The sequence below is a fragment of the Halichoerus grypus genome, chromosome 2 (genome assembly GCF_964656455.1).
Source record: "Halichoerus grypus chromosome 2, mHalGry1.hap1.1, whole genome shotgun sequence".
NCBI classification, from domain to species: Eukaryota; Metazoa; Chordata; class Mammalia; order Carnivora; family Phocidae; genus Halichoerus; species Halichoerus grypus.
In genome coordinates this window covers 54,820,305-54,892,393 of record NC_135713.1, presented here as the reverse complement: position 1 = coordinate 54,892,393, position 72,089 = coordinate 54,820,305, and positions in this window count along the sequence as shown.

The following is a 72,089-nucleotide window of genomic DNA, read 5'->3' as shown; positions in this document are numbered from 1 at the left end:
TAATAAAGTAATACCTATTAGAAAAAGAAATATGATCTAAGGAATTATTTATCCAATCATGCTGTTCCCTGTGTAAACAGTCAACAAATATTTTTTGAATATGGAAGGCTTCAATGGACATATTACATTTGAGCCCTTATTTAGAAAAACAAAGAAAACCACATGACTTTAGCCAAATAAGAGATTTTTGGGGGGAAATCAGAGCAAAAATTCTTAAACTACAGAATTAAAAATAAAATAGATTTATGGGTTATAATGAGAGATCAGAATTTAAATTACATGCTCTGACAAGGCAGAATCTGTATGATGAACAAAAAAAATCAGAGTAAATAAGGGTAGGTAAGAAAACAGAAAATTTGAACAAAAAGAAAGATTAGGACAAGGGGAACTGGTGTGTTTATTGATGTAAGCAATATTAATCTGTTTTGATACAGAAATCTTATGTTTAGTTTCAGGAGAATATGAACATATGAATGTGAATTCATAAATATATATACTCATACACATACACAAATACATACACAGAAAGCTCAGAGTCTAAACCACCAATTATAAGCAAAAATATGAAATTTTCACATTGTATCGCAAAGTAAAACCCAGCTCTATACGGTGTATAATAGACATACCTAAACAAAGTTCTTCTGGGAGTTTGAAAATGGATGGATGTGCAAAATTATATCAGGAAAAGAAAATATGAAAGCACGGATCATGGTTTTAATATCAGCACAATGTATACAAATAAATTAAATATTATTATGTAAAACAAGACTGCTTTATAATGATAAAGCATGTGAGTTATACTGACCCTAAAATCACAAATTATAAATATAGAAAATATAAGGAAAAGTGGAAATATACTAATTGTAGGAAAAAATAATAATAATACAGAGTCAATTAATTCCTACAATAGTGCTCATAGAATATGCAATAAAAAATGATTGCATGTTATACAAGAAAGCTTCAATCAGCACTGAAACATAGAAAAAGTGTAGAAAAATGTGTCATATTTCAGTATAATAAACTAGATTTTAAAAACCAAAATAGAAACAAAAACAGGTAAGGTCACTCTCCTTGTAAAAACTAAACAAAACAGGGGCGCCTGGGTGGCTCATCGGTTAAGCGTCTGCCTTCGGCTCAGGTCATGATCCCAAGGTCCTGGGATCGAGCCCTGCCTCGGGCTCCTTGCTCCGCGGGAAGCCTGCTTCTCCCTCTCCCACTCCCCCTGCTTGTGTTCCCTCTCTCACTGTGTCTCTGTCAAATAAATAAATAAAATCTTAAAAAAAAAATAAACAAAACAAAAAAAACTCTCCCTTTTAAAACAGGCTTGTATAAAAAAGGAAAACAGGAATACTTTAGGATTTCTGAAAAACAATGAAAATGTAAACACTATCTAAATAAGTACTATAAGGAAAATTAATTGCTATATAATAATAGAAATTTAAGAAGGACATAAATCAATTATATATCAGACTCAAACTTTATTAAAATATAAATAACAGTATAAACTGAAAGAAAAAATAAGTCAAAAACAAAAAGTGAAAGAGGAAAAAATAAATTTAAAAGCTTTCTCAATAGTGGAAAATAGAAAATAACTAAGCTTTTAAAGAATAATATGATGTTATTAATAAAAATATATCTTAAAGAATAACAGAATATCATAAAAAAGTAGAAAAGGATAAAATTTAAAAGGAGAAACAACAAATACATTTATAGATGATGAGGGAGAAGTAGCCATATAAAGAGCATGTTAAAAGAATCTTAAGAAACTACTCTGCACAACTTTCAGGAAAAAAGTGTGTCATTTTCTATGAAATATAAGTTACCAGAATAGATCTCAGAGAGGAAAGAAAAAAATGTAAACAGAATTATTTCCATTAATGAAAAGAGGTAACTTTTCAAAGCACTAGCTCCCTAAGAAAGCGCCAGTCCCACCAGTTTCTTAAGGGAATTCTACCCAATGGTTAAACAACAGGTAATTTCAAAATTTAAAACATCTTTTAGAGAATTAAGAAAAGGGCAACTTTCATACTCATTCTGCTAAGTGAGTATAATGCTACAAAGGATTAAATATATTAATATAAGCATTCATATTAATATATCTAATTAAAATGGATTATGTCTATATATACTGAAAAGCCTTTGATAATATTCAAAAATACTTTTTTTTTAAAGATTTTATTTATTTATTTGAGAGAGAAAGAACGAGAGACAGAGAGCATGAGAGGGAAGAGGATCAGAGGGAGAAGCAGACTCCCTGCTGAGCAGGGAGCCTGATGCAGGACTCGATCCTGGGACTCCAGGATCATGACCTGAGCTGAAGGCAGTCGCTTAACCAACTGAGCCTCCCAGGCGCCCCTCAAAAATACCTCTTAAAAGTATTCAGTAAAATAAGATTGATCTATACTTCCACAATATGAAAAAGTCATCTAATTCAGACCAAAGACAGGCTATATTTAGTGAGGAACTCAAAGCAATTAAGAAAGACTTCAGGGGCGCCTGAGTGGCTCAGTCTTTAAACATCTGCCTTTGGCTCAGGCCATGATCCCTCATGATCCCAGGGTCCTGGGATTGAGCCCCGCATCAGGCTCCCTGCTCAGCAGGAGGCCTGCTTCTCCCTCTCCCACTCCCCTTGCTTGTGTTCCCTCTCTCGCTGTCTCTCTCTGTCAAATAAATAAATATCAAAAAAAGAAAGATTTCAAAACACACTATCGCCATTACTTTATAATATTTTCCTAGAGATGCTAAATAAGATAATTATACAACATTTAAAAAAAAACATAGAGAAAGAATGGAGGTAAAACTCAATATTTAAAGATAACTATCTAAAAATTCTCAAAAGCAACTGAAAAACTGCTATAAACAAAGGAATGTCATATCCATTGTTAAAAAAACACATATTTTATATAAATGAATGAGAAGATAGGAAATAAAATAATACAAAGAACCACAAGATAAAATATACAAATGAAGAAAAAATCATTTACAATAATAACCAAAGACAAGTGCATAGGCATAAATGGAAAGAAATATTCAAGGCCTATTTGAAGTCAGTTATAAACCCTACTGAAGGTTACAGAGAAGACTTGAACAAAGAAAAGGTCACACTGAGTTACACAGCAGAACACATAAACTTGCTAATTCTCCACATTTCTTTTATTAATTTAACTTGATCTCAATGAAATATTAAAAAATATTTTTTAAACTAAAGATGATTTTAAGTAGGTATGGACAAATTAATAACTATAGCCAGAACTCAGAGAAAGACAAATACCATATGATTTCACTCATATGTGGAATTTAAGAAACAAAATAGATGAACAGAGGGGATGGAAAGAAAAATAAAACAGAGAGGGAAATAAGCCATAAGAGACTCTTAACTATAGAGAACAAAATGAGGGTTGTTGGAAGGAGGGGGATGGGCTAAGTGGGTGATGGGTATTAAGGAGGACACCTGTTTTGTTGAGCACTGGGTGTTGTAAGTAAGTGATAAATCACTAAATTCTACTCCTGAAACCAAGATTACACTATATGTTAACTATAATGTAAATAAAAAATTTGACATAAGAAATAAATAAAAGGAAAAAGATCCACTAATTTGGAGATACATATGCACCCCTATGTTTACTGCAGCATTATTTACAATAGCCAAGATATGGAACCAACCCAACAATCTATGGGTAGGTGAATATATAAAGAAGATGTGGTATATACATACAATGAAATATTACTCAGCCACAAAAGAAAATGAGATCTTGCCATTTGCAACAACATGGATATACCTAGAAGGTATAATGCTCAGTGAAATAAGTCAGACAGAGAAAGACAAATACCATATGATTTCACTCATATGTTAAATTTAAGAAACAAATCAAATGAACAAACATGGACAAAAAAAGATAATAAAAGACTCTTAAATACAGAGAACAAACTGGTGGTTGACAGAGGGGAGGTGGATCTAGGGATAGCTGAAATAGATTGAGTACACTTATCTTGAGCACTGAGTAATATATAGAACTGTTGAATCCTTATACTGCATATCCGAAACTAACATAACACTGTATGTTAGTTATACCTCAGTAAAAAAAGAAATACATATATTTATCTGTAATATATATATCTGTATATATAAAATAAATAAAAAAGGTAAAGAAAAATTCATATAGTTTCCTATCTTTTGACTAGAAAATAAGGTTAAGTGAAGAATCTATATTCATATTTGTGTGTATGAGCATAAATGTGCTGTGGAAGGATATAAAATAGATAAGAGACAAGAATGAGAAGGAAACATTTCCATTTTTTCATTATATTCCATTTTATAATTGTTTTGTTAATATTATGAATATAATTTTATCCAGGCATTGAATGAAAACAAATGAAATAAGGAAAACCTCAAATGCTCATTTCCTCCACCACTCATCTGGTACTCAAATTCCCCATAGAGTCCACTCTTCCTAATCAAAGAATTTGATGATGCTTTTGACACCCTGAAATAAGCGAAGACAATGGGAAACCTAGAACCAAATACTAATTTAAAGAACCACCAGCTGATTGAGATTTGACTATTTCAGGTGTAGATAAATATGAATTAGTAATTTATACAGCATAATGCAATTTAAAGTATTCCATATTTTCTCTTCTTTGGGAGAATTAATGTTTTCACTTTCTTGACTTCAGGAAGAAAACATCTCTACCTTGAAAAAGCAAACAAATTGAAATCCCAGTCCGAATTTTATTTTGATGTTATGTTAGTTTGTTCAGCTTGACAATAAGAGAACTGTTTTCTTCTTTGTCATCATCAATCTTGTGATATATTGTATTTTAAGAACATGAAGGCAAGCTACACAGGAACAGAACTGTAATGTAAGTCAACCTGCCATTCAATGCACTAATCCTCTAAACATCTCAACTGTCAAATGACAGATACCAGGGAGCTCCTGTGCAGCAGATAAAGAAAATCACTGGGCAACAAATGAAAAATGTTCAAAGGAAAACTAGATGCACATGTCTTGATACAGTTTTCCATCCCAAATGTGAAAATGAATGATACAGTGGTATTTTGACCTTACACAGTATGAGTGTATAATACAAATATTATATCCCAGTTACTCTACTAAGTACTTTATTTACATCATTTAAATTTCACAGTAACTATATGGGGTAAGCATTATTACCCCCATTTTGAAATTGAGAAAACAAAAGCCCAGATGGTAAGGAACCTGTCCAAGGTCAAAGGGATCAGAGTTGAGATTCAAATCCAGGCTATTTGATTTCAAAATATTATTATTCTCATTAAATTACCAGCTTATTGAGATCTACATCTGTAATAGCCACATTTGATTTGGCTGGTGACTCTTTAAATCACTATTTGGTTCTCTGTTAACTATTGTTTTCCCTTTACTCAAGGTGTTAAAAGCACTCCTAATTACTTTGCTCTCCTATGCATGGCATCACATAAACATTGCTTTATACTTACCCTCTAATTCACAATAAATTGTCTTAAGCAACTGAGCAGATTGATGAATTGGAAGGGGTTCAACAGAAATAGCAACACTTTATACATGTGGATATAAAATTTCAATTAAAATCATTTGTGTCATACTTTACACTTATAGGTTATCTGAATTAATTAAAAATTTGGAAAGACAAAAAGTCAGATGACATTACATTACTGCTAGTTGTCTTTACCCTTGATACACAGATCATATTTTACCCATGGTTCAGAAAAACACAAATTATTTCAAAGGGTAAGAAATAACCCAAATTACTGCATGGGAAATTCCATTATTAGTGCCAAAATAATACAGGTCATCATTTTGGATACACTTTCATCTGATTATCTCTGGTTTTAGAAGTTTGTATTGTTTATAGATGCTCTTTCTCTACATGAAAATGATGTATATTTTGAAAATAAAAATTGCAAGTAAGATAAAATTCTTAGTCTGTACTTTGTTAGAATGCATAAGGATATTTTCCTGTACCTTACTTTCAATATTATTTAAAATTCTGAATCTGAAAGGAAGTAAACACAGTTAACTGGGTCATGGGCATGGATAGCTATCCAGTAAGAATTCTTTCAATGGATTTTAAGGGGGAAAAAATGGGTGTATATCTTTTCTCCCCTAAAACAAATTATCTCTTGATTCTGGATCAGATATGACCCTGAACTGTGGGCAATTAACTTTGAATTCTATGGTCTGTGTAAACAAACACAATGAAGGTAAATAGCTTGTAAAATTATGCATAAAGTCCAGACATATTTTAATGGCCTTCGGGGTCCTACATTATCTCACTCCCTTCTGCTTTACCTTCATCTTGAAATCTCATTTTCATCCCAGCTATACTGAACTGACCATATGGAGTCATATGGACTTCTATATGATCAATTCAATCTCATCTAAAGGCCTGAGCATATATTTACTACATGTGGGTCTTAGAACACCAATCTCCAATTATCCCTATAGTTGGTTCCTGTTCTCTTTAATCAGACCTCCACTTCTTCAGAGATAGCATCCTGACCATCCAATCAACTTAAAAAACCACCACCAATTGACTCTACTCACTCTCTACTATAGCACTTCGTTTTACTTTCTTTCTATCATGAAGTTATATTGTTTATATACTTGTTTAATATTATTTTCACTAAAAATGTACTTTTTACCCTGTGCTTCACTATAGCCTCAGCATTCTAATAGATGGTGACACATAATAGATGTAAATAGCTATGTGTTGCATCAATAATTTTTTTTTAAGTTTTGCTAGTGAGAGTATGGACTACTGAAGAGCAAACTGAGACAGAAAAGAAAACTAAAAGTATTCTAATATATTACATAGAAGTTATTAAATACATAAATAGATAAGATGAAAAGAAATACTTTTAATATGTCTATTCCCATCATTACCTTCTTCTTCCCTATTATTGGTCTCTACCAAATCATGTAGCAGAATGAGCACTATCCTATAGAACTTCCATGCCCTATTAGTTCTGTGTTTAGCTAGCTGTGTAACCGTAGGCCACAACACACTCACCAGTTTTAGTTTCTTTATTTATAAATGAGCCTGAAATTCCTCTTTAACTCTAAATGCCATTTTACAAAAATGGGATTTTATAAAGAAGGAAAAATTATCTTATAGTATTTAAATATCTGGGTGAATACATATATATATATATATACATATACACACACACACACACACACACACACACATATATATATACTGTTTTAGAGGCGAAAATAGGTTGGCATATTTGGGATAAGAAGCTAAGACTGCAACATATATTTAAGTTGAATTCCTATTTAAAAAAATCTTGCAACATCAAAGCTTGTTGTAGTCTATTTTTTGCACATGCATTCAAAACCCCTAGAGCAATAGACATGTTTTTAATGACTCAAAAGTAGAAACTGCCAATTTATTTTTCCTCAAATAATTAAATCTTTAATTAATTTCACATATAGTTAGTAATAAGCATCATTCTAGTTTTGAACTTTGAAGTATTCCTCAGTTTGCTTTTAGCATGCTTCTGTGCTTACTGGAGCTACTTAAGTCTCACGATCTGTTTGAGAATAGCTCTTAAACTTTCACTTCTTAAAAAAAATAAAACACATTCCGAATGATGTGGGGAACTGTTGAGTCAAGAGATACAAATTATATGAAACCATAAAGTGGCATAATTGAGCAAAGCAATTTTGGTGAGAAACTAAAAAGGAGGGGGAAATCATGTAAATGTGATTATTTCTAATTAGAAACAATGAGTAACCAAATCAAATTATACAATGAGGATTTGATTTAGATCCCTGGAGGAAAGCAACACATGCATTTGCATTCATCTCCAGCATTTCTTTCTCTCTTACTCCTTTTCAATGCTTTCTTAGACCCCTAATTATAAGTAAGATGGTTGTTAGTACAGATTGTTAGAATAGTTCTGTGCATGTAGGTGGTATTGCAGTTAAGATTTATGTTCTTTCATCATATTCGCCAGAAACATCCTGGGTGTGTGACATAAAGAAAGCACAAACCTTTTCCAAATTCACTGCTTGGTGTTCTTACCTAAACCACGAAAAGTGAGATTCGCCATGAGATCTAAGTACTGGTCCTAAATTTGTGATAGCTAGCTACGTAACCCTGAATAGATAATTTAATTGTTAATTACCAAATTCCTTCTTTATAAAATTAAAGTGTGTGTTGGGGCAGTGGCAAATAGATTAGATAAAATTTAAGCAAACTATGTTGGGAAGTTACTTCTGCTAGGTGTTTGGAGGACAGCCAGATTATGTACTTAAGACTTCAGCAAAGTAAAAGCACAACGCAAAATAGAATAGAGCAGACCTCAATGAACTTACATAGAATTTTACAATTTAAAAACCACTGAGAGGGATCCTTTCACAATACATGTGTATATCAAATCATCATGTTGTACACTTTAAAAATCTTATAAAGAAGGAAAAATTATCATTTGTCTATTAGATCTTATTAAAGCTGAAACAAACAAATAAAAATCTTATTTGTTGAAATAGAAAACAGATTGCTGACTTCCAAGTCCCAGGGTGAGGGGTAGGGGAGCAACTGCTTAATGGGTAAAGCGCTTCCTTGGGGTGATGAAAATGTTTTGGAACTAGATAGAGGTGGTGGTTGCACAACACTGTGAATGTACTAAATGCCACTGAAGTGTTGACTTAACAATGGCTAATTTTTTTGTTATGCAAATTTCACCTCAGCAAAAAATTTTTTTAAAAAAGAAAAAAAAATGGTTGCTTCTATTTCACCTGGTTGTTAGTCTCTACAACTGACATTGAGTTAGAGGAGAATATGTCCAACCAACTTCTCTACTGGATGACAAGTATATTAAATTAGAAAGAACAGCTACACTTACCAAAATTTATCATATATCTAAACCACAACAATTTATCATACATCTAAATTACATGTACTCTTTGGTGTTTTCAAATTTGAATTAACAAATGCCTCCTATTAATTTTTTTCTGATTTATTTTCATGTTTCTCTTTTTTTTCTTTTTTTTTCTTTTTCTTTTTTTTTTTAGAATTAACTGCTATCCTATGAGCACAGTATGACCTCTCTCTCATCTCAGGGTCTCTGTACTTAACTATTTCTTCAAATCGAAAATTGTTACTTCCAGGGAGGCCTTGCTAAATCACTGTAATCATTTTTAATCTTTTTATTTTGCTTTATTTTTCTTTATAAAGCTATTATTCCATGCCATTATATTGCATATTTATTTACCACTTTGCTTATTGTCTGATTCACCTACTGTAATATGAGCTCCATGATGGTAGACACATTGTCTGTTTTTTTCTTTGCTAAATCCCCAGTGCCCAGAACAGTGCCTTGCTCTTAAGATGAGCATAGTGAATGTTTATTTGAATGTATATGGGGGATGGAACTTTTATGTTCGCTTCTTAGGGCCTCTTAAGTAATTGAGCATTGAATACAAAAAAAGAACAGAAGCATAGCCCTTGTCTTCAGAACACAAGAGGCTATAATCATAAACTTATTTCCAATCTCACAAGACTCTGATGAATGCCATAATACCCATTACAGCTTAGCTTCAGATTGAATGGACCTGTACCAATAGACCAACATGGATTGGAGGCAACTGTGAAGACAGCTTTGAATTGGCTCATAAATAGTATGTATCAAGTAGAGGCAAAGGTTGGGAGAAAGGCATAGTGATTAAATGATCTTTAAGTGACCCTCAAGTACCAACATTGTAATTGTAAAAATTTCATTACATTAACTTGTTCATTGGCTAAATGACTGTCAGCATGATACTGAAGTTGTAATTTACTAGGTATATGGTAGCATAACATCAGCCTAGCACTTCTTAATGATGAATAATATTCTAAACCTCTTAGTTGAATAAATGTTTCTTGATCAAATAAGCTTAGATAATATTTTTTTTATTTACTAATCTTTTGGAAACTCAAAATATTCTGCAGCTTATAAAGCTTTTGATATGTCTTATAGCAAGGAAATATTATTAATGTTTTGATGATCCAGTTTATATCCTCAGCACACTTGCATTCATCTTCCCAAACAATATACTCCTGACCTCAGTTTAGAAAGGACTGCTCTAGAGAGTATTCTTCTTGAGGTCCAGGGACTATTTCTCATGTATTGCTTTATAATTCACACCTAGCCCAGTATATGGGATTAATATAAGAAGGCTGAATGGATAAATGTTGAAAGAGTTAATAAACTGCATTCTGTTTTCCTAGAAACAAGGACACATAAAAAAAACATTTTGGAGGCTAAGAGAAAATATATAAATATAAGTATATATATGAATACTATGAATCCTAATAACAATAATATTAATGTTTCACATTTATTATTATAAATATTTCCTAGCTGTAGATTTACATCAGGAGACTTTGTCAGGCCATTTTTCTAATCCCTGTGCCTAGCTTGTCTGGGCTGAAAGGAAAACATTTCCATCCCAAGTAGGAGACAAAATCTTCAGTTGGAGAAGAAAATAAATTTTTAATACAGACAATCACTTTCATAAAATTATTTAATGATAGCATAGTTTCTCTGAATTTGATAAGATGCATGCTCGAGAATGTCTACTGATTTATATAATTAGTGCTAAAAGAGGGATGTAGTGTTTATGACTCATGTATAATATTCAGGCCCCCTGTTAAACAAAATTGTTCCCAACTGGGCTAGATTTTAACCATAAGGCCAGGAAAATTATACTGTGATTACCTATTTTTTCCAGTTTTTTACTCATTTAAAAAACAAGTAAGTTGATGAATTCATGACCAGTCCCATATTAATTATATAAACTCAGCAGACTCTGTTACTTTAATATGCTTTATTTTTTTTACATTTTTTATTTTGTTATGTTAATCACCATACATTACATCATTAGTTTTTGATGTAGTGTTCCATGATTCATTGTTTGCATAGAACACCCAGTGCTCCATTCAGTACGTGCCCTCTTTAATACCCATCACCAGGCTAACCCATCCCCTCACCCCCTCCCCTCTAGAACCCTCAGTTTGTTTCTCAGAGTCCATAGTCTCTCATGGTTCATCTCCCCCTCCGATTTCCCCCCCTTCATTTTTCCCTTCCTACTATGTTCTTTTTTTTTTTTTAACATATAATGTATTATTTGTTTCAGAGGTACAGGTCTGTGAATTGTGTAAGACTTTAATATGCTTTAAAAGGGCTTAACAGATAAGCAATAGGTAGAATCTTTAATCTCAACCAAATGAAAAGGTTTATAATAGTTATAATAATAACAGTGAAAGCAGTTTCTACTTACTAAGCACCTACTATATGCTAGGAACCAATTTATTTATGTATGTTACTAATTACTTAATTTAATAAAAAAAATGCTGTATCTTTGTAGAAACAAGATACGTAACTTGCGCCACAATGAGTTATCTTATGTAAGGAGAGCACAGAATGCGACTCTTAAAAACCTATACTATGACTCTTCTTGAAACCACCTTACCGGCCAAACTGCTATCAGCTGTTTTCTCAACAATCTACTTGAAAACCTCACATTTAGACATACAAGGGAATCTAGACTTTCAAGTCAGAAAAACATGCACATCCAGTAGATCTCTGACACTCATTGGTCATTTTAGTTTTCTGATTCATAGAAATAGACATAGTAATTTTTCTGTGTGTCTGAAAAGCAATTAGCAAATGGTTCCTTTTTCTTTTCCCTATGTTTTCCTTCTTTGGAATTCAACTGTGGACAACAATTTAGTTTTTTTTCACTTACTCAAGTCAAAAACCTGAGCCATGTGTGGCTTCTCTCTCTCAGCCATCATGACATTTATCAACAAATTCTGTTGCTGCTACCTTCAGAACGTGTACACATTTTGAACACTTTACTGCAAATGCCACTGTTTCCATCCTGGCCCGATCTGCTATCATCAGTTCCCTGGTTATTATAATAGTGCTCTAAATGCTCAGCTTTTCCCAATGCTGCCTCCATGTGAATCCACTCAACACACCAGCTGGAGTATAACTTAAATATTATAGGGTCTTACAAACTATTGTAAACACATTAGTTTTTATTGTGTGTGAGATGGAACGCCCTCAGTCGGCTTTGAAGGCAGATGGGCCATCAAGAAGCCTCTTTTCTGTGTTTTGAACATCACACATAATCTCCAGTTTCAAGGCCTCATCACAGCAGCCCCCTGCTCTTGGAACGCTCTTCCTCTGAGTGGGCCCTCAGGTTGTTACTGAAATGTCCCTTTCTCAGTGTGGCCCCCTGGCCACCCTTTGTAAGATTACACTCTCCCTCTCTTTGTTTCCGTGGCACTTACTGCTGTCTATCACACTATATACTGCACTTGGTTAGTTTCTTCACTTTTTAGCTGTCTCCACTAGAAGGTAAACATTATGAAAGCAGGGATATTGGTCTGTTTTCCTCACTACTGTATCCATACGCACATCAATTAGAAGGGGACCTAAAACATAGTAAAGCCTCTTGGTAAATGTTTGCTTGAATGAAATGGAGAAACTGACCTAACACAAAATACCAGTCACTAAACTTATTTAGATCAGAATTCATCCAGAACCTAAATTTTCTTCTTCTTCTTTTTTCTTTTTTCTTTTTTTTAAGTGAATGATATATACAGCCTTAAGAGTGCTTCATATATCTTATACAGGTAGGGGATTATTATATACTTGCCAGATGCCAAATTCCAAGTGCCACACTATTAATCATACAGCAGCTTACAAACCCCATGACTCTTAATCTATGCCCCCATGTACCAGAGAACTGAAGAAGAGAAAATATTAATAAACCTCACAAAGTTGAACTGTATGGCATTAATTGAATAGCTTTAATTTAGAATAATAAATTATTAGAAATAACTGCCAGAGTTTGCAAGCTAAAAGGTGCATAGGAATGACAGGACTTTGTACTAGAAAATGTTTACATCTCCCTTAGATGACTGAATAGGGCTTAGTGGAAATTAATTTGTAAAAATACAAAGCACACAAAAAACCCCCCCTCACATATATGCAAGCAATTGTGTCCCAGATATACACATGGTCACAGGTTTCTTCTTTGCATGGCCATTGTACTGTTTTATATATATATATAAAATTATAAGTCATAAATAAAAATATGAAATATTTTTTAAAATATGAAATATTTCTAATGAAATAGATTAATTTGTAAGAATTTCATATGGCAAATTTTTAAATAAAAAGCCCCAATGCAAATGAAACACCTGTAAACAGTCCTTTTAATTTGTAGTATACATTGAAACAAGGGCCCAATTTTATGGGCGAACACAAGACCTAAACTATCCAAAAGAATTACATTTTAGAGAAATTTCTGTCTAACTGCAATGCAAAAGAACAGAGGCAGTAGGATGAGACTATAACTAGAAGGGATTTAGGCTGGACCCCAAACATAACTTGCTGAATAAGGGTCATGGGTCATGAAAGAGAGTGCTGAGCTACTACGGAAGCTTTTCTTTTGATGATTGCAATGAAATGGTAGATCTTTCAAGCTTTACATTTTTACTGTGGGTATCTTTGTTGACAATTTAAGAATAGTCCAGATCATGGAGAAGATGATGTAATTTACTTATAAACGCAAAACAGTGTGGTCTAATGGTTATAAATAGTGAGAGGTCCGTAAGACAAGAATTTTAGTCATAGTACCCTTGCCACTTTGTTTCCCAACCTTTTCAAAGTCATAGAATGATAATCACAATGCAGTTTTGAACTTCCCTTCAAAATGGTGGACTACTGTGAAATCATTCCTAATCCTCCCAACTTCTCTAAACATATAACACGTCAGATAAAATGTTTTAAAAAGTAAAATACATTGCCAAGCTTGAAAGAAATCATTGGAATTATCCAAATTCTAAGAACAAATTAGAAAGTCACAAATTATAGCCATTATAACTATTCAAAGCTCTGCAGCTCTAGTCCCAAAGAAAAAACTCCTACTAAGCTTACTCATATTGGACTTTAGAATTATATATTAATTATCTTATACTGAGTTTAAAACTACTTTGTACTAATATCTATCTCTGGGAAAGCTGCCTTTTACAGTCACACTGAAAAAAATTTTTTTTTTTTTTGAAATTCCAAAATTTTTTTTGCACCCAAAGCAGAAGTATTTCCAATATCTTTTTTTTTCCAAATTCAAAAAGTGTATTCTTTTTTTTTTTTTTTTTTGAAAGATTTTATTTATTTAACAGAGAGAGACACAGCGAGAGAGGAAACACAAGCAGGGGGTAGTGGGAGAGAGAGAAGCAGGCTTCCCGCAGAGCAGGGAGCCCGATGTGGGGCTCGATCCCAGGACCCTGGGATCATGACCTGAGCCGAAGGCAGACGCTTAATGACTGAGCCACCCAGGTGCCCCTCAAAAAGTGTATTCTTAAGTCTTGTTAAAGTTTTAGGTACTTCTAACCTGCTTTCAAAAGTCACTTCCTCTAATTTTTTGAAGCAGGGGGACAGGCCTAATAGCACAGAATTTCATATATTACCAGAATTTCTCCTTGGAGAAATGTAGTAACCATTTCCACTTTGTTCAAAATAACATACTACACTGGTAATTTGCATCCTTTTTTTTTAACAATAACAATTATGCCTTTATTGGTTTAGGACCATGCAGATACATAAATAGACAAACATGTTCATTTTAAGTAGCTGGGGCCAATATATTATTTTTTTTTTGAAAAAATTTTTATACAAAGGAATCCTTTTAAAAAATAAAGCTTGGGGACGCCTGGGTGGCTCAGTCGGTTAAGCGGCTGCCTTCGGCTCAGGTCATGATCCTGGGGTCCTGGGATCGAGCCCCACATCCGGTTCCCTGCTCAGCAAGGAGCCTGCTTCTCCCTCTCCATCTGCCTGCCACTCTGCTTACTTGTGTTCTCTCTCTCTGTCAAATAAATAAATAAAATATTAAAAAAAAAAAAATAAAGCTGGTTGTTTTGTCCAACCAAATTGCTACACTTTTTTTTTTTAATTCTCTAACAAATATGTCCCATTCTTTTCACTGTTCCTCCTGAGAGATGGTCTCTCAACTTGGTATCTGTCTTTGCTTTATGCCATTTGTCAATGTTTTTCAAGTCTGTGGCCCTGGCTGCAAGTCAGGTTTCCACATGGGCCATGAACACTTCAGAGTGAGGGAGGGACAGACTAACTCCTTTCTTACTCCAGATCTTCTTACTCCGTATCTTAATTAATATAAGGAAAAACTGTGTTTGGGTTTTAGCTATGCTGATTTGTTAACTCTTGCTAATTGAGTTTTTAATTAAAACCTGTTTTTTTTTCACATGCTATTATTTATAATGTGCTTGATAGAAAGCAATATTTCAAAGGTAAAAAAAAAACAAACCCCACGCTCACACATACATATAATGACTGGTGACAGAAAGATCTATTCTTGAATTCCTTCTCCACTCTGTGACCCTGATAAGTTATTCAACTTTTTAAAAGCCTTATCTGTTTTTTTAAAAAAAAGATGATTGGTTGCAAAACTTAAAATACTTTAGGCAAAGTACCTACCGAAATGTTAGCACACTCAAATATTTGTTTTCTTTTCAACAGAGAATTACTATTATTTTTTTTCTTGACCCAAATTAAAGACTTATTTTAATTAAAATACATTCTGTTCGAAAGTGTTTACTGTTTTAAATTGTGTGACAGCCATCCTGGTGTTTGTTATCTCCTCATAATCATCTACACACAGACACACACTGTTTTGTTTTGTTTTTTTTGTAAACAACCATGTAAACACTTACCTTAGCATTAAAAAAATTGTCAAGTGGCTCAGAGACTTGTGGCATTCCACAAAAGACCGTTCTATGCTTATGATCATTGAATTATTAGTAATCCATTTAATCCTTGTGCCAAACTACTACCCAGATTTGGTGTCTTTTGGGAATATTCAAAAGTCTCTCTCTCTCTCTCTCTCTTTTTTTCTTCCTGTTTATTGAAGAGAGAGTTTAACTTAGGGAAAACTAAAATTCAAAATTGGGTCTGAAGAAAATAATAAATTCTTATTTCTGATCTTCCATGTATAACATCAAGGAAATGCTCAAGATTTAACTTCCTATCCTGTCAAATGGGAATAATAATATCTCTACCTCATAGTTCTGGTAAGGATTAAAAGAGGAAATACATGAAAAGTGCTTAGCACAGTGTCTGGCGCATATTAAGCACCCACAATTAACTACTATAATTCTAACAGTTTTTTTTTTTAAGATTTTATTTTATTTATTTATATATTTATTTATTTGAGCGAGAGAAAACAGGGGGAGAGAAGGGGAAGGAGCAGAGGGAGAGGTACAAAAGCAGACTCTGTGATGAGCACAGCGCCTGATGAAGGCCTTGATCTCAGGACCCTAAGATCATGAACTGAGCCAAAATCAAGAGTCAGACGCTCAACTAACTAAGCTACCCACGTGCCCCTCTAACAGTTCTTTTTATTTATTTATTTTGCATTTTTTTATTATTGTGTTATGTTAATCACCATACATGACATCATTAGTTTTTGATGTCATGTTCCATGATTCATTGTTTGCATATAACACCCAGTGCTCCCTGCAGAACATGCCTTCTTTAATACCCATCACCATGCTAACCCATCCCCCCACCCCCCTCCCCTCTAGATCCCTCAGTTTGTTTCTCAGAGTCCATCGTCTCTCATGGTTCGTCTCCCCCTCCGATTCCCCCCCTTCATTCTTCCCCTCCTGCTATCTTCTTCTTCTTTTTTTTTTTTTTTTAACATATAATGTATTACTTGTTTCAGAGGTACAGGTCTGTGATTCATTAGTCTTGCACAATTCACAGCGCTCACCATAGCACATACCCTCCCCAGTGTCTATCACCCAGCCACCCCATCCCTCCCACCCCCCACCACTCCAGCAACCCTCAGTTTGTTTCCTGAGATTAAGAATTCCTCATATCAGTGAGGTCATATGATACATGTCTTTCTCTGATTGACTTATTTCGCTCAGCATAATACCCTCCAGTTCCATCCTCAATTTCTCCAGTATCATTTGCTTTAATTCATCATATAACTTTTGAAATTATCAAAATAAAAGTGTGCTGGTTCTCATACATAGGACATGAAAAACTATAATTGAGGAGCCGTTGGCAAACGATTTACCTTGATATGGCCGTATTCTACACGGAAAAGACACTCAGTTTATGCTTCATTTTTTTTTCCTGATTAAATATGCGATTTTCATGCTGTCACAGGACAAGTAGAGCCACAGTTTATATTTTTAAAATACAGATTTGTGTTCATTCCATTTCCCAACTCAAATAATATTTAGAAGGGAAGTGCCATTTCTTGTGGATTTATCCAACATTCCTCTGCTAATACACAAAGATATCTATAAAATCAGAGCACTTTACTTTTTTGAAAATCATGGTGCCTCCAAAGGAGGTTTTTCTCCTTCAATTTTAGTGAGTGTCAGAGTCATGAGGGCTCTACAACAAATTCCACGTTGAAGAGAGAAGATGCAAACCGTTTCTTCTACCGGACAAATTGTTTTAGAGTCAGTAGTCATAAAAGGAGCTGGTTCTTCCTTGGCTCCTTAGAGGAAGTGTTTGTATGAAGGTGATGTGTGGCATAAAACTCAGGGTTAACTTTAACTGGGAAAGAACCCATAGAGTTGCATTTAGAATCTTAGCAATCTCATAAACTTGAACTGTGGATTTTAGAGAATTCTTTATAACTCATGCTGAATACAACTAATAAAATAATCCCCAAATAAGAAAAGATATCACCTACTTATAAAGAGAAATGAAAACTGTTTTCAGCTGTCATAAAATTCTTGTCAGATACGCAGGCTATAATTAACCTGATATATGTATATAAGAATTGTTATAAGAGGTGTGATTGCACTGTGGATGAGTTGTGTTATTTAGCTAGTCATGAAAACACTGAAATTACATTTATAATATCACATATATTATTTGGAGCTCCATGATTTATTACCTAGTATTTATAAAATTTATGCCTAAGAGTCAACCAAAAAATGATATTTTCCTTTTTCATAAAAATCCATCTCTTTAACATATAAAAACTCTTTGGCACCTGAAGAGAGAAAGGGAATGAAAACAAGAGAACAAACATGGGCTTTCTTTCAGGATGGAGTGGTTCCATAAACTACATTTTATAGCAAGAAAAACAAAAGAGGCTCCTGATAAGGTTCTTCATCATTAATCTCTGTCTCCTCGCTGGTGCATAATCTATTTGAACAGGGATGGGTCTGGGGGATTTGTGGCAAGTGTTAGGTTCAATTTCTCAAGGAAATAACTTTTCAGTTTATGTGTATGTCTTAATCTCTGCAATAGAATAATTCTCTTTTTATTAATTCTTATAACTGTTTTATGACCTTCAGTGGCAAAATATTAAAATTTTTTTCCATATCTATAAATGAGATGGCAAGGAAATTCATAATAAAAGAGAAGGAATTTCATCTAGGTTTACCTGACATAGACAAGTTCTCCAATCTATTCTCGCTCAGAAAGTAACGTGGTTCTTTATAACATAAATGAGATGATGTCCTGCGTTTTCAACCTTCTACTGACTGCCAAGTGAATAATACTCAAACATACACAGAGCTTATAAGGCCCTGCCTGATCTTTCTCCTGAATTCTGCCCTAATCACATCTTACTCCACTTTCCCTACAACTCATTGGTCTTTGATTCTTGGAACACATTGAGGCTTTACTTTTTTTTTTTTTTTTCATCTTCTCAAATCCTGTTTCCTTTCAGATTCTGTTTCCTCATTACCTTCCTTCCTTATTCTCCATCTTCAGGTTTCAGATTAGACATAACTTTCTCAGAATGATGGAGCAAATATTATTTGTGCTCAACAATTTTGGGACTTCCGTTCCTTCTTACACATCTGGGAGATACTTCCCATTTCTCTGAAGTTAGGCACAGCCATGTGACTAGTTCCAGCCAATGACATATGAACAGAAATGACAAATGTCACCTCTAGGCTGGGTCAGTGAAAACCTCCTCTATGATTCTTTCAGACTCTCTTCCTTTTTAACAGTGAACTTGTTGAGATGGTGGAGCCAACGACCCTGATGGATCACTGAGGCATCTCAAAGAAGACAGATGCCTTAGGGAGCTGGCTGGACAGCGGCTGGCTTTGTGTGAACAAAAGCCAAATTTGTATTGTATTAGGTCACTGAGATTTGGGGTTATTAGCTATGTTATTGTAATGGAAGCCTGGCCACACCACTCAAATTAGGTCTGCCATATTATTTTCTTTAATAGCACCTATCACAATTTTGTTAAAATTAAATATGTATCCATTTCTTTATTCAATGTCTACTTTTTCCTGTAGACCATGAGTTGGCAAATACTTTTGGCAAAGGGACAGATAGAAAATATTTTAGGTTTTGCCACCCTCAGGTCTCTGCGGCAACTACTGAACTCTCCCTTTCTAGTGCAAAAGCTGTCAACGACAATATTTTAAATTATTGTATCTGTGGCCCAAAAGTAGATAATAGCCTATACAGATTTGGCCTGTGGGCTGCAGTTTTCCAACAACTGCTCTAGACTATCAAATCCATAGAGGTAAGGAGCATTTTTCATTTATGATGATATACCTTTCACTAATAGAGTTCTGGATACATGGTAATGAATTTTTTCTTTAAAAAAAATGAATGCAGTATGCTAAGGGCAGACAGTGCTAAATTGGGTGTTTGACATTTGACAGAGAGACACAGCGAGAGAGGGAACACAAGCAGGGGGAGTGGATGTAAACTATTTAGAATATATCCTAATCCCAGTCTGTAGGCCTCCAGACTATGGATGGGTCTTAGCTACTATGTCTAGATGCATCTTTAAATAACCCTATAATCCTTTCAGCATAAAAGAGAAATGAATAAATGCATGAACTATATAGGATAAAAAGAATAGGATATAATACCCTAAGTCCTAGAATACATTCAGTTCCAGACTAATTTTTTTAAAATATAGGTTGAAGTACATGCAATGAGAAGGTGTAAGACTAGTATGTTCTTAAATAGTTTATTACCCCTCCCACCCAACTATTTCTCTCTTCTTGAAAGTATTGACATTTTCCTCAACCATGCCATTAACTATGCCTAATTTGTCATACATTAATTAAACATATACATTTATCAAATGTGTATTAGGTGCAAGGCATTCTGATGAACTCATTTGTAGGATTTCATTTAATCCTTACAGAAACACTATTGGGATGACACTTTTACTGTTTATATTCTAGAATAAGGAAATAGAGACTTGAAGGGATTACCATAATGTCCAATGGAGAGTGACACCAGGATTTGAAATCTCATTCTGAGCGACTCCGAAATGATTATTGTGCCCCAGTGTTTCCTTTAAATTGTTGGTTAAATAAATAATGGTAATGATTATATTGATAAACTGAGAAATGCTTTTTTTAAGCAAGAAAATGTCCTAATTATCTTGAGGCTAAGCTGGAGACTTGAAAGACTCTTTCTAGGTGGATTGATCAACTACTAAATGCTCTCTTGTTTGATACACTAATGTCAGCTCCAATGATCAAATTGGCTGTTCACATCTGATTTGGCACCAATAAAATGTAAATATAAGTAACTGGGAAATTTCTAAAAATTTAACTATTGCTCTCTATTATGCAAGAATGAGTGAATAAAATAAACAGAAATATGGAAGGACAAATTTCATTATTAGAATTTTTGAATGGAAATGGATATTATAATCATTCTGACTTGATATCAATTAATTTAGGGTGGCTGCACTGAAAAAAGGAAATAAATTTATTTGAAGATGAACATTTTTCTTAACAGTTTTTATTCTTACTAATATTTGTGAGAATAGATTTGCAGACTCAGTTGATTCCTAATGAAAAATTGGCTAGCCATCTAGCTTCTCCACCATCTTGGGGAATAAAAGGTCATGAACATTTTCTAGATATTATTCATTCTGAATAAATCTATTATAATTAGTAATAATAGACAATAGTTTCTTTCAAAATTATATGTCATTCTTAATCTTTTCCCATTTTAAAAGGTTTGAAAGTTCATAGTATTGGGATCATGCAGAACAAAGACATTAAGAATATTCAAATCTCTTAAGTTTTAGTTTATAGACACTGTGCTTAACATGGTGTCCCACTTGCTTAAAATAAAATTTTCTTCAAAGTAGGGAGGATTCAAACCCTTGTTAAGTAAATCTTTCAGTGAAGTGGTTCTGCAGTGTTTTATTTCTAGATTTAGTGCAAATAAAAGGCTGTAGGCTATGTATTTTTAAAATTTTTATTTTGCCTACAAAAAAATCTTAACTGAATACTCAGCATTATTTGTGTTATATATATACATTTTATATATGTATCCATCAAATAGGAGAAATCTAATCTGTCACAGATATTTAAAAAATATTATATGGCACAGTGGAAACAAGTAAGAATTCATAAAACCATTGTAATTCTCGAGCTATAAGGACCTCATGATCACCTGTCTAGATTCCTTCACTTGATAGGTGAAACTCAGATTAAGAGGAGAGGATTAGCAGCATCACAATTAGAAATGAGACAAAGCAATCAAACAGATGGGTTGAAGTCTGGGCTCTATTGCTACCTGGCAAATTGCTTAAAATTCCCCACGTTTTTCTCTATTAAAAGGGCTAGTGAGTCTTACATACAAGCTATGTTTAGGATTGAATATTAGGGTTATATATTCATGGTATCATATTGAAATAAGCCTCAGAAAGAACACCCAGCATCCTGCCCAGATTCTAGCAGGTACTCAGAAAATAACCGTAATTGTTTTTACTACATTACCACCATCATCTTCCTCATCCTCATCAATATCTTGCTGTAGATACACAGCTAATTAATGAAATAGAGATGAACAGAAGGATGTTTCCTGATTTCTAATTTAGTGCTCTTTCTAATCTACCTTATAGAAGACTGAGCTTTTGTTGAATGATATGGCAGAAGCACAGTTTATGGGAGGAGATGAAGTCAGTCAGCCCATAACGGATAGGTGGGACTGAGAAAGAAGACTGAAGGCATTCCAGCAAGTGAAAAGGAACAGGGTGGGGAGCAGTAACAGAATTAAATGCTCAGAAAAGACAGACATTGGGGAGGGTATGTGCTATGGTGAGCGCTGTGAATTGTGTAAGACTGTTGAATCACAGACCTGTACCTCTGAAACAAATAATACATTATATGAAAAGAAAGAAAGAAAGAAAGAAGTATGCTATGTATAGATGGTAAGTTTTCCCGCCTGATTAGAAAGTTGTTAACTGCAGAAGAAAAAAAAAGTCTGTAGGTTGGAACTTGCAATTCAGGAATATATGGATCTAATGTAGAACAGACAACAAAGAAGCATCATTACAGGCTTTTAATTAAAGGAATAATATGATGAAATCACTCTATAATTTGTCTGTCTATGAGCAATAATATAGTTAGAACATAGTATGAGGAGACAGTGAAAACTACTATCAGACCCTTGTAATAAAGGGGTTGTAAAGACATGCAAAGACAATATTGCTTTACTTTTGGATATTTGTACTGAGTTGTTGTTGTTGTTGCTGTTTCCAGAAGGGAAACTAGTTACAGCCCAAAGGCAGAAGCCCACATTTCATACCTTTTTCTCAGTTGCATGAATGAAACCTCAAGTCTAGGATGGATGTAAAAGCAGCTCCAAATCAAGTTCAAAGATAAACTAGGCTTCATGCCCTTTTGAGAGCAATCTGCCCATGGATGATTATTGGAAATTTTGGTGGGGCCTGAATTTGAACCAGGTTCCAAGGATGAAAGCCCACAGGCTAATCTGCCTAGCTACCAAGCCCACTGTCGTGCAGGTTTATAGAAATCCCATTAACTGAGAGATTGAAGGGAAGGAAGATAAGATAGCAAGGTGTTGAGAATCAAGCAGTAGTTTTAACAGAAAAGGTACTTTTGAACCATACTATAGTATACAGATAGGAACTAAACAAGACAGACACACACACACACACAATGTATGTGTGCATGTGTGTAACTATATACATGAAATTGTACATTTGCACAGATTCTATTTTGCATGTATTATATGGTCCATAAAAATGTTCAATATATTTAACATGGAAATATATATTTTAAGACTGGTGTTCATGTTGAAATCCATCATCTTATTCTAGCTTTTCCAAGACAACACTGGTGAATATTACCAATTGCTCTTCTATCTTGTGCTACTAGTCATATTAACAGTTTCAGGATCTATTATAATAGTGAATTTTATCTATCACTCAATAACATTTATTGCTCTTCTGAATCTGAGAATACCTACTAAAACAGTATTTGCTGGTGATCATTCCAGTATAACTGAAAAGTAGTAAGAGAGCTGCTTTAACCATTATAAAATCAGAGTTTAGATTTGCAAATAAGTCGACTAAGATGATCACAAAGAGATTTTGCCAAATTAGGATATGGCTGGGCTATGCTGGGAAAATTATATAACCACACTGGGTTTTGTTCTCTTATCCAGAAATTGAAGAGGTTAGATTGGATTTGGTGGCTAGCATCATTCTTTACTGTTCTAAATAATTTAAGACTCTATGATATTAAAATGGTTGGTCAATGTGAAAAAAAAAAGAAATAAAATTGCAAAAATTAAGGAGGTAAATCCTCCTAAGAGAACAGAAAAAGCTCATTAGCAAAGTGTCACAGGTCTGGAACTAGAACGTTAATGCTGCCTCCAAGGAGTTAAGATAATGGGGATGGGGGTGGGGTAACACTGAGGAGATGACTGGACATGTCTGAGCTTTTATCATCACATTGCATCTGATCAAACCAGATGGTATTTGGACCTCCTTCTAGCATTAGAACATAATGATTTAATTATTTCTCTAAATTGTTAGGCTCTACATACAGTTTATAGTTTCTTCATGAAATCAGGTTGGAATCCTGGTTACTAGATGACATAGGACATCTTTTCTGAACTCTGATTTCTTTTTCTGTAAGAGGAGCATACTAGCGCCTACTATGCACATGGGTATGTTGTATGTGCTTTTTCTTCTATAAGGCACTATAAATGATAAATGAAGGTAGACAATCATTACAATTATGGTGATTATTAGCAAATGGTCATAGAAATAGTAAGTTGATAGCAGATTTTCAAAACTTTATCTAATTTAAAAGGTAATATTTAGGATAAATATATTTAGTTCTCCTAACTTGGAGGTAGTTTTACCTTCATTGTGACATTAATTAAACATTTGTGGCAGGAAGATTTTCCTTTGCCATAAAGTAATATTGTTAGAAACAGTATGCTTTTGGAGTTATATGGTTGGAAGCAAGCCAATTCTATAAATTTTGTAGGCAAAATAATACTAATAATAATATAAAGTAGACCAAAAGAGGAATAGCAGAAATTTTCTAAATTTTATTTTTAAACTACAGCCATAGTGATATGCAGAAACATGAAAATTTATTCTAAGTTGTTATTGTTATCTTAAATGAAAAATAGAAGTGATGCTTTGTGTACTGCTGTTGAGAATATTTTATTTTTTCCCTGAATTTTTAATAGTCATATAATAACAAAACAGATGAGCATAGGGGAAGGGAAGGAAAAAATAAGATAAAAACAGAATGGGAGGCAAACCATAACAGATTCTTAATTATAGGGAACAAACTGAGGGTTGCTGGAGGGAAGGGGGGGTGGGGTAACTGGGTGATGGGCATTAAGGAGGGCACGTGAACGTGATGAGCACTGGGTGATATATGCAACTGATGAATCACTAAATTCTACCCCTGAAACTAATAGTATGCTATATGTTAACTAACTTGAATATAAATAAAATCTAAAAATAGTGATAAAAAAGAACTATAGGCAAACAACAATGGGATACACATTTATCCTGGATTATTGCAATGACCAAGATATAAAAAAACAGACATTTTATATCTCAACATTTTAAGTATGTACTGTATGTATATTCTTTCCTTCTTCTGAGTATCTGTAGGCTCTGAATACCAGGAGGGAAATGTAGAAAAATGAAACTGAACCAGGCATAGTATAGATACTCTGTCTTAAATTCTTAATTTATAACTATTTCTAAGGGCCTGCAGAATGAAGGGCCATTGCAGATATTTACTTCATTGTTTTTCAAGTGGAGAGTTCATCATTTGTTTTAGTGAATGTATCCAGCCAGACTGACACACAGTTTGCCCTTAAATTCAAACCCAGAATTGTGGCTGTGAACTCATCCAGTCAGAACAAAATTTCTGCAAGTCCACCCTCACAGCATTTCATACTTGTGTAGCTTTCGACCTCCGTGGCACTGAGCTATCCCTCAAGCTTGCTCCTGAGTTAGCCTCTGGAGCCTTTCTTGTTATTTAACAGGGGTTCTCCTTCACAGAGCCCTCTCTCCCTTTAATATCTTACTTTTGAGAGCAGGATTTCAATTTTGAAGACAAATGTATTTCACAAACTCTCAAATATTTTCATTGGGGGAAGGGCTCCCTATCTTCCATCACTAAGGTCCCTCTGTTACTATCTTTGAAGATTTCTGGGAATTTAGATCCCAGGATGAAAACCTCTGGGTTAATAGATGATTTGATTAAAATTATGGCAATGATCACACATTTTAGAATGATGTGGCTATAGCTTGACCTTCCCAGTTTAGGAATCTGCATGATAGAGGTAAACTTTCTGATAGGCCATTTTTCATTTTTCTATCATATAACAACATTTCCCAAACTGTGTACTATAGAACACTATCCATATGATGAGATACTCTAAATTATTTTTTTATGTTTTTCAGCCAAATACAAGTGTAAGAGAAAATATATTCCCTCTTCCCAATATTCCTAATGCACATATGAAAGGTACTGTGAAGTTATTTATGAAAGAAACCTACTAGGTTTAACCCTGTACTGCCTAAAACATTTAAACATGTAAAATTTTCTCTTATAAAGTCTCTAATACCTCCCATAATACACTGTGCAATTTGAGTTTGAAGGAAGACCTGGGAAAATACTCATCAGAAAGAGACAAAAGAGTTGCCATTTGGGCGTTATGATTCTGGTAATATTTTCTTATTCAGTGGGAAATGTTGCCCCAGTGCTGTGCAAGTTATCCTCACATTACCCCTTTCCAAATTTCTTCCCCATCTAAAAATTAGAGCATTTCTGGCCTCCTCTTGCTCACGGCATAGTAGTTAAACTCCTAACATATTATGAAAAGTTTTATATCTGATGCAAATTTACCTTTCGAGCTGATTCCCCATGCCTCTCTTATCATGGAATTTAATGTCTAGAAAAATGATCTACTTGCCACCTGCTAAACACAGAATGCTCACTGTGCATGCCGTGTTTTTTTCTGCATGGAAGTCCCTCTTTCTCTGCTTTTTCATCAACTTGTATCATTCTTCTCAATATAACTAAAATGTTACCACCTCTATAAAGATGCATTTTCTTACGCTTGTTGGTCCTCTTTTGCTTCATTATCATTTAACATCTTCTTGGACCCATTTGTGTCTAGTGATTTTAAATAGTATCAAAATGATCTCTTTAAATGTCTCTTTACAGGTAAATCTAATCCAGGGCACTAGAAGACAGAATAATTGTTCTCTCTAGATGGGGACTTACTGACTAGGAAGGGACATAAAGGAGTCTCCTGGAATACTTTTATTTATTTTTTTCTTTTATAGATAGTGATTACATGGATGTATGCATAAGCAAAAATTCACATTGTAAATTTAAGATTTGTTCAGCAGATCTATTATTATTTATTGCATGCCACAATAGCAAACTTCTAAAAATATGTGTTGCCCTACTAGTTTTTTAATCACCAGAGAGGAGAGATTTTATTCATCTTTTTATTTCCAAAGTATATAGTGGTGCCAGCACAATGGGGAGATGCATTCCCCATGGCAGATATGCATGGGGATGAAGGAGTAAATGACTGAAGAAACAAACATACAGCCCCCTTTCCTGGGTGCAGCCTTAGCTTGTCAAGAGAGGAATACATTTCAGGTAGATGAAGGCTATTTAATTGGCTATAATTAGAGCAATCAGAAGATATAGATGACGGTATGTAGCTAATAAGTTTGCAGATGAGAAGAGTGTATGCAGACAGCTCAGCAAATACCTGTGCCCCATATATCTTCTATTTTCCCTCACACTTAAGACATTTCCCTAAAGGCTAATAAACAATGGTTACATCCCTGAAGAACAATATATAAATATATATATATAAAATTGACTCAAATATTATTACTTATCATTAACTGCCAGTTGTATGTAACTCACAACTAGCATTAACTCTTTGCCCTTGAGTATCCCATGTTTAAAAAAAAAAATGTTACAATGTTAAGCAAAAGGCAAGAGGAAAAATCAGTCTTTATCTTAGTTAATGTCTCCTGTTCCTGCATTGAAACATATAAAATGCCTATTATGAGTCAGGAAATATGCTAGGATCTAGGCGAAAAATGGTGAGGAAAACAAGACTCCTGACTTCATGATGTTATAGTCCAGCAAAAGAATAAAAATTAGAAATAGGTTCCATTTATGGTTTTCTCTGTGCTAACCATTTTCCATGCATTTATCTAAGGTTCATATCAGTCAAATGAAAAGAAATATCACTACCATCCTCACATCAAAATGAAGAAGAGGCTCAAAGTTCACTTAGATAATGAAAGTTCACATATATCATTTTCCAATCTATATTTGCCGAGTTCTGGAGAGGAGGAAAGAGGTCTTGTACTCCTCTGTTTCTTCCTTAGCATCTAGTGCGGGGCTGGGAACACAGTAGGGTGTCAGCTATCAATTGATTTACTGAGATGGGATTTGACCTACAGTTTTCTCCTATTCTTGGACAGCAGGAAAAGGAAGAATATTTCTTTCCTGTGTAAGAGAGATATGACCATATTAAATTCTATGGTTAACCCATCATTGTTTTCTTTGCCGTTGCACATTATTAAAGTAGTTGGCATATGGCATGGCTTAGGCCAAATCAACCAAATTTGTTAACTATCTATGTAACATGACTGCCCATGCTTCACTCACATTACTGCAGATCCAGTTTACTATTTTGTAGTGTCTGTGTGCTCTGCTTCCAACAAGTTGTACCAGCAGCACCGAAAGCCAGCAGTTTCTAGGAGTTAGAGGGCCCTACTAATCCCTATCCAATGACTAAATGCTGCAAATATGAAAGTTGAGCTCCTTTCCTCAAGGTAGAACCAACTTTCAGGTGTAATTCACTCCCCATAAAACCAGGATAAGGCTAGAACTTTGCTTGAACTTCCATTCTTGATGGAACACATCCCTTCACTATCCTCTCTCCTCCACACCTCCACACCTTTACTGGTTTCTTACTGGAAGGAACTCTGCTAAATCATTTACACATGAAGATTCAGTTCAGTGTTTGCTTCTAAGAAAACCAACTGCAGGTTATTTAATCTATTTTTTAGCAGTTTAGTAGTATACCAGACAGGGTTCTCCAGAGACACAGAACCGATGAGATACTTATATAGAGAATAAAATTTAATTTAATGAATTGGCTCACATGACTGTAGGGCCTGGAAAGTCCAAAATCTATAGGGCAGCCTCACAGGCTGGAAATTCAAATAAGAGTTCATTTTGCAGCCCTGAGTCTGAAATCCACAGGACAGGCCAGCAGGATGGAAACTGAGGCAGGATTTCTATGTTACAGTCCTGAGGGAGAATTCCTTCTTTCCCATGAAACCCGAGTTTGAGCTCTTAAGACCTTCAACTGACTGATGAGGCCTACCCACATTATGTAGTCCAATGATTGTAAATGTTCAATCACATCTAGAAGTTAACATCACAGCAACATCTATATTGCTGTTTGACCAAACAACTGGGCATGATAGCCCAGTCAAGTTGACACATGAATCAACCATCAGAAAGAGGGGATTTGGGAATGGTCAACCAGCCCTGCCCCAAGCTGGAGATCATTCACCAGAACTCTGGAAAAACCTATGGTTTTGTTATGTAAACCTAGAGTTTTCTTTCCTAGGTAGGATGGTCCTAAGAGAATCTGCAGACAGATGAAGTGAAAAGCAGTATTGTACTTGTGCTTCATCACTTCTGAGATACTAGGCTGGCACACAGAGAGATTCAGAAGTCCAGACGGAAGTTGAAAGGTCCAAATGATGAGGGTTATTAGGGGAGCCAGAGAACAAGCCAATTCACATCCCCTTATCACACACTTCCACAATAACATGCCCCTCTCCTTGACAGCACAATTATTAATTATACATTAATTTGCGTAATTATTTGATTAACAGCCTTCTCGTAACCCAATTAGAATGTAAGTTTCATAAAGTGAAAGCTGCTTCTATTGTTATTGCATCCCAAACCTAGCGGAGTACCTGGTACAACGGATATTTACTGAGTAAATACCAATGGCATTAAGTTATTAGGGTAAACATCACCTCATTTATACCATTTATATAGGTAATATATCCATTATATATAGTAAATATATAAAAATTATATATAAATATGTACTTATATATGTGTATACATGTGTGTGTATACACACACTCCCTTATATACTTCATTAGTTTGTGGATGTCCTGAAAAAATGTCCTTAAACTTTATGCTTTTTCTGTTTTTATGTATACGATACTCCTTTCGTAGGGAAACTCTCAGTTTGTCACACATTGAGATCCTCCTTGTGGCCTTTTGGTGAAAGATGAGGTATCATTCAACCTTTGAAATCATCTTTCCTGTAAATATCTCAACATCAGTTTACTGTTAATAACTCCAAATAGGAAAAAAATAAGATAGACGACCAGACAAGGGGACCTGAGCAGCAGAAAATAATCGGACTCTCCCAGTGGTACCATTCCCAAGAAGAACTACTGGAGCTCACTGTTTCTTCCCCGGACTACGCCGTGCATCCCTTGGAATCGCTCCAGAAGCATTTTATTGCTCATTAAATATTTTTTAATGTGCATCCACTCTTGGCATTTCTACTTTATAGTTTTTCTCACAATCCTTCCCGTGTTGAATACCTCCTTCCCCACTATGTGTAGTTTAAAAGAAATTATGTAAGCTTATTTCTCTGATTAAGAAAGCCTAATGCACAAACACACAAAGGATATGACCAGTGTAGCTCAAGTAGCTAATGAATCTGGCAGTTTTAAGCTCATTCCCAATAAAAATGGGCCCCACAAATCACTATAAAAAATGTGTTTTCTACCTCAAGAGCCATAATTGTCACACATTTACAATTCATAAGCAGTGACTGCAGGGTGCTTACTCTAGTTAATCCTCCATAGAATAGTGGATATTGATGCTGTGGAGAAGGGGCACAACAAAATCATCTGTCACTTGAAATACTGATTTGGGAAGCCTCACACACTAATGAAATCCTGAAATGTAGCAATGGGAAACCTGAATGCATTCTTCCCCCTAAACTGTAAATGGTGACAAAGGTGTAAGTCTGAGATGCCCAGGCATAGCCTGGCATAGCTTGCTTGTGGTTTACTGACTCTAAAATAGTAAAGATAAAACATGCATTTGGATTGTCAAAAAGCTTATGTCCCAAGCCTTCACTGTATCTATCTGGACCTAAAGATATAGGACCTAGAGAAAGAAATTTGAAGAAGCTTCCTTGTCTTGACTGATTTGGTCAAATTGCAACAGGTATATGATAAATAGCTAGACTTTATAATGATTTGATGAACATATTTAATATATTTACCATTCTTTTAGCAAGGCAGAATACTTTATATGACTGTTACATTGAAATGAATTCCAAATCTTAAAAGTAGTATTTCAGTTTGACCAAAACATGTAGATCATCCCTAAAGCCTGTAGCAAATGGCTATAACCTACATAACTGAATCTTTGGAATGTGAGGTCTCCCCTCTGGTAGGTCATGAGTGCTTGAAATGGGTTCTTGGTCTGTTTCCAATTCAGTTTTTGTTTTGTTTTTAAAGAACTGTGATAAAATCAGAGAAAACGTATTGTTTATCCAATCTAACCGTTCTGCAAGGGAATTACTCCGAATAATGTGAAGGCTAATGAAATGGATTAGGTGAATCTTAGATGACCTTCGACATCTATTTTTCTGCCCCTGAAGACTGGATTTTTAATAATCACTCAGTCATTTAAATATGACACCTGAATGTATGAATGTATGTATGTATATATGTATGCATGTGTGAATAAATAAATAAAATAAAATAAAATAAAATCAGCAATTCTTGCTTTGGCTCCTCCTTAACATACTACTTTAATATCTTTATTTTGTTCTCTCCGGCCCCCCTCCATGATTCATTGCTTACTTCTTATATATTTCCTTGTATAAAATCATCTCAGTTTGTGATTCAAAATAATGATCCCTCACTTCCTGGGTTTGCAATTTTAACCATACAAGCTTTTTAAGTTCAAGAAGCAGAATCAAAATGCATTTATATTCTATATTACAATAAATGTGAGTATCAAAAGCTTCTCTCTGAGTTGTGTGACTGCTGACATTTGAAAAACCAGAGAATTTTGGAATTGGAAGAAGCAGAAATATATTTAGTATTTCAAATGACTCTTGATGGAGAGGGAGAGAGAGGAAAAATTATAAGTTCTATTGCAAAGTTTTATATGTCTCTTAAAAACTATTTATTTTCCTAGGACCTAGATTAATTATAATGCTTGTTTCAAGACATGAAAGATTCTCTCCTATTTAGTTATTTGTTTGCTTATTTTTAATAACATAGTCAACCTACATCTATTATGAAAAGTAGAGCCTTGACGGTAACTAACATGAGCCCACATGGTCTTCTAAACTTTTTGTCTTCCTCCCGCAACCCAAAATAACAATCATCCTGGATGATCAATCTCTTGGGGCTGTATGTGTGCAGAATTCCTTAATACAGTGTGTATCCAAAAAAACACATCGTTTTAGTTATTTTTAACTTTATAAAACGGCACACACCCTATGTAATCTTTTTAAAGTTACTCTTAGAGTGCTTGGGTGGCTCAGTTGGTTAAGTGTCTTGACTCTTGGTTTTGGCTCAGATCATGATTTCATGGGTCATGGAATTGAGCCCTACATCAGGCTCTACACTCAGTGAGGAGTCTGCTTAAAGATTCTCCCCTTTGCCCCTTCCCTCCACTTGCGTGCTTAAGCTCTCTCTCTCTCAAACACACACACACATAAATAAATAAATCTTTAAAAAAATAGGAAGAGATTGCTATTTTAAAAAAATAAGTTACTGTTATTACTCAGTATAATAATGCTAAGATTTATATACATTACTGAAAGTAATATTAGTTTATTTTTACTGATCTATAGTATTCTGTTGTTGTATATACCATGTTTATACTTTTGTAAACAAAATTTTAATTCATGAATTCAATTATTTATTTATTATTTTTTTAATTTTGTTTTTTTAGAGGCAGAGAGAGAGTGCTTGCACAATCATGGGGGAGGGGGCAGAGAGAGAGGGAGAGAGAGAATTCTAAGCAGACTCCACGCCCAATGTGGAGCCCAAGTCAGGGCTCCATCTCAGCCAAAATCAAGAGTCAGAGGCTTAACAGACGGATCCACCCAGTCGCCCTGGTTCAGTCAATTATTTATATTACACCAAGAAAATAACAATAAAATGTAGTGTAGTAAATTTTTTAAAGTTTTTGTCCTTTTTAGAAAACTCTGTAAAATTAATGAAGTTGTAAGTATGTGGTTTCAACCTTCTTTTGTGCTTTGAGGAAGTCCAGTTTTAAGAGTGGTGAACCTTCCAGGGCTTTTCTCTAATGAAGATATTGATACTCCTCCAACATCAGCACTCTTAGGAACAGTTCTATTGCATCCTTTTACCTAAGCCTTGCCCTGGAGAAAGACGGAGTATCCCTCATGTATAAACATGCCTGATGTAAGTAAATGTGTGTAGGGGGTAGTCTTTCCAAACTTGGAAAACAGTTCTGTTAGAGGTAGCATTATGGCTTCCCTCTTTATAGTGTTTACCTGGTTGGGTAGCTATTTTTTGGCAGTGGGCTTATGAAGAAAAAAAAAAAATCAGTAATAACTCCCCTCCCCTCGATCTCTGAAGTATAAACATTATAGTGAAAACTAAAATGGTAGGTAGAACAAAAGGTATCCAGAGGTAAGAATATCTTTGCAGGAATACTCTCTTCCACCCTCATTCTGATGTCCTACCTTCCCTGATCTTAAAGAATGATTTGCGGATGCTGTTCTTACTCCAGATACTATGATACTTGAGAACACTGAAGGTTTATTTGTTGTCTAGTATCACATAATAGCTTATTTTGTTTCTTTTAAGAAAATAACAATTGACATTATAGAGCACTTACTATGTGCCAGGCATTGTGGTATTTTCTGTGCATTTTTTCATATATTACAATAATTTTACAAGATGGATATTACTATTGTTATTAGTAGAACCACTGTTTTACAGATAAGGAAACTTTTCTAAGTTCACAGGTGAGCCCTCAACATCACAGTCTTATGTTATAGGTTATTATATTCATTGTGATTCAGTCACCTTTATGTAATAGCCCTTTTACTCTCCTTTACCTTATGTCATCATTTTTTGTCTTTTGACTTAGCTAACAATTTTCAAATTCATTATCTCTATATAAAATGGAGACAGTAAAATGCACAAATGTTTATGTATGGACATGAAAAGTTTCCAATATAATACTTTTGAAATAGTGATATGTGCAATAATATTTTACTTATGTGAAAATAAAATACAAAATATTTATTTGCATACCTGCATACACATGTATATGAGAAACTGCCAAGGGAGGTTACCCCTCAGAAGATAAGAAGAGAGTAGGTTTAGGGTGTAATTAAAAGAGAAATTCTTTTTATGATAAACACTTTGGAAGAGCATTTTCTTACATAAGCATATTTTTTTTCTTGCTATTAAAAAAATAAAGTATCGTGGTGCCTGGGTGGCTCAGTCATTAAGCGTCTGCTTTTGGCTCAGGTAATGATCCTAGGGTCCTGGGATCGAGCCCCAACGTCGGGCTCCCTGCTCAGCGGGGAGTCTGCTTCTCCCACTCCCCCTGTTTGTGTTCCCTCTCTCACTGTATCACTCTCTGTCAAATAAATAAATAGAATCTTTAAAAAAAAATAAAGTATAAAAAATGGAGACCTCTGACACATTTTCAAGTAAGTTAGTAAGATAAAAATAAGTTAAAATGGTGACTGAAGGAAAACTGACATTTATCAATACTCTTCTAAATTACCCCTGTCTCAAATCTCATAAAAATGTAGAGGAGAATTTATCAGTGAAAAATATCAGAATTGGAAAATAAGTTATGGGATTATAAATGAGAAATATTGGGGACCTTCTGAAAAACAGAGGGCAGAATTGGTCATATCTACAAGAAAATGACCAGAGACAATCATGACCAAAAATATACAAAAGAAAAGATTCTTGGAGAGGCAGAGTAAATGTAGAGGAGCACCAGGCTCCATGAGTTCAGACCCAGGCAAAGGCAACAATTAAGCAAATATCGGAGTGACCAATCAGACAGCTACCATCAGAGCTTTTTGAAGGTAGCCACTCTTTCCCAAGCAAAAGTGCAGGAAGGGTGTCCCAAACGAGCACTAGTGAGAATCAGCATTGGGATAGGAGAAGCAAATCAGTGTTCCTTATAATAACAAACCCAGGAGGGACAGGGGTCCCACATCCAGAGGCAAACAGTTACAGATCTCTTCTAGCAGCTCTCCTCTGAGCATGGCTCTGATAAAATCAGGAGTTCTCAGACAGACATGAATAGAAAACCAATGAGCCCCAAATATTACTACCAAAAACTATGTTAATTGTAATGAGTACAACTGATATAATCAGAGGGAATTAAGAAGTTTTAATTTAAAAAAAAAAGAAAAATAGTACTCATTGCCAAACATTTATCTTCAAGGTGGGACTAACAGGTAAGAAAGATGCAAAATTTTAAGCTCTTTGACCTTTCCTATCCTATATATGAAAGGAATGCAAGGAAGAGAAGAAACATGACTGGAAGGACTCATGCCCATTTCTGGCAGAAAATAGGCAATGCTTTTCCAACCTTAACAAGATCCTTACATTGCTCCTTGTGAAATACACAGAGACATAAAGCAAGTAATAGTCTTCTCTTCTATTTTTTTTTTTTTTTAAGATTTATTTATTTGAGACAGAGAGAGAGAGTTAGCAGGGGGAGGGGCACGAGGGAAAGAAATCTCAAACAGACTCCCTGCCCAGCCTGGAGCCTAGTATGGGGCTTGATCTCACGGCCCAGAGATCATGACCTGAGCTGAAATCAAGAGTCAGATGCCTAACCGACTGAGCTACCCAGGCACCCCTAGTCTTCTCTTTTAGTACCTCTCTCCATTTGTATACTAGATCTGAACCTGTTTGGTTTGCTCAAAGCAATTCTATCCTTCAAATCTTCCATTTCTGGATACTGCCTCATTCCAAGTTTATAGAAACTCCCTGAAAACAATGGTACACCTTTGTCTCTCTTGAAGCCACTCCATCAGGCTTTCATCCCTACCAAGAGACATCATCAGCCTTTGTCAGTGTCACTAATGATCTCCACATTGCTAAATCCAATGTGATCTTTACAGTCTTCATCCTCCTTGACCTAGCATATTTGATAGAACTGATTGCTCCCTGCCTAGTGAAACTTTTAGCTCCTGTGAAATCACAATACCTTGATTCTTCTACTTCTTTATCAAACACCCCTTCTCAGGCTCTTTGAAAGATTCCTCTTCGTTTCCTCCTCTGCAATTAAACAGAGATGCCCAAAGGGTTTCACTTCTCAGTCTCATCTTTTTAATACCCAGTCTTTAGGTAATCGCATATAGGCTCATGGCTTTTTAATCCCTCCAAAAATCTCAAATGTCTATATAGAGTCCAGATATCTTCCCTGATCTAAAGATTTTTTTCATCCAACTGCTATTCAGCCTCCTCTCTGTGTCATTAGCAACTCAAATGTAAAATGTCTAAAAGTAAATATACAAACCTACTCCATCCACCGATTTTCCTGTCTCTAAGTGGGAAGCTCCATCCTCTCATTGGTCATGCCAAAAACTTTAACATTATCCTTGGGTCCTCTCTTTCTTTCATGCTACTTCCCTAGTCTGTTGTTAAATTTTATTTTTTTAAAGATTTTATTTATTTATTTGAGAGAGAGTGCACACAAGCAGGGGCTGTGGAGGGGGGCAGAGGGAGAGGGAGAAGCAGACTCCCCACTGAGCAGGGAGCCTAACGTGGGGTTCAGTCCCAGGACTCTGAGATCATGACCTGAGCCGAAGGCAGTCGTTTAACCAACTGAGCCACCCAGGCGCCCCAATCTGTTTTTAAATTCTCACTCTACCTCCAAAACACACCCTAAATTCAACTACTTTTCACTCCCTTAAATGTTACACCTGCTCAATGCCACCTTTAAATCTTCCCTAAATCCTAATTGGCCTCACAGTTGCCCTTGCTCAGTTCTTCCCTACATCCAAGCTTATTCTCTTTTTCTTTTTTTTAAATATTTTATTTATTCATTTGAGACACAGAATTACAGAGAGAGAGAGAAAGAGCATGAGCAGGGGGAGAGGCAGAGAGAGAGGGAGAAGTAGGTTCCCCGCTGAGCAGGGAGCCCGATGTGGGGCTCGATCCCAGGACCCCAGGATCATGACCTGAGCTGAAGGTAGCCACTTAACAACTGAGCCACCCAGGCACCCCATCCAAGCTGATTCTCAACCCAGCAACACAGAGGGATTCTTTTAACCAAAATTCCTGTCAGATCACAGTGATTCTATGTTCAAAGCCCACCAAAGATTTTCCATCTCATTCAGAGTAAGAGCTGATGTTGCTTGCGTGGCTCTCAAGCCAGTGTGTGATCTGCCCACCACCCCATCGGACCAATATTTTCCCTTACTTGCTTCTCCAGCCACTTCGACCTCCTTGTTATTCCTAGATTGCACCAGGAATGTTCTTGCCTTTGGGGACTTGCATAAGCACTTCCTGATGTGGGAACACTGGCTTCCCAGATATTCACAAAGGCTGTCCCTCACTTCTTTGAGGTCCTGCCTCAAATGTCATCTCATCAGGGAAGCCTGTCCTGATAATTATAGAATAATGTCTTCCCTTCCTGGTACTCTCCATCCACTTAGTACTACTTTTGTATCTTCACTCAATTTATCATGTATTGATATAATGGGTTTACTTGCTTGCTTACTGTTTTCTCATTATACTCATTGAGAACAGAAACTTTATTTTGTTCATTGCAATATCTTTACTGCCTTATACAGTGCTGGCACATTATAAATATAATTATTTGTTCATTCTTAAATAGCTGATTGGCTTACTGTTATTAGCCAGATTTGTCTAAAGTAGGTCTCTGTGTTAGGGCACCTGGGTGGCTCAGTCAGTTAAGTGTCTGCCTTCTGCTCAGGTCATGATTCTGGGGTCCTGGGATCCAGTCCCACATCAGGCTCCTTGCTCAGCGAGGAACCTGCTTCTCCCTCTGCCTCTCCCCCTGCTCATGCTCTCTCTCTCTCTCAAAAATAAATAAAATCTTAAAAAAAATAAAATAAAGTAGGTCTCTGTGTTTAAAATTGTCAAACTACTTTGCTTTAAGCATGTATGGAACATCCACACAAATGGACTATTAATTAAACCACTGAGGAAAATTTCAAGAAGTCCCAAAAAGCAGAGGTCATAAAGGCTACATTATCTGAAGACAATGCAATAATAATAGAAATTAACAATACATGACCTTGAATATAACAGTGAAAAATAAATGTATTCACTTGGAAACATCCATTTAAGTAACTCTTGATTACAATGGAAAAAAAAATCATTGAAATTTCAGAAAAGTTACAAAACAAAAGTTACTTTGAGATGCAGCCAGAGAGCATACAGAAATAAAGCCTCAACATATATACACCGGACAAAAACTTAAAAATTGAAAACTAAAGCTCATGACTCAAGAGGCTGAAAAGAACAAAAAGAAAACAACAAAAATAGGAGGAAAATGAGTCAATAAAGATGAAAGCACAATTTGCTGAAATACAAATTCAAGGAAACAGAATTGATCAACAAAATTTTCTTGAAAGACTATCAACATTATAATGATGCCTGAGCAGGAAAGAGAGAGAACTAGAAAGAACAAATGAGAAATATGAAAAAAACTATAAATAGGAACATATTTCAGTGTTTTCAATGTGATAATTTCAATAGCTATATTTATGATAGACAAAAATAGAAAGCAAAGGCAGAGCAAGCAAGTAGGAAGTTTTTTCCAAGTCTAGGAGAGAAGTGATTTTTGACACCTATACAAGAGTAGTATCTAAGGATGGGTTTAGGGGTGAGCTAGAAGATCTAAGTAAAGGTAGGTGATTGATTGGGTGAAGAGGTTAAAGGGAGATACATCTCTTTACTTCTCACCCTTCACTCCACAGCCTTGTACTAATTGTGACTGAGAGAGGTGAAGGTAAGGACTGGTAATTTATTTTCACTTTTTTAAATTTGCTCAACACCCACCATTAACATGAATATTTCAATTACCCTAATTCATTAGGCATTAGAATAGGAGACTGATGAGATTTAGCCTTATTAAAACTTTTAAAGTTGTATTTTTCTTTTCCATGTGTGATTTAGATTTTGCCTGAATTTCTGTGTCTGGAATAATTTCCCAGTGAAGTTTAAGAAGTCAGTCATAACTCTGTTAGGTACATGGGAAGTTCATTGATTTAATTAATGAAATTACTACTAAAATCTAAACTTGAAAGAGAAGTTACCAAATACCTTTTTTTTTTTTGGAAAGAAACAGTTTATTCTATACAAATCATAATATTTTTCCCAGAATACGCTTGCTTCCTTGGTTTTTCAGATACCCCCCCACCCCCCAAAACAGTGGTGGGGACTCTTCTTCAAAAAAAGAAAACCCCAGCAACATCAGCCGCCGCACACAGGTGTTTTGTGCGGTCCCTCAAAGAGATAACTGAAGTCCTGGGATAAGGACACCCAGGAAGGTTCTAACTTGAACCTCTCCCCTGAACTTCAGAATCACATACTTAATGGCCCACTTGACATATCTCGCATGAAATTTAATTGGCATTTCAAATGTAGCGTATCTAAAACTTACGTTCTGGTCTTTCTCCCTAAACCTGTTCCTCCCACAGTGTTTCTCATCTCCTTCAGTGACAATTCCAACTTTCTAGCTTTCAGGCCAAGGTCTTGGACTCATTCATGATTCCTAACTTTTTCACACTTCACATTTAATCCTTAGTAAAGCTCATTGTTTTTTACCTTCAAAATATTTGCCTTCTCAGCCTGCCTACTCTAACTACTCTGTTCTAAGATACCATCCTCCCTTATTATATTATTCAATAATCTTTCCACTGGTCTTATGCCTCTGTATTCACCCTACTATGTCTATTCTCCTATGGTTTCAGGACAGGAGCCTTGAAAGATGGAAGACATTTCATTCAATTCTTTTATTCAAAACCCTCAGATATCTTCTCAATTCACTTTGAAGAAAACTGAAATCCTCATAATCATCCACAAACACTATATAATCCAGTCCTACCATATGTCTCTGATTTTATTTGCTACAAATTCTCCCCTGGTCTTCTTGCAACTCCTCAATTCAGAACATTCCCAGTCCATATCCCCTTTCCTAAAACTCTTCCCCCAGATTTCCTGCGTGGTTCACTTACTCTATTCTTTTGGTTCATTGCTCAAATGTGATTTCTAAGCATCACTCTCATTTTCTGTACTTTGAAAAACTGTACCTCTTACACACTGGAATTCTCTTTCTCCCTTCCCTACTTTATTATTCTCCTTAATAATTATCACCACCTGATATTGTTATTTTGTATAAATTAATAAATGTAATGAACTGGGCTCATTCATTCTTAGATTCGGAGATAAAAGCTATATGGCTCCAGGAGCCCCCTTTCAGCTTAGTGTGACTTGGTCTATTTATATGTAACTGAGTTCATAAATATAAAATAATCAGTATACTGTTTGAGTATTGCCATATCAACCACATCAAAATTTCCTTCTTCTCCTTGTCATAAGAGTAAAATGTGTAGAACATTTTCAATGTATAATATTTAGTTTTCTTGATGACAGTAATGATATTTCACTATAAGAACTACCAAATTCCCAACTGAGAAAAGTTGCCCCATGAATCATTCCTAAATGAACAGTCCAGTTGTTAGTCCCTTGGTGATAGCAATTTTCTGATGACTTTAATCTACATGCTAGTTTAATCAGTATTTATAAAATGAAATATAACATATGAAGAAAAAGTACGGACATGAGACTCACAGGTAACAGTTACTTCCTTCTCTGGGTCTACTTTATTCATGTTAGGATCCCAAACAAAAGGGTCCTTTAACCATGGAGAGACACACCAGAAGAGGCATCCTATGTCCTGTTTAAGTATGCTCAGTGGACCTGGCTGGGGGATAAGGTCAGTGAGTACCTAATGCTGATGTTTCTGAAGCATCTACAACTCAACCAAAAGAACTTGCAGAAACAGTTGCAGTCTCACCTTCTTACCTGCCTCAAAGTAGGATAAGCAGCAAAGATGGAATTAATCCAATATATATTGCTCATTTCCAGATGAGAAAATGTCATTTACAGATTGTGCTCATCTCAGGAATGTTCGAATGGGTTTTATTTTAGAAATCAGAGGAGTTGAAATAACAAGTTTGTGTTTGTGCAGGACTCACTAAACACTTTCAAAATCTGAAGTCAAAGTAATGTACCAGTTCTATTTAATCGCTTTAAGATTCAGTTTGCTCATCATAGAAATGAGAGGGGTAGACTTGATAGCCATTTGATTCTAGGATGAGGAATATGCTGGTCTTAAAGCTCCCTAATGCTAAATTTTTACAAATTCCCTTTATCCTCCCATGCAATGTTTACACCCTTCAGACATTACACATAGATACCCCAAACATTTGCAAATTCAGCAATGTTATCTTATTGTATCCTTCCTACTCTCTACTTAATAAAACTTTATGGGCCTGAAGGTTGCTATGAAGTTACTCCCAAGACTTTGCTCTTCTTCTGGTAATTTAATCTTCTTTGCTCTTCTTCATAATTCAATTTTGTCAACCTTTTCTTCAGGGGAATTTAAAATTTACTACCATAACTACTTAATAGGCTGCTTCTTGTGATAAGGGGATAAGAAATTTACTTTTGGGGACATGTGCTGACTTCCTCATGGGTACCATTTAGTCTGCTTATTGCTGACCTCAGGATTCTGTAACTTCAAAATGTTAATGGTGTCTAAAATGTGAAGAATTCTTAACTCCTCACCAAAGATTCACTTGCGAAGTGTATCACAACAGCAACCTGTATAATAGATGTTACTTAGGGTTTTTTTTTTTTTTTTCTTCTAACAAATGTAACCTTCAATTTCCGAAAGAGATCAACTTTTCTAATTATTTTGATTTATATATATATAAATATACTAAGATAAAAATCTTTTGCAGCTAGATATATAATTATGGATATTTAGTGTACAATTAGAGAATACAAAAATATTAATAGATTTATGAATGGATATAAGAAATAGGACAGATGGGGCATATCTATTTTGTTCTATATACATCTATGTGTTTAAAGTATTATACCAATCCATAAGGGAGATACAGAAATGTATTGGGTACTATAGAAAACTAAATGTATTATGACATAAAGAGTGATATAAGACATACAGTAAGTTCTGTGGTGATAATAAATTCCTACCACAGGTATGAGGAAGAAAGGAGAATTTGAATGAGCCCTTAAATAAACAAAAGGGATTGGTACACAGAGATGGGTGTTAGAGGAAGGAGGGCATTTTAGAATTCGGGATAGCATGGACAAAGTATGAAAATAATTTACTGTAGCTAAAGTTTTGACTATCTGCATTATTAATGGTAAGTACTGCTAGCTGCAGTAGTCAGCAACACAAACTCTGAATGGCTTGCCAAGATAACATTTATTTCTTTTTCATGTTACAGTCTAAGTGGCTCATCATGGGATTTCTGTTCCACACAGTCCTTTAGAGACCTAGGCCCATTACATGTAGTGATTCCTGTTACCACTCAGGAGCCTTGGAATCTTTCCTTGGATTTTCTACATCCAACTAGATGAGTTTATAAGCAAAGATATAATACTACAAGGATGATTGTGTGGAGAACTTACAGAGACCAAATCTGGTAGTTTATACCACTTTTACCACCTTTCTTTGGCTTGAACCAAGAAGTGTTTCTTCACTCAACAGGAAAGAGGCTCGCTGATGTTGGGTGCCAGTGTGTTGAGGATAAGAGGAGAAACCCCAGTATTAAGAAGTACAGCATTCTCTATTTTGGTGCACTCATGCGGATGACAGATGTTTAGTAGAAAAGACCAAAAAAGCAGGTTCTAGTCAGATCGTGGAAGGGATTTAGAATTTATTCTGCAGGATATAGAAAAAGTGACCATTGCATAAGAGTGTAAATAAACGATCAGATCTCCTGCTCTCAAGTATACCCAATTACATTTCTTTGTTTTGTTTTAGGCAATAAGGATAAATTATTTTTTTGAAAATTGAGTAAAAAAAAGAGGAGAAGAGAATCAAGCTATTTTCAGACCATCGTCAAATGTATATAAATTGCTATAAATTTGCATGTCTAAGGCCTTCATGTCATTAGACAAAAGACATTGAAATATAAGGTGCATTGGTGTGAGACCTTGGTATTTGGAATCTAAGGTGATTTATTTTCATAGAGTTTGTATGACATTGTAAAGGAGTGTGAGTTGGTTATGAAATGTGCAGCACAGTGGATTGCAACTCTACTCAAAGTGGATTCAACAATCGTGCCATTTAAAAATGGTCTATTTAGCTACAAGATTCAGTTAAAAAGGGGGAAGCTTTACTTACTTGTGAGGTGTTACACATCTGTCAACAATTTCACACAAGTTTAGATGTTGCTATTTGACATCAAAGGATTTCTGGATAATGATATGATAGATTCTGTAAGAGCAAGAGACCAATTCAACCTTTTTACATGATAGAACCAACTGCAAGACTTCCTGAGAGGAGAAGGATTAACAGAAAGAGAAGTGAGCTATACTAGGAGAGAAGGGCGAGAGATAAAATTCACTGTATTTTCTTCTGTTTCTCTGAATCTTTCTCCAGTCTTCAGTGTAAGAGGAAACATTGCCTAGTCTGTAACCAGTTTATTGAATGGGCTAGACTTCTTAGGGCATAAGCTGAAGACAGCTTTATTTTCTCTCCCTCCACTGCTTCAAACATGCCCCTGTACTAGTCAGAGTTCTCCAGAAAAAGAGAACCAATAAGATGTGTAAATATATAGAGAGAAGTTTATTTTAAGGAATTGGCTCATCTAACGATAAGAGCCTGTCAAGTCCAAATCTGTAGTGTGAGCGAGTAGGCTGGAGACCCAGAGACAAGCCCATATTGCAGTTCAATTCCAAAGTCTGTCTGCTGCAGAATTTACTCTTGCTTGGGGGAGGGGAGGTCAAGTCTTTTTATTCTAAGTCTGGCCTTCAACTAATTGGATGAGGCCCACCACCTTAGGGAGGACATCTGCTTTACTCAAAGCCCACTGATTAAAATGCTAATGTCATCCAAAAACACTCTCACAGAAACATCCAGAATAATGTTTGACTACATATTGAGGCACTGTGGCTCAGCCAAGTTGACACATAAAATTAACCATCACATTTCCCTTCCCCATTCCCTACAACAACTGATAGTTTACAGTCATGTTCAGTTCTAAGACATTCTAAGTTTCAGGTAGTAAAAATCTAGTCGAATTTCACATTCTCCTTCATCTAACTTGAGTCTGAGTAGTGTCCTAAGAAACCACTCTAAGGAAGTGAGACAAGTAGAACATGAGCTGTCTTTTTTTTTTCCTACTTTACCAATCTTTAGGAATCACCCTTCCATCCCTTTCCCACATTTGCTACATCCCCATCCATCTCTTAGGAAGTCCTGCTAAGTTACCTAGCACCTACATTTAGAGCTAGGCTGTAGGCATCTTGCTACTTATTTTCCAAAGCTTTTCAATCTGAGCCTACAATTTGCAGTAACATTCTAGTTGTCATTTTAAATAGTGTTACATATATCGCCACATAGTTATACATGTTGCTGAACACTCTTGCATAGGCACACATACATCTCAGTCTCTAGATGGAATATGTGAGAGATCCAACCTTAAGTCTTTTTTGGAACAGTAAGTGATGCATAAATAACTTGCAGAAGAAAGCAACTGATTCTTTGGAAGTGAATCCACACCATTGATACTATCCCTGCTTGGATAAATCCCAATTACAGCATTATTTCACACCAGCCAGAAACTATTAAATAAACACTATGTTTGAATGAATGAATAAAATTCATTTTAGTGCAAAGACCCAGTTGTTCCATCAGATCATATTTCTGTCACACATCTCCCATAATTCTATAATGTTATTACATTACCACTTCTCCTATATGAAAGGGTTAATGAATTAAAAGTAGTAACAATATTATGAATCAACTGTGTGAATAGTAATCCTGTTCAATAATCAAATGCTCTAATGTAGATTGACTTAGAATATTTTACATATCATGCTGCTTTGTCATGTGTTGCTAATAACTTTCATCATTTCAAAGGTAGATTAAAATATATTCAAGTCAGAAGGTCATGGTGATAGCCACTCTCAGAAAAACTGCATCTTATACTTCCAACTACCTTTTGGTGCAATGTTCTTCTCTATCAATTTTACTACCAGTAGTCTCTGTGCATGGAGGAAGATGCATTTTCTCTAAGATATTGCCCCTTACGTGGGCATCTGCATTATTTTTTTACTGTTAAATTTTTAAATATAATATTAGATTTTGTATCAACTTAAAAATCCTAAAAACAGAACTGAAAGATCCATATCTATTACTTGGACGAAACCTGGAAACTTAAAGTTAGATAAATATTATTACTGTCACAGGTAAATATTAGAACAAAAAGTTACAAAAACAAAATAAAATGATTCTTACCCCATTTTTTAGGACTTCCCCCTCAAAGATGTGCACTTCTAAAAGGAAATACATGCATTAGTTCAGAATACTGATTCTGAAACTCATCTCAGATTTTATTTCCTATATATGTTCTAGAGCACTTTACTTATTCTCTCAATGCCCCAGGTTTTTCATCTATAAAATAGGGATAATAATACAACCCACTACACAGAATTATGGTGAGGATTAAGTGAGCTATATGAAAAGCATTTAGAACGATGTCAAAAATATGCTCAATGCTTAAGAAATATGTCATTATTATATATTCTTCTAGTAAAATATTTTTGTATGTCCTTCTAAAAAATTATTATTAATCTTGTAGTGTAATTATCCTTTTAAAATTTACAAAAAATTTATACAGATGTCAACCTACTATACACATAGTTCTGCACTTTATATTTTTTCATTTAATAATATAGCTTGGAAAGCTTTCCATATCAGTGCATGAAAGTCTATCTTAATCCTTTTTACAGATGCAAGCATTCTATTATATGGAGTTATGGACCATATTATATTTAGACAGCCCTCACTGATATGCATTTAAATTGCTTCCAATTTTTTAATATTATGAACAATGCTTCAGTCAACATACTTGTACAAATAACTTCATGTACTTTGGGAAATATTTCTACAAGGTAAATTCCTAGCTGTGTAATTGCAAGGTCAAAAGATATTCTCATAAATTTTTATAGATTAAAAAAAAATAAGTCCCACGGAATTATCACATGTAATTACATTTCCAAGAAAACTATATGAAAATATATTGCTCGCAGGAAAGAAATGTTAAAATTCCACTAAGGACATGAGAGAAGACAGATAAACAGAAAAAAAAACATACCTTATTTCTTGATAGAAGGATTTAATATTGCACAGGTGTTAGTATTTCCTTATAAAAGTGTTTACATTAAATTAACATAATTAAAATATCAACTGGAAGTTATGGTAACATGACAAAATCATATTAGAATGCATTTTAATTTAAAAGTTAAGATGATCCAGAAATACTGTTTTTTAAATAAAATTAAAAATTGAAAGAAACTTAAGTGGCAGGTAGGGAAGGTAGCCCTCACAGGAATTAAATGCATGAACAGACTATAATAGTTTAAGACAGTAAGTTGGTACTGGGGCAGTGAGGGAGGAGATCAATTTCACAATATAGGAGTAAATATATTGTAATTAAATATATGAGTACTTAGCCAACAAAGAGTATAGCATTTCAAATTGATGGAAATGTTAGATTTAAAAAAAAATAAGTTCTATTGCTTGAAATGCTAAATATTTCAAATATAATGAATCTGGATCCCTATTTATTTATTGCATGAAAATAATAATCAGGTATACCAATGTAAATATGAAAGAAAATCATAGAACACCGGAAGAAAATATGTCTAGATTTATTGATTAAAAAAAAAAACAGGGAAGACTATAAAAAATAAGGTGAACGTTTTATTGTACGAAGATGAGAAACTGTACAGAGTGAAAAAAAAATTGCTAAGGACCCTGAAAGACCAGTTAGATGTAAATACAAAGGGAAGCAATAAACAAGTATTTTTTTTCAGACTAGGGGAAGACATTGCTTACTCCGAAACAATACAATTCTTACTCTGAAATTACAATGGGATAGAAGAAACATATTTGTGCGTGGTGAAGACAACCTAGGGCCACCAAAAAAGTTTGGGTTTCTTGGTCATGTCCTATTATATACCAAACTTCTGTAACTGGTATATTTTGTGCATGACTGGATTCTGATGTCCCCCCTTCCAGGAACAGGGAAAGATCCAGGATTCTTGCTCAATCCATTCACATTTAGGGATTATGAAAGCTAGCTACCTAATTTAAGGCATTCTAAGTTGGATTATGACTATTTCCAAAGTTTCCACTTAATTTATTTCATAGATATGTAACATAAACAAATACCATTTTCATTTTTTTTTAATGAAAAAACTTCATTGTCGCAGAACACTATTATTGTTAAGGCGACCTGAGTCAGAATCCATTTGAGAGTAATTGATGGCTGTGAGTCCAAGCAAAATAAAATACCTTGACCCTTTGTGTGAGATTTCAGTTTGAAATGTTTTATTTGCTGAAGCAGCTGTATAATTATAAATACCAAACTAAGCACAAGCCATTTCTTCGTTGGATCCTACCAGAAGAAAATTTACTGAAGTAAACCAAAAATATTTTGGAAAAAAAAAATCAGCATGTTTCTTCTAAAATGAGAGTGGCGAGATAAAAAATAAATGTTCTTTAGATTAAATCTTTAAGCTTTAGCCTTATTTTTTTATTATTATTTTATATCCACTTTATGAAGACCCTGTAGGAGTCTAAAGCCTGAATCAGCTTTTATGAAACGGAATGTATCAAACTGAGATGCTCTCAGTGGGCAGATCATTTGAAGCCGGTGCTGCCAGAGGAGACACTGGTCTTTTTAGAAATGTTTGCATTTTAGAAAACTCTGTTTTCCCACCTGACCACCAATAAATTGTAAAGTCTTCAAAACTTAACATCTGACAGAGGAAAAAAAAAGGCCGTTGTGTATTTTTGAGGTTTCTCTTTTGTATGTGGGGAGGGGAGAATGAGGAGTGAGTGCGGATGGGGAAAGAAAGAAAAAAACTGTAAAGAAAGATTCCTGTTCTCAACCTAAAATATATAACAAACTCTAAAGAAGAATGATGTCTTATTGTGGAAAAATGAAGAAATTTGCCATTCTGGGTTAATTTTGCAAAGTATATTGGTCTAAATGGTTTATGCTCTGCCCGGTGCCAATAGTCTCAGTAATTATTTTAATGAGAAAGAAAAGAAAATCAGCAAGCAAGGACTACAGAAAGTCTCTGGTCTGTATTGTGTCACTTCAGGTGCTCACAAGACAGTGGGCTGAAGCCATCAGTAGTAATCATACTTCCATTTATTGAATGCTCATTGAGTGCTAGTGCTGTTCTAAAGTGCCTTAAATGTGTTGAATGCTCATCACAACCTGTGAGGCTGGTGTTTCTAATATTCGCCCTTTACTCCTCAGAGAAAAGAGGCACAGAGAAGCTGAGGGACTAGCCCAAGGTTGCAATTAGTGGCAGAGCCTGAATTCAAAACCAGCTGTCTTCTTCCGATCTGAGCCCTCCGAAAAACCCTCTGTATTGTTTTTGCAACATCTACTATGTGTTTATTCTTACCACTGGTGCTTGTTCCTTTAAAATCAATTAATATCCGAAAATTATCCAGTACACTTTTAAACCTCAAATTGAAATTACTTTCAGAATTTCTTCCAGTTATATGGTTTGGTACATCCATAGTTGTATAACTACAAGGGCTCAATTTCTACTTCCAAAATTTGCATTTTACTTCTCAGCTATAGCCTGGGAATATTTAACCTGTGCCTTTCTTTTAGGACTTTTGATATGAGCATTTAGATGTTGTTTAGTATCTACAATATCATTCATTATGTTACATGTAATCCATTTAGCACCATCACGTTATGTTTGCACTGAGCTCTTACTTGGTAGCACAATCAAAACATTATCAAGACAGGAAAAAAAAGAAAGAAGAAAGAAAAGAAAAGAAAAGAAAAGAAAAGAAAAGAAAAGAAAAGAAAAGAAAAGAAAAAAAGAAAGAAAGACAGAAAGAGAAAGAAAGAAAGAAAAGAAAGAAAGAAAGAAAGAAAGAAAGAAAGAAAGAAAGAAAGAAAGAAAGAAAGAAAGAAAGAAGCAAAAGAATGCCAAGCTCCTTAAACCCCATCTGCTGGTTGGCAGAAATGTGCTTTATTCACTCCTATGTCGATAAGAGTGCCTAAAACTATAATGGTTTTCTGTCTAACTTTTAAAAATAATTAGTCCAGGGAGGATACTCAGCTGGGTGGTCGAATGTTGGCTGTGTTTTACAGCAGAGCATTTTATAGTGAAAGTATTATGATTGCATTAATGGGAGTTGGTGTCAAGTGACCTTGCTATTTTACACCTTGAGCAATACTAGTCATTTGTGCTTCTTAGAGATGAGCTAAATGCTATGCCCCAGAGTGTGGGAAATTGTTTGTTGTTTAAGAACACTTCTATTTGGAATGTATGTCCTCTCCCCATTTCCTTCTCCTTTTTTCCCTACCCCTGCAACTTAATCTTTATCATCCTATTCCCAGCCCCAACTCAACTTATCAAAAAGGCTTTCAAGAGCAAATCTAACCATCAGAGGTCTGTATCTACCACTTAGTAACGATATGATCTTCGGCAAGTTCCTTAACCTCTTGAAGCCTCAGTTTTCTTTTCTATACAGAATGGATAATTTTGTATTTCCTCAATCCTAAATTGTATGTTTTGTTTTCCCTCATATTTTAACATTATTGAAAGTGTGATTCATCTTAAACTCTTGGACATTCATTGTAAACATACTTTTTGTTTGCCTCATGTATCTGTCTATTTTAACATCATAACAAATTAAATTGGTAAGTGTCATGAAAAAGAAGAGCCCTGAAGAAAAGAGAAAAGAAAGGAGATCTGGGGAAAGATCTCTGTCTAGACTAGGATTTTTCAACCTCAGGACTACTGACATTGGGGATGGGTAATTCCTTGTTGTAAGAGACCATTCCCGGCCTTGTAAGATGTTTAGCAGCAATCCTGGCATCTACCCACTAATGGCCAATAGCATCTCCCTTGTGACAACCAAAAATGTCTGCTGATATTGCCAAAGGGACAAAAGTCATGCCCTCTTGAAATACACAGGTCTAGATAGAGGAAATAGTAAACAAAAGCCCTTGAGGCAATAATGAGCTTGGTATGTTCAAGAAAAGAGGTCAGGGTGGCTAGAGTAGAAGTAGCAAGTGGAAGGAGAATAGGAGATGTGGGTAGAGCCATATCTGCGCATGCAGTTTTGTGGGCTACAATAAAGAGGTTGGATTTTATTCTGATTTGGGGGAGAGTGTTAGTTTTGAGCAGAGAGAGACAATGATTTCATTTAATTTCCCCTCCATCTGTTCCTTCATCCTTTTTCTCCCTTCCTCCGTCCCTTCCCAGTCTTTTCTATCAATCTATCTGGACATCATTATCGAGCTAATCACTCAATCATACCCCAAATTAAGCATTTAATATGCCAAAATCCCAAAGGGATCAATTTGCACCATTAAAAAAAAAAAAACAGGGAGGACAAGAAAATAACAAGATTTCTGGATCTGTGTGATAGTGGTTACTTCAGTGAAGACAATGTGGTGTGCAAGATGGCTTGGAGAAAGGTTTGGATGAGAATATATGGGTGGAGACATGGTGGTGAGGCTACTCCAGGAAAGGGAAAGTTTTTAGCAATTTTTTTTTTTTTTTAATGAGTTGGAAGATTTAGGGAAACAGTGAGTATTGTTTCTTTGTGATATGCAATATGAGCTTTTGAGCTTTTGAGGTGCCCTTTTTAAGAAAACATACAGTAAGGATTTATATCCTTCCTGGGTTTTTGTATTTAGATTCCTTTCCTTTTTGGCCTATAGAGAAGCAGGCAGATCCTAGGGTAATTTACCCATCCTGGGGACACTTAATCTGTCTCATCCATTATTTTTCTTGATATCAACAGCAGTACAAAGAGAACCTTGTGGCTTTTAGCAAGTGAAATATGATCCTACGCTATAATTATAATAAAAATGCATTTTACTCTGTACTTTAATGATTCCAATCTAAATTTTTTATGTTAGCATATACCATTTAACTGCCAATTAAAATGTTTTTATCTTTATATTAAGCTTTTCAATTGGAAACTACTGATTCTCAAATTTGACTACACAATGGTATTGCCTGAAAACTTGAATAAATCATCAGTGGCTGGAGTTCTGACCCCAGAGAATTTAATGTAATTGGTGTGTGCTGTGGCCTGAGCATCATTTTATTTTATTTTTTTAAATAAAATTTCTTCAGGTGATTGTAATGTACAGCCTTGACTAAGAACCCCTGGATTAATCCTCGCAGCGCAGGGTCTAGAACATTATAATTGCTCAATAAAAGACTGGCAAATAAATCAAGATGATAATTCTTAAAATTTTCAGGAAGAATGCTGACATCTTGCTTGTGTTTTTCCAAATATTCTTCACTAAATGAGAAAATCATACAAAAACACATTATAAATCATAAAGACAGACATAAGTGTTAATTTTTCTTCCTTATCTAGTACTTTCAATAATGCAATGAGCACACAAAATGCTTTTAGTTTTAGCAATATTTTTAAATGAGTCTATCTTTAATGACTATGCCATATCACCGAGCTAGTTTGTATCTCAATGTGGGAAAAATTGATTTCACATGGAAAATTTCATTCAGAGGAACAAGGTAATGTTGACATATTGTAAATCTTTAAATTATTTCCATACTAGAAAACTCCAGAATAAGGTGTTGGCTCGTGTTGGCTGTTACAGTAATTGCACTGGATCATTTTAATAGACTGATTATTATAATATGCCTGTTGATATTTCTTAAAAACTGAAGTTTACAACAATATGACTAATAACATTAAAATGACTTAGAATTGCTGATTATTTGGAACCATATCCAGAATGTACTACAAATGCAGCCAGCTAGCACTGAGATTCACAACAGCAAGTGAATGTGAACTAGCCATTTGTTTTCTAGCCAATCTGATTTAGGTGTAATTCATACTAGAGTAATGAGACTCTTCACTTTATGTGCTTTTCCAAGTGTCTGTTCTTGCTGAAGGACAAAATATTTCTAGAAAGCTATCCAATCTATATTAGCAAATTTGAAAAAAAAGAGCAAGTGGTTGAATACACATGATATCCCACTTTTGTTTAATGAATATGTAGAGAGAGATGTTGCTATATAAAATAATAATTAACAGTAACTACCTCTGAATTGTGGGATTATGGTGAAATCAAGGTTATTATTTTTACCTGAGTGTGTTATTTTTATAATAAAGATATAATGCAAATATAAAAATAAAAATAAAATCCAAATACCACATGCTCACAAATAATATGTTTTTTCCAAGCACAATGGTGCATAAGAAGTTCCAATACACTTTTTTTTTAAATGTACCATTCTATTTGAGCAAAATGTAAAATGTAACATACAAAACAAAACAAAAAACAAAAAAACTAATTCACACGTTAGTAATTCAATGTGTTCTTTAAGGAAGTGTTCAGCCACTGCTGCTTTAGTTACAAGGGTTCGGTGAGATATTTTTAAATTAAAAAAAAAAAAATCTGAGGATAAGGGGAACGAGTCTTGTAGAAGTTTCTACTTTTAAAAATAGATTCCTAATATATCACTGTTAAAGGAATTGCATTGCTGGCAATTATATATATTTACCTTTCACCCCAAGGAAATAACTACATTGTTAGCCTGGAATAGGATTTAACACATCATGTTTCTTTTCATTTGGTTTTTAAAAATATATTTTAATGTAACTGCATGTCATCATTTAGCCTTCACTATTTTCCTTTAATGTATCCTCAGAAAATGAAAGATTATGGCCATGAAAGCATTTACAAAATGCCCTGTGCTTTCAAGCTCTCCATTTTGGTCATAATTTTGGCAATAAAAAGAGATAAAAAGTGCCCATCTATAATAACATTATTATTAATGTCATAGAATTTCTATGCCAGTTCTTTTGTTGGTCATGAATCCAGCTAATTACTTATTCATATTTCTATCAGTATATTCTCTTATCACTTCTATTAATTTTGATTTTTTTTTTCAAATCTCTGCTTCATTTATTCATTCACTTATTCATCTTTTATTGAGTATGTGTTCACATTAACGTCCTGCATTTTGGTTCTGTATAGCACTTTTTTTTAATCATATGAGTGATGATATTTATCATGTGCTGGCATAATTCTCAAAATGTACCACTTATAAAAGAATCACCTTGATTTTGATGCCAGTGGTCAGAAGAGCACACTTTCAGAGACATTTACATATTTCCTTATAATGTTAATTATAATTTTATGAGAATTTTTCTTGGCTCAACCAAACTGTCATTTCCATTACAACAAGAATTGTATCTTAGATATCTTAGCTTCCTTTTAGTGCCTTGGCAACACCATTTGCCCACTGTAGGTGTTCAATAAATATTTGATTCACTGGTAGATTATCCACTTTGTAAACACATATCAAGAGAATAAAGCTTCTTCTTACCCATCAAGAGACTGTGAGTGGGAGAGACCTCCTCTGGAGAAAAGCATTATGAATCTTGTGAAAAAATAGGCAGAACACAGGCCCTGAGAGTCAGACCCCAATCCAGTTACAAGGTAGCAAAAAGCACCCAAACTTGTAGTGCCTCAGTGTGTAAAACAGATACTACCATCTGACCTGACTCAGTTCAGGAGTCTGGGTTTGAGGATATTCTGAAGTTCCTTCCTATATCTGGATATCAGACTCTACAGATTCCTTTTGGTAATAGGAACGCATCAGACTCCTTATGTGCAATTGGCAATTGTGCTTAATCTTTATCCTGCCCGTATGTAGTAGTGGAATATTTTCTCCCTGAAACAGGCAGTGTACCAAAAAAGCAGTCTAATAAATCTGTAGGAAAGATGCCATTGAACTAAAGATAAAGAATTCTTTAATGATCTTAATCAAGAGAGCTTATCTGTGATGCTCACTGAACTTTACTGTAAAACCCATAATTGAAAGCTGAGGATATGATGAGTGGGGAATGTTCCCATCCTGATTAAGCCTGAAGCCCATATGGCCAGTATGGATGGCAGTTTGCTAGATTCCATTTTGAACTTGTACCTCAATAGATAATTTGATCTGATTCAGGAGACGGCAGAAAGGGAATGGCATGGACGTATACTGCATAAATTTTTGACACTTTATAGGAAGTGTTCATTATTTTATTATAAATGATATGAATTAATATTAGGTGCACTGTATGTACCTGCACTGGGAACAATGTTTATGTATGACCTCTTGCTTTCAAAAACAAAGCCTTCTTGCATATCAAATGTGTTTTATACTTAACAAAACTGAGGCCCAATGAGATTAAGTATGTTGTGCAAATTCCTGTAGCTTTTCCTGTGGCAGGACTGAAACCAAACCCTCGTCCCAATGATTATTTATTTCCCCATGAATGCTTGGCTCCATGGCTCCATGACTGTTACCTCCGAATTTGGTGAGACATTATAGTAAAATAAATAATTCCTATAACTTAATGTTCTATAAACTGAAATGAATAAACTATTTTATTTGAAATATAATGTCAATTCCTTACAGGTTTGTAGCACTTTGTTTACAATCAACTTTGCATATTCTATCTTGATTATCATAACAATATGGAATATATGGAGTAGAGATTTTATCTGCAACTATGAGAAAATTAAGGCTTTGAGAAGCCATGGCCATGGCTTAAAGTCCTAGATTAGTAAGTAGTAAAGCATTATTGCCTTATCGTGTAACAAATTCTATTGTGTAACAAATTACCATAAGTGTAGTGGCTTAAAACAACATCTATTCATTAGATTACAGTTTCGGAGCTCAGAAGTCTGGGCACAGAACTGGGTTTAGAGTCATATGGAAGGCTGAAATCAAGGTGTTAGTGGGACTGTGTCCCTTTCTTCAGGTTCTGGGGAAGAATCTGCTTTGAAGTGCCCTTGACCAAATTCAGTTACTTCTGGTTGTAGAACTGAGGTCCCATTCCCTTGCTGGTTGTTATCCTTTAGCCTCTTTCAGCTCTTAGGGACCACCTACATTTCTTGCCATGTAGCCCTCTCTATCTTCAAGCCAGCAACTGAGAACCTTTCTCATTAAATCCTCCTTCTGCTTCTAATCTGTCCCTCTATCAATGATCTCTAGACTCAGGTTTATGTGATTAGGTCAGGTCGTCTCAGATAATTTTCTTGTCTTAAGATCAACTGTGTTATATAATATAACCTACTTATGGGAGTAAAATAGATCATATTCACAGTCCCTGGGATTATTCATGGGGGTAGGGATGAGGCGGGGGAGCCATTTCAGAATTCTGCATGTAGTAAGTACTAATACCCAGGGGTCTTGTTAGTAAAATGAGCATTATGGTTCTGTCCTTTACTAACCTCATGAGAGGTTTATACTTCTGTAGGCTATTACCATTAGGGTTGGCCATGCCACTTACTTTGACCAAGGAACCATAACCTGAAGTAACATATTACTACTTGATATAAGAAGCTTTGAAAGCCCTATGTGTTTTTCCAGAGTCCTTTTCCTCCTACCTACGACCAGTATAACCCAGCTGCGAGCTGCTTTTTCAGCACAGATCTTGGAATAAACAAGACTCATGGAGAAGAACCACAGCAGATGTGGAGCATATATCATGGGCAAGAAATCGACCATCTTGGTTGTAGGCTACTGATAACTAGGAGGTATTTGCTACCTCAGCATAACCTTGCTTAAAAATAATCGATATAAAAATTGGAACCTAAAAGTAAGATTGCTATGAATAATAAAGGAATGTATATAAATAAAATAAAATTTGGATTGGCTTTGCAGTCAGCTGGTAGGTGGCAATGAAACTCACTCAATACATATTGGAGGGTGGAAAGATGGTGACCAATGTTATCTAATTGTAAAACCAAAAGAAAACTGAGTCATATGGATAAATCATGTATATATTTTTGAGCCTCAGTGTTTTCATCTATAGCATGGGATACTACTTCTATTTTAATTTCAGAGTTATGACATTTTTTAAATGTGCAAAACAGAGCTCTACTTTTTCAGTTCCTGAAGTAGTTCTTTCTGATTACAAGCAGGGAAAAACACTTAATTTTCCTAAACCATAATCAGTTTACGAATAGTAATATTAAATAATGATAATGCCTTATGATTATTAGGCTCTTATTATATAATAGACACTTTCTTAAACAATTGAGCATGCCTCTTCATAGTTGATTTTCACAACTATCTTGCAAGGAAATAAATGAAGGAAATAAAATATGAATAGTTTCCTTATGCCCACAGATCTAGAGTGGAATTAGCGCATATGCTTTTACCCCAAAGCCCAACTCTTAATTCAGATTTTTAATTCTTATTTTTCTACATTCTTATCTCTAATATGGTAGAGTTGGAAATAAGATTTCTCAAAGACAGCTTCAAAACTGGAGATAAAATAATTGTAATTTTTCAAATAAGACTCTTGATTTAGAGCCATAAATGTGATTTTTCAGGTAAGATAACCCGTAGGATCATAGGCTTTTTGAAAACAAACCCCATTTTTCCTCCCTGGAACATAACATTATGCTAACTCTCACATCTTTCCTCATCCTGCATATCTTATACTTAAGTTCTTGCTATTTTCCTCTGTCACAAATAGTCTCCATTCTTTGTATCACTTTTTGTTAAAATCTGAGGCATCCCTTGACATTCATTTCTACAGCTGTCTCCTGCTAAATCTCTAAATATATCTCACTTTCCTTTGAGTTCCCACAGCACTTGGATCTCTACTGGCACTTAAAGTACCTTGGGTCAGTGGGACAGAGCGAGGACTTTGGAGTCAGACTATGGCCAATCCCTCAAGATTTTGAACTGTTCAGAGCCTCAGTTCTTTGTTCTGTGAAGTGGGGATAATATTATGTATCTCACAGAGTCATTCTGATAGTGAGATAATATATCTAAAGCTTCTGGTGCAATTTCTGAAATCTCCTATTTAGCAGCATTAGTAAAAGTTTGTCAACAGCAGTATTATTACGATAATGATAAAAATCAGAGGGGCTTTGGGAAAATATAAACACTGAAATGTAATCACTAGTGAAGAAACCAACTTCCCACTCTGTTAGAGACAGTCACTGTGACTTTTTTTTTCTTTTGTTGCTATGACATTGCTCAGTTAGGTCACCCTCAGTGAACACTGATGTCATTCTGCCCTCAAGTAGCAAAAGAGAGTTTGGGAAGTTAGAGAATAGAGAATGAAAGGAAGTTTATAATCCATAATTCAGAATTTTGTTTTTCCTCAGAATAACTTTAATTATAATCTCTTCTGGCTTTCACTCGACAGAGAAATTGGAGAGAAAAGGAGGAATGGGCATATTATTTAGTGAATCCCATTTGCCACTGCATTCATAGATCACCATATGTTCATCATATATGTAAAGCCTATTTTAAGCTCATTTTTGCACATGTGCCCCCAAATTATTTCCACCTTATATATCTTCATGGCGACCCCAGAAATTCAGTTTTTAACAAACAAAGGGTAGAGCTTTAAACCTTTTACTACTCTAAGTCTAGTTTATTTTGTTTTTATATTTCACAATTTTCTTATTGATGGCTTTTGGAATATTATTTTCAAGCAGCCTGGGCTGATTACGATTACTATTTTTATAGCCCAGGGTGAACAAATATATAAGATTCTGCAAATAATTAACAGTTTGGAAAAATTCAGGTAACATTCAAGAGGAATGTGAAACATTAACTGGCACTGTGACCGAATGGTTGGCTATTTCTCAACACTATGAAATGTGGGAAAGAAAAAGCCTTTAAGTGAATTCTCATCTGTTACCAACCCAAATTTAAATTTGAATGTTCCTTCATTTTCATTCATTTCTAGAACATACATATATCTCTCTAACTAATTTATCTCATGTCTTCTCAAATATAGAGAAAAGAAGAAAAAAAAAACCCCTGTGTACTGTAGTTAGAACGCATTGTTTACAGTGGAGGCAACTGTCACATAGACTTATCTATATCCTAAGCCCAAAACAATAGTTACATTGTTTCAAAGCCCACTTTATCTTTAAAATATGGATTTGTCCTTTTCAGGGATTCTAGAATCATTAAGGCATCATTTAACAGAGCAGTATTTAAATTATCTCCACTACAATTCACTCAAATTTGATATCAGAGGAAAGAGAAAATCAACAATTTTTTAATTATTGCAAAAATTGTTGCATTTTCCCCTAATAATATATGCAGGTTTAATTTAAATCTCATAAACATGAAGGTCACTAAGTCAGGGACCCCAAATGCAAGCCCAGATCATGTTCATTTCAGTAGGTCACAAAATCTCATTTTGGTAGACACGCATCGTCTGCGATAATGCCTTGATTAAAGTGACCCTAAAGGGGCAAATGTGCATTTGGGCTTTGGAAATGAGTTTATCATTACTTCTGAAGAAGTGAAGCAATCAAGAGTTTTATCACTTCTTTTCCCTCCCACAGATTTTTTGAGGGAAACTTGTAGTTAGTGGATATTTATATTAAAACAGAAATGGTAGAAAATAAAGACCACCAAAAGAAAGCAAATATATTCTAGCCAACTTTTCCCACATCTAAATAGCAAGCCTAAAATTATGAAGCTTAATACTGTTCAAACAGTATTAGTACTTCAGTATTTCAAAACACATATGTGTATTACTTCATTTAAATTTTTGAGACAGAAGAAAACACATAGAAGTATGGAAAACCCAAGACACAAATAAACAAGATATACCCGTGTCCAATTACACAAGTTTCTCAATTTCTGATTATGACATGAGACCCTATTTCAAACAATCTGTGCAGGATGTTAGGATCCTGGGTTCCCTGCACCTGCTAACATTGCACAGTAGCCTAATAGGTACCAGTGGACTAGGAGGCACTCACACACCCTTTTGCCAGTGATTGTTGGAACTGCTAAGAGACCCAAGAGCAGGAATGCCCAGGTTTGCAAATTCTGCTTCACCAAAATGTGCATTTAATGAGGGCAATGACTGCACATTTCAGCAACGCCTGGCACAGACTGCACACTAGATAAACATTTGCTAATGCTTCAAGAAAGTCTCTTCTTTTCCACATTATATGCACAGCCTCAGATCTCATAACCTCTGTCACCACACACTCCCATTTCTACCTTAGTTTCTTCATCCAGCAGTTCTGTGACTTTCCAAGACCACAGGCAGAATATTACACATGAAGTCATAAAATGGAAATAAGATTAATTATGAATGAGAGCTGGTGAAGGACACCACCACAAGAAGCTACAAACTGAGTGACATTTTAAACAGACTCCCTGATTACAATGCTTTATGTAGAAGAGGTGGAAAGATATACCACTTCTAAGCCCTTAACACAGCAATTCTTAAATAATCAGCTTTGAAAGACTAACAATAGATTTTAGCTCTAACCCAGCAACAGCATAACAATGTCACCCACACACACAAAGCTGAAGACCACGTTGAAATATTTGCATCTTAGATATCTTCTAAAAAGCAATATGAGCACAAAAGATGCCACTGCTGTTCCAACACATGAGCCTTTGATGTTCCCTCATCTTTACATCATAGAAGGAGCTCAAAGGGTTAATTAAAATTTAATGATATCGGCAGTACTTTGAAAAAGTTATGAACTTGGGCGAGATCAATCACTTTCTTGGACTGCCTGACTTCAAAGCCGACATTATGCAAAAGGAGAGAGAGGAAAACTGCTCCCATTCTGAACTGAATTCATAAGCAAGGATTTTCTCATTAGTGGTCTGTACATGGAGGAGATTCCAAGTTCAAACTAAAAAGAGGTAAGATGCCAAAAAGTGGTTAATCTGAATGTTAAGCCTTTGATGCTGATCGCATTTATGTTTGAATGAACACGTTACCAGAAGCATTGAAACTGAAAGACCCCAAATCAGGAAATTTAGGATTATGGGGAGTTAAACAGCTTTTTCTTTTCTTTATTTCTGCTTTTGGAATCACAGTTTGTTTGGCTGGGTTTAGCAAAAAAAGAAACAAAGAAAACCAAACTAATTAACTTGTTTACTCATTCTCAGTGACATTCTATAGAATGACATTTACAATGACTAATTTAACTTCTGTCAAAACATAAACTTTTGGCTGTCTTTTAGGTCTTTTCTTTACTTGTGTCATCCTTGCCAAAGCCCCCCAACCATACTTTCACTCTCTCTGAAGTCCATTTATAAGTATAAACGGTTATGTTTTCTTTCAACCAAGGGAAGGTAATTTTTTTTTTTCTGCATACATGGTTACGCTTCATTTGGGGCTATTCAGTAAAGTGAATATGGTCATTCCAGAACAAGTTATAAAAATACTAGAAATGCCTGTTTTGAAATAATTATGAATTGTCACTGAAAGCCAGGAAAAGTTCCCAGCCTGGCCCTGAAAAGATCAAATGCAATCAAATGCTGCTATCTGGTAACATCTTGCCTTAAACATGTGGGCACCAAACGTTTGTGGTGAAATCGGAAGGGAAAATCAGCAAGCATCATATATATTTGTTTGTTTGTTTGTTTGTTTTTAGCAACATACATATTTGGAAGTGAGATTTAGATTGGATGCCTGTTCATGAAAGATTGTGAGAAAATCAAAAATTGTATATATTCTCATCTGCCACAATGTTAATAGAGAAATCAAATCATAGTGCCTAATTTGGGAAAAGTTGAAAATATGCTAGATTTCTTCCAATACATCTTTCCTCCTAGATATCTCTTTCAAGATAGAAGAATAGGATTTCCATGAGATCCTAAACCTAAATGGTCTGTTGGAATTTGTTGGCAACTTACAACATGATTATGAATTAGTTTGAGTGAAGGTTTGGGGGCACTTATGTTTGTATATTCTCATATAATCATCTTACTCTTATGAATGTATTTGATTCATTTGTAAACTGCAGAATCACCTGTGGACTCTTACAGATTCAACAATTAAAAACAGCCTATTGGCACAATTTTTTATCTGATTAAATAAAACATATAAATTAAAGCCATCGTTTGGAATTTTGACTCCCTTTTTATTCAAAATTTTGATCTGAAGCAATGAAGGAATATTCTATGGTGACTCCAAAGGTAGAGGTGGGGTGACCTATTCAAATGCACAGAGGGGTCCCCGAAGGTGATGGGCATGAACAGGAGGTCAGGCATAGGACAATTGCAAGTATGTAAAGATCTGCTAGCTCAGCTAAAGTCTCCCACATTTTATGAATTTTAAACCACCATCATAACCTAATAAAGCACATCTGGTGGTGAGATGTAGCCAGCAGTCACCTGCTGGAAACTTCTGAACTACATTTAATTTTTGTGAATTAAATGTAATGATTGTGAGAGATACAAACATTGATGTTCTCCATATTTTCAGAAGCTTAACAAAACACTTCCTCCTCTCATATACTGTTTATTCATGCCTATTCTCTGGTTCATTAGGAAGTAGTAGTAAGTTTTCTTTTGAATATCCCTTCTTCATAATCTCAAAAAAAAAAAATCCCCCTAGCACCATACTTTTTATTTTCCCTTTTTTGTCATTCCTTTCTTCTGTTGTTTTTTTTTAATTACAAAACAAAATAACTCACTGCATCTACTCCTCCTGTCCCTCTTTATTCACACACTGAAGAAAGGATTTTTGAAAGATTAGTATTCTTATAACCATTTTTATTTTCTTTCATTTATTTCTGAACATTTTTAACCTCTTACATAATACATAGGTAAATGATATAGTAGGCAGAATATACTATGAAAAATAGCATAGGGTAAATAGAAGTTTGACATATTCAGAGGTGGGGAGAAGATGTGGGTATACAGGTTACAGTTTTAAATTGGATGAACATGGTTGAACAGACTGAGAAGGGGATATTTAAGTGAAGACCTGAAGACAGTGAAGAAGTGAATGAACACTCAAGGAGAAAAGTATCCAAGATGAAAAGAGCCCAGTGAAACCCAAGGGAGAGAATGGCTGTCATATGCAAAATGAAGAAGCTGGCGTGGTACAGGAGGCAAGGGGAGATTCTATACATCAGGACTCTGTGTCAAGTCCTGTTTCAATGCACCTTTAGCAGAGCTATTTGATAGAGTTCTATTAGCTTCCTTTATTCTTTCCCCATCTTCCCACCCATCTAGTGTTCTCCTACTTCCCTACCATAACCCTGTTCCCTCTTTCTTATATTTTCCTCTAACACGACTCTGAACTACAGTATCAGGATTATTTTTTCTAAATATTTTTATTATTTTTACTTCTATAAAGAAAAATATCAACATAGAACAATGTCTAAAAACAAACAAATAAATTTAACAGGATATTTTGCTAATGATATAGAAGATAACAACCAGCCTTTTCATCTTACACACATTTTTACAAATCCTTGAGGGGCTCATAAATATTTATTACACCTGCATTGCCAAGCCATACTTGAACTCTCAGTTCAGGGTTCATTTCATATTCCTTCCTGTTGGTACTGCGTTTGTACTCAAAATTATGAAGTTGTCAAATGAGGTGGCACTAAATTTAACTGGGGTACAGGGAAGAGGAGAGGCTTTTTATTTAATTATTCCTAAAGCTTTTGGCTCATTTGTATATTATAATTTCTTTCTTGGAATCACCTGCCTCCATCTTGACTGGGAAAGAAATAGACTCTGTAATACTTTGACAAGTAGAGTACTTGAATAACAATTTCACTTCTCACTCAGAATAAATTATCTGGGTGCTTTTGAAGCTACTTTGTTAATACCACTTCGTACGACACATTTCATGAAACAAAAGGCAATATATGTCAGTACTGACCATTTATGATACTCTTTCAAGTCCATAGTCCATTACTTTCCCAGTTTGCATATAAATCTCTTTCTATAATTAAGAAAATAATATTTTGATTCTACTTTAAGTTTTTGACATGAAAAAGAAAACTCTACTAAGCTCATTTTGCTTGGAATAATCAAAACAGGTCGTTGAAAATTGGTATTTTCCATTTTACTTAACTTATACTTAAAATCTATTTTTGGAACTTGGGGCTCAGTTTTCGTTTCAGACTTACACTGTCAAGGATATCCAAGAAGGTGACTCGATTTAATAATACTGATGCAGATAAAGGAAAGAACAAATCCTGAGCTTATAACTACTGGTGGCCACAGGGAGATTCCTGTAGGTGATCATCAGTGGGGAAGTCTATGATTGAAGCTTCTAGTTTAGAAAACCTTACTGAGATGATGGGTGTGTAATCAGAGAAAGGGAGAGATCAATCATGGGAGACAGATGAAATTTGGTGCAAAAGAGTCCTACAAAGCAGGAGAAATGAAGGCATTAAATTTACCAGTCTCAATAAGAAAAGAAAAATTTGAGAGGAGGGGATGAAAAAAGAAAGGGAGAAAGAAAAGAAGGGAGAAGAACGAGTTTTAAAGTTACAGAAGGAAAAGGCAGTGGAAAGCCAGACTAAATCAGCTTACCTGGTTGCCATGATATATAAGAGGATAAGTTTATTCAAGAACATTTATATTAAAACAAGTGGGTAGTGAAGTCTTAAAAGCATACTCTGAATTCAGATGACCTAGATTGAAGCCCTGTTCACATTTAGCACGAGCTAAATTTCCTGGATTCATCCCTAACTTTGAAGTCCTCAGTTTTCTTACCTGTAAAATGTGATAAGAGGTGTATAACCCACTGAGTTATTATCAGAATTAATGAAATGATGCCTGTAAAACTTTATGGTACCCAGAACACAGCCAATAACATAAAATGTCACTTACTATTCTTATGTCAAGCTTACAAAGTGTTTAAGGAAATTTTCACTACCACTTTACCCAATTCACTCTTTTCTATAAACCACTGTATTTTGTATTTAACTGCACGTGCTATCATTTAAATATCTACTACATAAGTAGCAAGCTTGTTTTTCCATAAGCATAATTAATTGTAGGTAAACTCTAAAGAAAATCTGTTTTTTTATTCCATAAGATCAATGTCCCATCTCCCAATTTTGGTACCACTTTCACCTCAATAAAAACAAAGTTCTTAAGCTAAGGATATAATTTGGCAAAATCAATTCACACAATGCCATATCCATATGGGGTATTCACTCAGAGAAGACTCTACCAAATGAATGTTGGAATTACAGTTAGCAGAATTTGTGCGCTATGGGATGTGGAATCGTGAGAGGTTCCTTTAATCACTGGGATCCTTTATATATCACTAAGCTGGAGCTATAAGACACTAATCTACTCAGCAACTTCTCTCTGCTCTATTTCCTTGACCTTAGGCACCATTTAATTCGTTCTTGATCAGGGGGAAACAGGACTCCTACATGCTTAAAGAATTATCCAGTAATGAACTATACATTTGTAAGTAGGGCAAGTTCTCTCTTGCCCTACTTACAAAGGTTGTGAGTGTTGATACTGTTGAAATCCAAACACAATATGAGATAGACGTATCATTATCCTTGGGTTCTTTCTTGACGGAGGTATTTATCTCCAGATAAAACTAGTGCTACTTGGCAGATTAGTTTCAATAAATATATCTTCGTCTCTCTGCTCAAGAAAATGTAGTAATAAGATATTTTATTCCTAAAAATTGAACACGTTAAGGTAGTTGGAAATCACAGCAGGGGAAGAGAGAGAAGGGAAATAAATGTTTTTGTTTGCTTGGTTGTTATTTGTTGTTTTTCCTCAGGTATATATGTATCCATGGACCTTCTCAATGGAACCTGAAATAGCCCAGATAATTAGAGTTCTCTGGCTGTCTGAAAAGTGGGAACTGTAGTATGTTGTCCCTTGGCCCCACAAGCCGGTCCTCTGCACCAGCAGCTACATGTACCTCCCATACATGTGGCAGAACCTGGGGCACTACCTCCGGTTCTATCTATGTGAGGGAAAACACAGCTTCCTGTATACATAATTGAGGCAAAATCTGCACATTTTTAGATATCAAAATGACTTTAAATGCTGATCCTTTGATGTCCTTAAGGGATACTACCAAGAAATGCTGAATATTAAGAACAGGGCATGAATATGTATGTCCAGATTATGTATAAATGATATATAATCACTTGTTAACCTTTATATTCCTTTTAGAGTAAGTGTTAAATGAATAAGGCTAGGGGGAATAAGTTGTCTTTTGCCCTTTCCCTTCCCCAGCAGTTTTATAGTTCAACATACCCCACCCCATTTAAAAAATATGGTTTTAATATTCTTTTTAAGAATGGGTTTTACACTTTAGTATAGTTCACATACTATCCAAACACATTCTAAGCGCATGTTTCCACTGTGAATGTTCAATTGTTGTTGTTAGAACAGAAGTCATAGAAAGGAATAAAATCCTACGCCATATTTATCCCATTTGACACTTGAGGTCATAAGGATGGACACAAGACCATTTTCACCCATTCTCAGAGCCTAGAAAATGGTATCCACCGATACTTCTATAGGGTCAGAGTATTTGAGAGACAAATCAGAAAAGGATGGAATTAATCCCGTTTAAGGGAAGGGGACAGAGCCTTGCCCACTCAGACACTTGGTTTCTGTAGGGCCATTGAAAAAATTCTTGGGAGTGGAGCTTGAAATTTAAGAATCCTTTCCAGCCTCCCTGGGTTAAACTGTAAAAACAAAAGGTCCAATGCTGCTCTGTGACTTGCCAAAGGGGATGAGGCCCAATTAGTAGTCAAAGATTGGAACCAGAGAAGGTGGTTTGTTCTTTTACTATCTCATCAGGCTCCAGGGCACTGGGCTTTTACTCATCAAATAGGTTAACTGATTTTCTTAAATACTCTGATACATTTGAGTTTGTGACACCCACCTTGATTCAAGCATTTTGATGCTGCTTCTAAGAGGACATAAAATGTCAAAAAATGAAAACATAGATTAAAATGCCATTGGGATGTTAAATTAATTGAATAACTATTCACTTTTATTATATGTTCCATGTTGTGTTAGAAACACAGGACTAAATCATGATCCAAAAAGCCACTATCTCTACCTTTACAGAACTTAGAGTCTAGGGAAGGACACTGGTCTTTTTTTTTTTTTTTTAAGATTTTATTTATTTATTTGACAGAGAGAGACACAGCGAGAGAGGGAACACAAGCAGGGGGGTGGGGGAGGGAGAAGAAGACTCCCCGCGGAGCAGGGAGCCTGATGCAGGGCTCGATCCCAGGACCCTGGGATCATGACCTGAGCCAAAGGCAGATGCTTAACAACTGAGCCACCCAGGTGCCCCAAGGACACTGGTCTTAAGTAAACATCAAAATAAATGAAAAATGGCAACTGTGATTAGGACGATAATGGAGTGGCACATGGCAATATAAAGAACTACATTGGGACCCTTTCTGGAGCATCAGGGAGAGTGTAGGGATATTTTGGACTGAAGTAGTTTAAGAAAACAAATTTTGTTGACATGATATGAAACAACTGAAAAACAGTTAATTGTCTTGTTTCATTTAAAAATGATTTCATAGTTTTACCTAAGTCCAAATTGACTTTTGCTTCAGTTTTATGGCAAGATACACCATAAGCATAATAGCTCAATATTCATAATGGTATATTCTTACAAAATAAAGAACCATCTATTTCCATGATCTCACTAAAGATAGCTATACAAATACTGCATTTCCATGAGCAGTCTATATTCTAATGGATGATGTAAGACCTATCCCAGGCATGCAGATGCTTTCTTTTTGTTAGCAGTAAATTTTTTATTATACTAAAGGAGAATATCTTCAATAAAAAACAAACAAACAAAAAAATAAATAAAACTAATTTCTATTGAATAAATGGCATTGGGATAAAATTCTTTCTGTAACAGGTAATACATGTGCCCGATGTTATCATTTCAATTGCTGATAATTACACTTCACTAACAAATCACAAAAATAAACAATATGTGGATTTCTTCCTGACAAAGAGAGAGAGACAGAGTATGCTAAAAAGACTGAATGGGGGTATGAGGAAGCATGGATATATTGTCAGGAAAGATAATCCATCATGGAAATGATTCTATTGTTTGAAATAATAAAGTGGATATTTTAATAAATAAAGTAGAATATGCTTTTTTAAAAAACCAAAATAACATGAACTATATGACACAAAATATTTTAGTTTTTTAAAGTTTTGAAGAGTGAAATTTGACAATGTTTTTATGTATTAATCATTATTAAGCAATACAATATTTGGAACTTGCTGTACTTGGCAAACCTCTCGAGAGTAAAGAAAGAAAGTCATCACAGCAAATGATGGCTAATTAGTATGAAACATGTCAAGATATCTATAAATCCCTTATTTTTAATTTAAAAGTGTACTTAAATTTCAAATTTGTACAAAATACAAAAATCTTTAATTTCTTAAATATACTGTTAACAGACTCTCTCTTCTTCATAACTTTACCAGAGAAGATTTAGAACTTCTATACAGCTATCAGGACGAGGAAACTGGTTGCCAGTTACCTTCAAATTCCAGCTTATATAGAGTGCCTCTATGAGAAATAGAATATATGCCTTACTAGAAATTCTTAAAACTCAGGGTGGAGGAGAAAGGCAAATGTTAGAAAACCTTGTTTTAAAGTAAATTAGAAGTAAGCCTTAAATTGAAACTCTTCGTAATCTCCCCTTTTACTGGAAAGTCTTTGGTGCAGGCATTAGTCAGGCTTTGACCGAATATGTCTTTATATTTGTCTGCTCTGTTCCCACTGCACACATTGTCTGTTCTCCAAAGTGATCACTTTTCACTGTTGTCTCATATACCCGTTTTCTTTTAATTAAGAAAGAAAAAGACTAATTTCAAGTCAGCATATTAAAATGATGAGCCCCGCTGCATTCAGAGTCTGACTGCCCTGTTTGTATGTGTGAACACATATTCAGGGTTCTAGTTGCTCTGTGTTGACGTCATTTCCGGGGAGTAAGTTATTTCTACAGCACTCTCCATAGTCTGCTAATAAACTATCAATGTTAAGGCATCTTTCTGTGTATCTCACATATTACTAGGGAAAGACATTTGCATTACAGAGAGCCTCACTGTGGAATAATATAAAACACTGCACGCATATCAAAATACAAAGACACAGTGGCCAAGAGACTCACAGTTGGTAATCTGAATTCTATTTTCATTTTTTATTCTGGCTATAAAAAAGTTAACTTAAGCAGAGCACTGCCTGCTCCATTTATATGCCTTACCTGTTTATAAGCTAAGCCACCTAGAAGTTTTCTTAACTGTTTTTGCTGCCCTATCTCTATCTCTTATTTCTATCAGTCATAAGTCAAGGAAGTTAGTTCTCATCCAGAGAGTTTCTCTTTCTAGTTTGCAAAACCTGGGGAGGTAGTATGGCATGTGTTTGTGATTTTACTTTTTTTCGCATTAAATAAAACTGAGTTCTCCTCCTGTTTCAACTACTTCATGGTTTTGGGTATTAGAGGGAATAAATGGTAGGCTGCTGTAATGAGATTAAAAAATTCAGTGTTTCAAATGAGATAATAATGGTTTATTTATATCTCATGTAGGAGACGATGCTCCGCAAAGTCATCCAGGGCTATAGTCACGTGGAACAGCTTTGACACCATCCTCAACACACAGCTTTCCTAGTGGCTTCAGACATCACCCTTTCTAGTAACAACAATGAAGGTAGAAAGTGAGGACATGGACCTTTAAATATAAATATATTTAATATATAATTATTTTATAAATATTTATATTTATATTTAATTATTAATATTCAAATTAAATTATTTCATTTTTCATAGTCATACCCAATTATTGAGTGATTTAAAAAATATATCCTGGATTCATAGCTTGTGTCAGCAGGGATTAGGCCCTGGTGATAAGAAAGGTTTTGTCTTCCTTAATACAAACAAGATTAACTTGCTTCCTGAGGGATAAAGCAATATTATTGATGAGGAGGAGGATGATGATGGTGATGATAATTTAGCTCACTGGCCTGTATGATGGGTGTTCCTAACTCCTCTGGTTTTCTACGATCACCTATAATATGATCCCTCTCTTATGTCAGGTTTCCAGAGAAAGTCTCTGAGGTGAAGACTTAGAAGCCGGAGGATCACTGGGAACGGCCCACAGGATATACCCCTACTGGACAGTGAAGGAACTAAGATTAGATGGAAAGCTGAACTGTGACGCAGGAGCTTCAGCACATTCCACAGGAAGCATTTGACCTGAGATGGTCTTTAAAAGTTAATTCAAAATGAGGAGAAAAAACAAAACAAACAAAAAACAACAACAACAACAAAAAAAACAAAATGAGGCAAAAGGAATAGACTTTTGCATCTCATCCACACCGACCAGTGACAGGATACAGAATTCTTCATGGAAGGAAGTATGTCTGGGTGAGTCTGCTCCTTTTTGCCCAGGGCAAATTTGGGAGAGGGAATCATTGTACTGAGGACTCTTCATTCACTAATTCCCACTATCCTCACAAAAACACCTTATAAGAGATTAATATCACGTCTGAAATCTTCTCTGTATGGTCTTGGCTAGGGTTGGTGCCACACAAACACACACACACACAGACACACACATTATGTGAAATTTAAATGGTGAAAATGGATCTACAGCCATTTTTACACTCCAGAGTTTTGTGTGGGGCTAGGGGCTTTTGCAGCCCATGTACTTTGTCACTGATCAGCTGGCAAATCCAGTTGATGCGGGTCAGTATCCATGGTGCGTAGCTTGTCCAGGTCCTGCCAGTCTCTTTCAGCTTTTCTGAATCCTCAGTCAGGTGTGCACCGTGATATACTGACAGGCACCAATTTATCCAGCAAGTCAACCACATCATCAAGGCTGGAGCTGGTGTGAGATCAACATGGGTATCAACTGACCGTGTGCATTCCAGTTTGTTCACATGGGTCCCAATTTGTCCTCATTCGCCCCTATTTCATGTCAATTTTTCTTCCTGATTGACTGTCCATCTGACTTCAGATCCCAAACTGGAGGCAATATTCTTACATAGACTACTCTCATAACTATAAGGTCTAATTCCTATTAATTCCTTATTCTCTCTCTCTCAGAATAGTCTGCTTCTCTAATCAAACCCTCATTTGAAATTACCCGAATTTAGCAGAAGAAACTGTGGCCCTAAGAAGTTAAGTAACGTGTCCATAGTCACTCAATAAATTTGTATTTGGACCTAGGATCCGAGTCCTGGTTGAACGACTCCTAAATCACCCCTAGGATGCTGCTTGCAACTCTTACAGAATTTCATAAGGATAGAATGATATTTGTATTTAATATTTGTAAAGCGCTAAACCAGTGTTTGTCTCTGTATAAGAATTTGCTATTTGCATTATGTATTATTATAACTGGAATCCAAAGATTACGCTGTTAACCACTATACACACTGCCTTCCATTGAGTAACTACGCGAAGGATACAAAATAGCTATCTCACTCTTTTCTACTCAAGCATTCTCCAAGGAGTCGAAATCCAACTTCTAGAATTATCTAATTAGAGATAATAGTCACCCAATATATAGTAAGAAGTCAGGGATATGAACACTTTAGAGACTTGGTTAAGTATTGGAAAGGGACAGAGATTAATCTCAAAATGGACAAATGGTAGTGAAAACATGCTTTGCTAAGTTGTTCAACTAATATCAGTTGATCACTTTAAGTGAAAATAGGACCTTTTAGAGGGTAAGAGAAGCTTAGGCCACAGACACAAGTCTATGGCTTTTGATGAATATTTTCTTTCATTCACAAGTATTAGGATATTTCTGATTGTATTCATAGCTTCATTTGGAGACAGTAATATATTTTATTTTTTTACATTTTGATTGAGACGCAACATACGTGAGTATAAAACACACATTAATCTTAAATGTATATAGTTCAGCAGATATGTACATATTTAGACCCTCACTCTGATTAACATATTGGTCACATTAAGCACATATTTAGTATTTTAGTATATGTAGCTTTGCTTTCTAATCTCTTTTTTATTTTTTACAATAGAGAAAATTTTATTGGTAGTAGAAAAGAGCTCCTTTGTTGGGTGTCATCTTTGTGTTCTTCATTATCATCGTCATCTTCATAGTAACTACCCTTTATGGACTAGTTATCACATAGCAGGCTGTGCTCTATTTATCCTTGTTGCTTCATTTAATAGTAACCATAGTCCTATGCCAAAAGTCCCATTACCTTGTTACCTCTTTTTATAGATCAGGAATTTGAGGCTAAGGAAGCTTAAGTAAATTGTCTGAAGTTAAGATTATCTGTAAGTGTTGGAATCAAAATAAACATTTTATCTGGCCCCCAAATCTCTGGTCATAAGTATTAAGCTACATTTGTTAGGGGAAAAAAAAGTAAGGTAAAAAGAGAGAAGTAAGAAATAGAAGAAGTTTGGCAATTGAAGTAAGAGGTAGCATGTATGGAAGAAAAGGAATGAAAGTTTTTACAGCGAAGCATTAAAAGAGAGAGAGCAGAGAGTATTCCTAATCCTTAGACAATCCAACATGAAGTAGCTACAATGCATTTAAGAAAAGCCAATAACATGTGTTGGGGAACTGTTTCATTCTGGGGACCATGATGAAATCAGGGAGGTGGGAATCTAAATATACATGCTATTTGGAAAAATTCCTTTTAGAATTAGTATTATCTGCCAGTAAAGCAAATTGAGTTTTCAAGTATCTTGTGGAAACTGGAGAAAGATAATTTTTAAAAGAAGCAGAGATCACACATGGACATTATTCTTATCAATTACAACATATTTAAAATATAATAGAATTGATATTTTCTATAATGTATGATAATTGTTTTATTTTCATGAAATGGACATATTTACAAGGGACTTCATAATCCCATTTTTCTTGATTGTTTTTCATTCCTCAATGATGAATGATAGAATCTTACCATAGGTTTATTTTTTTAATACTATAACTTCTCCATGTGTTTGGAAAAAAAAAATACAGCATGTCATTTCTTAAGGTATATTATTAAGAAGAATGGACAAAGTAAAATGGCCTTTTTAGACCCATGGTATTATTACACCATGGATATTTTAATTTATATATCTTATAAACTTATAACTTACATATTTTATAAACATGTCTTTGTATAGCCTGTTCCTTCTGTTTGGTACACTCTTTCTTCAAACAAGTACTTGGCCATGTAATTTCTCCTAGCTCCATCATCTTTGAATGTGAAGTCCAATCTCTATAATTCTGAAATTACTATTCCATATAATTTTTACAATTTAAAATTATTGTGAATTTAACTCCTAATTTATTGATGGTTTTTAAATTGCCTATCTGATGTTCTTGTGAAAAAATGTTAATCCCACTCTACAGTGTTTAGCAACACATAGTGATGAAAAATGGGAACTGACTGTATAGCAAAATATAAAAGGCATTTACTTAAAATAGACATGATGAGCAACATTATATAAATGTAGGTATTTTATTCAAATTTTCCTCCAATCTATCACCAACAGAGATGCAAATTCTTGTCAGGCCTGATAAAGATCATTCGACTGACATCTGTATTTGGCTATTGTTGCA